This window comes from Cyclospora cayetanensis, unplaced genomic scaffold, assembly GCF_002999335.1.
Source record: "Cyclospora cayetanensis isolate NF1_C8 unplaced genomic scaffold, CcayRef3 CcayRef3_contig_127, whole genome shotgun sequence".
NCBI lineage: Eukaryota > Apicomplexa > Conoidasida > Eucoccidiorida > Eimeriidae > Cyclospora > Cyclospora cayetanensis.
Window position 1 is genome coordinate 53679 of NW_020312067.1, and position 63838 is coordinate 117516.

Here is a 63838-nt window from a genome sequence, read left to right on the forward strand (position 1 = left end):
TCGTCTTATATCAAGCTGACAGCACTCTGCAATAAATAGGATACACGAACAAGCATCCAATCAATCAAGGCTCCACTGATTCACTGTTAACCTGACTAGTGTGCCAGAAAATGTCGAAGTGCAGCCTAGCCCGTTTCATCTTCCTAACCCTATTTTGAAACACTGTGTCGTTTTCAGTATCTGTACGCCGAGGTTGGGTGCGTGCAAAACATCGAAACTGGCACCACCGTAACGCCGCTGCGGGCAGAAATGCAAAAACAATACAAATCAAGTAACAAAAGTCTGTGTCAAGCGCTAAAGGGAAATTGACGGAAAAAAAAGGTGCGCACTAGCCAAAGACGTACAAGCGACCAGACCAACGAAGCCGCAGCGGTGCGATTTCTCGCATCGTCGGAGCCCTTAAGTGCGTTAGCCTCCTGCTACAACACAACAGAAGTCACATAAAATATGTGAAGGGAAACAAAATGCACCCTAGTCTAGAAGTCGTGCTGCGCCTTATAGGGCAGCCTCTGCATGTAAATGCAACTGGCGTTTGCATCAGAGTGGACTCCAAAACCTCATTAGAGGCAAAGAGAGGATGTAGAGCCCACACATCTGAGAGTACCCAAGCTTAGTTCTGAGTGTAGTATACCCCTGTATAATGAAGACTGGGAGCTTTTCGCGGAATGGCGATGTACGAAGGCATTGTCTTAGGCAGAGCATATGAGCTGGGGAGAGAAACTCACCAAGAAACGCGAGGTTGCGACCAGCATCGTAAGCCAAATGAAGCCACAAGTTCTCCAAGAGGCAACGAAGCCCACAAGCGCCCGTACGCGAACCACTGAGCTTGACGTCCCATCTCTATTTCACTATCAGCTCTCATCCACTGTGCCGTTTGCGCTCACTAGTCCTAGAATTTAGCACTTCTACGCCCTTCTGTGATTCATCCGCCTCCGCACGGGTCACTTGGCTGCGCAGCAAAGTTCGCCAATAATTCAATTGATTTGATGCTTTAAAGAAATCCGATATTGATAGCTATGCGGTGGCTCTCAGTTTTTAAAGGTGATGGAACTATAATTGCATTGATTCGTAAGAAGATGGTAAAAGGTCTACGCCACCAGGGCGCAAACATAATCGTCTTTTGGTTTCCCTCTTGAAGCCTGCCGACCCACAGGATCAAATCTCCGGGCTCAAAATGCACACCCGACGGCTGCATATCATAGCTATGTGCTTGGCTATCTTGTGCTTTGCGCAAACATGCGCGTTGCCTAGCCGAATGTTGTCTGAACCACTCTGCCTACTAGGGAAATCAATGAGTCCGGACTATTAGGTCCGTGCCCAGATCCGAAAGGGGCTCTTCAGTGTAAGGAAGACTATAGGGAGATCAACGGAAAGACGAGTGTAGTGATGTATTATTACGCCACTCGGCACGTGGCAAAAGCTGAGGCCAAGCACCTACTTTTGTGATTGCGTTGAGCTGCAACTACTGCAGAAGGGTGCGGTTGGTGGTCTTGGTGTGTTTGTTTGCCTCAGCATGCCTCATAGTGATCATGTTATGATTAATGCGCAGGCGGGGCACTAAGGCACGCCAGGATCCACTATATCTAACTTCGAATACCCATCCGTAAAGATAGTATGTGAGAACCCATGGAGCTATTAGGCGTGTAAGAGTACTTAGGGATAATCTGAGACGCAACAGAGCTGGAGAAGGCATAAAATAGGCATTTTGCTGAGTCAGGCAACATTGACGTAGATGCTACCTTGACCCTTGGCATCCGGCAGTCTAACAGTAGAGCTTATAGTCAGAATATCACAAGTTATTCAAAACGGAAGGCTTTGCAAAAAGTCGGACTTATAAGTATTGCGTTGCTTCACCAGCTGACAATCTGGGCAGGACGGGGCACGCTCCTGCGCAATGGGACGCACTCCAGGCCACCAACAGGACCGGGAGAGCTTTCTCACAGTAGTGTGATTCTTACTATGGCCCTAAAGAGCGAATTTCACAGCTCACAACTGCACCGTGAAGTGAAGTCGGAATATCGAAAGAAAAAGAAACTCCCCGGATTTGTCTTGAGTCGAGCAAAATATCGTCAAAGTAGTATGGCTTTTACCCCTTTGCCATTTGAGGGGGTCGGCAATGTTGGCGGGTGCATGGGTGCCAAAAGCATGAATACATGCAATTTTTATGCAGACTGTGAGGCAACTCAGACGAGGGGAGTTGCACTGCACTACAGTGAAGCGGTGGAGAGTCGCCAGAACGGATCGGTGACCACGTTGTTGATGCCCTTACTGCACTTCGCTATAAAGTCGGTGTCCGGATAAAATAACGCTTTTGATGGGGCAGCACAACACTGAACTAGTTGTGAGGCCACCAAGCAGCGTCCTTGCTGCGGCATCAGCTCCCTCTGTCTACGTCATACCCTGCATCTTCTTGAGTATGTCAGTCAAAGAAGCAATAAGCCGAACACGTAGAGAAATGTAACTTCGCTAATGAGTACAAAGCCATAGAGCGCCACAGGTTCCTTGCAGGCATGACAAAGTAAAGGCCACACTACTTTGTTTAATGCGATTTTTTCCATAGCTGGCTCAATTTCTGCAGCCGAACACACAGAATTCCATATATGCGAATTAATTATCTAAAGAAAGAGCAGCTGCATACTTTCAGATACCATCATCCACAGACAACTGACGTGCAGACCGTAGGTGCTGTGTAGTTGGTGCTCTCGAATGTTTCGGCTGGAACCTAAGACGTCGTCCATGTAGACAGCCATCCACCCCGATTTGACAGGCTTACTGAAAACCTCTGTCAACTTGCCGTTGCAGTTCAGCTGAGGCGATGACAAGTCCAAACGATGTACGACTATACTCAACAGTGGAGGTGTGCGTGAGGGACTTCGTTCGGTACCTGTTAGAAGAGTTAATGGGCCATTGTAGGAAGGCGTCTGTAAAACTTAAGCTGCGAAGACTCTATTTACCCGTATTGTGTATCAAATAGCTCGCGAATGTGGGCCATTGGGAATCTCTGCTCCAACGTGATCTTTTTCAGGGGTGTAGAGTTAAAGCACACGCTTCACATCCCGTCGTTTTTCGACCTCAACACTAGGTTTTGCCTCAAGGTGGTGCCCGACTCCTGTAGTTTGCCCATTTCACCAAATCACCCGCCTGACATTCAAACCCATTTTATTGTGTTGGAGCATCCGGTACCGCAGAACCTTGTCTGAGGCTACCCGGAGAATAGCTCAATACGGTGCGCTGCACGACCAGCAAGTGGCCAGCCTGCTGGCAGCTCATCATTATTTAGCACGTCCGCCAACTCCTAAATATTGACTTCTTCGTGTTATTATCTGCCCAGAATCTCAGTACCATACTTTTATGTCGAACCAGTTGCAGAGCCACTGAAACGGGAGGCATGCTCAGAACCGTCTTGTCGTCCTGCACTGCTGGGTGGCCCGCACGGAGACTCTGCCTCACCTTGCTAAGGCCTCGATCCAATTACGCCTATCATAAGACAAAATGAACGCTGTTGACGAAACCAACAGCTGCATTTTTCTAAGGCTTCCAGGCACACTAGCCTTCACCGTGCGCAGAAGTGGATTCATTTGTGCCCATCATTGGATCCACCATGGTATACCTAGGCCAAGGTTGTGGTGCATGGTGCCAACATTGAAGTCACTGACCATGGCGACAATCCTAATTTGTCTATGAAGTGATATGAAGGTGCGGTAGCTTTGCCAATCCTTGTGTCCAGCCGCATATCGCAAGCCGTCTCAAACGGTGGTTAATCCGCTAGCTCCCTACACTGCGCCCTTTCCCTGATGCGTTTTTTTGCTCGCCAAGCTGCCTGCTTTCGCTGAGCCCAGTCCCGTTGTAAAGGCGTTTTTCTTTTTAAAAGGATCTGTGGCTTTTGCGTACGTAACCAAAGCTCCCACAATAGAAGCAGGCGCATTATTGGGGAACTGTCTAACCCTCGCCTTAGACAGTAGGCTCGGGCCGGCTGCTAGATTTCCATAGGCTTTCAATCCCGACTCGGCTAATCCTTTGCAGCCAAAGATGCACAGTTTGCACTAATTTGCCGCTGGAACCCGAAGTAGTCTCATATCTGCGGATGCTTCACTGGTCGGTTGTTCAATCACTGAGTCCCTGACTACCCAGCGATCAAGCTGATGTGACACTTCTGGTCTACCTGGGAGAGAGCACTGATAAAGCGATTGAGCGTCTGCACTACCCTGCAGTGTGGTTTTTGCAGACCTAAGCTTTTTCCTCGGCAGATCACCTCATGTATAGAATGACCAGCTTCAACTTCTCAGTTCTCTCAAAACTTGTTGAGCTGCTCTGATCTCGGCGAAAAACTCAGGATTTACTACAAAGGCTTGAACTGTAGTAGCCCCTGGAGGCAGACGACTTTCGCTAGAAGAATTCTGCCACCGCTAAATTGTCTTTCAGATCAATAAGATGCCATAAGGAGTAATTGTTCCTCTCCATCTGCAGGGTACATAACAAAGCACATCTCCAAACTGCTGATAAAGTCTTTCCAGTACTTCTGGCCGGGACACCTTTTGGCATGTGAAACCTCATCAGAGCATCCAAAGCACATACCTATATATCTTGACCAGTGAGTCATTACTCCTACCAGCTGTGGTGCTAGTGCTTTCACATTAGCTTGCTGGCGTGACTCGCCCGCCTTAAGAGAGGTTGTGCCACGGTCTACTTCAGTCACCAGAGGTTTCTTTTGCCATACTGTTCACAAAGAAACCAAATAGTTAAGTGATCAAGTAACCTGGTCAAAACCTAACAACTGCTGCAGGAAACCTGATATCCTAGTGCGTTTACAGCTAGGGGATGAGCGGGAACACCTGCATCAAATTATGTGGTGTTACCAACTGTAATACTCCACTGTGGGTATCCATGGTCAATAAAAGCTCAATAGAAAGGTGTTAGGCATCTCTGAAAGAACTTTCGTCTTGATTGCCCGAGCTACTCTGAATTTTGACTTTAAGGGTTAGCGGCAGTTAGGATTTGCGTTACTGCACCCTCAAAGCATTTTCAGCATTCTTAGCTAGTTGCGCATAGCACGTCTAGTGCGTATACACGTACGAAGTGTGTCCTCTTGTATCGAGCTTATAGTCCTCTGTAATGGTTAATCTACATAAGTAGCCAAATCGAACAGTCAGCTCTTCACGAAGTTTCTTTAAAAGAAAGAACTGTATGGCACGAGGTGCATCATTGTAGCTTAGCCTGTTACTCGTACGTTCTCTCAGAGGATTCCTCAGTCCTCTTATCCTGTTCATCTCAATTAGCTCTTGCACGAAAGGAGAAGCGGGGAGTGTTCGAACGGTGCGCGGAGGTTGCTGCACCACCCTAGCACCCCCCAAGTAAGCGCACCCACTTGCCTAGGGACCTGTGAATCAACAGCACCGAGCATCCATCCTTATTGTCTTGCGCGGTCTACTCTGCTTTGCAAACTGTTGCAATGTATGAGTGCAGCAAACCCAAACAGGAAGTTCTTGGCAATTTCTTCGTTACGTGTACCGCATGTAGCGGGGAGTGCGGAAGGCTAACTTGGCTGACTAGGAATACAGTATCCTAGCATGCTGTGGCGCTTTGAATGTGTCCAGACACACCTGCATAATGATGCAATAACTCACATATCAATTGGAAAGGCTCAAACCAAGGCTGTGAAGCAAGAATAGGGAATGAGCCAACAGGCTAGGGCTCAGATGCAAAAGCAGGATGTGTAGCTGAAAAAGGTTTGCTCGCCCATAAAGAGTCAGTTGCCCTTAAAGGATCAGCGAAGCCAACGCGGGCAGGCCTTCCATGTCGTGGGATAACCTACACTCACGCACATGGCTTTACACTGCACTACTTTATGCTAACAAGGAATTATTCAAGAACTGGTTACTTGATTTGTGTATTCGTAAGCCTTGGTGTTTGCAGGGCAAGACATATGTCTGAAAGGATTAGAATCGATGCAGTTTGTGGGTTTTCTCTCGCTGCCATGTGGAACTAGCCGTAAAGGCTCAAAGTGCTTGGAGGATGCAGTAGCGCGCACCGTAGGGGTCTCTCTTCCCACCATGCCAAAATCCTGAGTGGTGAGGACAGGCAACGGAGGAGCTCTTATGGAAGAAAACAGGATTTCTGTGATTTTTGAATTGGCGTTTGGGCTAGGGGAGTTTCCCTACACTTTTATAGGACAGAGTTGCGTTGCGAACCCCCTGCGCAGCTTTTCTTCACAATTCGCTTAAAGGACTTGGAGGAGTGAGGGAAAAGTCTATGGCACACAGCGCTGTGTGAGAGGCAATCCAAAGTAGCGTACAACAGGAGGTGCTCGGCGGGAAGCCATCTTTCTCCCAATTTAACTTGGCTACAAAATTTTCATAAAAATCGTGATAGCCCTCCTCTAGGCTGCAGGCCCCCACCATGCAAATTCACTCAAAGGCGCTTATTCACATATAAAACCTCAGTGGCTAAAACCAGCACACCCCACCGGCGAGGGGGTTGCGATTGTTCGATCCCACTTTAAAAGGATGCCACTCGGTTTGCCTGCATGGCCTCCTACAAGGCTATGCATGCTGCTCCCTAATTCGGACCGCAGCTCTCAGTGTATTCAAAACGATTCGCCTAGTTCTCTCAGGCGCAACGCTGCGTGGTGATCCTTGTTCTTTCAACCCCCGTTGAGCGTTCCCTCAGTCGCAGTCTCCCTTTCGCACTAGCAGCGCGCTGACGCCTCTGCCCCTCCCTTCTCCCCGAAGTAGACTTGTACCCGACAGTCCGTTGCCGTCCAGGTTTCATACCCCCGTACTGCTTCTGCCAAGACGCAGTCTAGCTCCCCATGGCATTCCACGCGCTCTCTCTTGGCTGTTACCTCTACTTGTGCGCCTAAGCCCCCTGTGCATGCATCTAGAACCATTCGTCAAAAAACCTGTAGCTCATCCAACAGTCCTTCTGCTTTTCGAAAAATGCTCCCATTGCGGCTCCTGCCGCTCGCTGCTCTCCTCTGCGCCGCGGCATCTCGAGTGGTCATTCGCTCGCCTTCAGAGAGAGAGCAGCAGCAGCAGCAGGTATCCTTTTCTGGCCCTCTGCACTATCGCCGTCCCCCCAGTTACTCCTTGTTGCTCTTGCAACAGGCGCAAACGCGCGGCAAGCGGCAACTCGACACTTCGCCGGTACAGGCAGAGAGCCGTCAACCTAGCTTGCTCCGGGAGCGGGGTGGCAAAACACAGGCCCGCTTTTTTTTTCTCTCTCTCTACACATATATATATATATACATATATGTACAAGGTATTGCATCCTCTAGAATAAACTGACAACGCAGCTCTTCAAGCACTTGGTTGTGCAAGGCCATCACAACACTACATCAGCGGTAAGCTGCAGAAGGCGTCTGCCACCTACACGGGCTGCGTTTCCATCGTGAGACTGTGGCTACGAGACTGCGTTACAGACGTTGCTGGTGCATGCCCCCCCATAGCGAAGCTCGTTGCTGTCTCCTCAGCGTGTTTGACAACTTCGAGCGCATGCGTTACTGCCGCTTCTTCGGCCCGAAGCCAAGCATATGCCACAACAACATCTGCGGAGGCAGGCACTGGTCTGGCTCCCGTGTTTGAACTACTTTTAACCACGGCAGACTCACCGTCCTCTAACAACGCCTCCGGTCCAGACTGCACTGCAGCAGTAGACGCGAAACTGGCTAGTGGTGCTGCTGCTGCCGCCGCTTCTTCTGTCGTCGGGGTACAGCTCGATGTCACGCTCCGGGAGGAAGCCTCCTCACTGCAGCGCATCCGCTTTCGGCGAGTCTCTCTCGGTTTGTCTTCCGACAGCAAGACTCCGTCTTCATCAGCCTGCTTCTGCTGCTGGGGAGGGCTGTCACTACGGCAGCTGGCCACGCATGCTTCCAGCGGAGATCTCGAGGAAGCCGAATCTGCGCCGCTCGATGCTTGAAAGTCTGTGGCACTCACGTCAACTCCTCTAGCCCGCTGCTGTTGCTGCTGCTGCTCATCCTGTGGCTCTGCAGGAGACTCCCTATGCTGCGCACAGGGGCTGTTCGTCGGCTGCCTTTGCGACGTTTCTTGGATAAGCGACGCGGCATTGGACGGCTGCTGGCTCTGCCGCTCCTGCAGCGGTGTCTGGGAATACCTTTCCTCCTTCACAATGCGGCTTGCCGCTGACGTTTCTGGTGATGCGGCTGCCTTCTTCAGTTTCCTGCTGACCCTCTGCTCAGCCATCTCCCGCAAGAAATCCTCCAGCTGCTCTCTGATCGCAGAAGAGGACAAACACACACACACACATACACACGCAGATTGCGAGCTGCACATAAACACACCGGAGCCCCCGCTGCAAACACTGCCACACTCACCCCCAGTGCGACTGCCAACAGCCTTCCCCCACAGCCGCACACCTCGATGCTCTGAATGCAACAAACACTGCATTCTTGACTGGATCTCGCAGCTGTAGCAGCAGCCCTGACGGCAGCAGCCGCTTCCGCATCCACTGCCAGTGCTGCAGCAGCTTTTTACTGCAATCCAGTCGAGACAAGAAGTCGTCGTTCGGCATCAGCACGCAGTCATATCTGGAGAGCAACGACAGCAGCAACAAGCGCATGCTCGAAGGGATCTTACAGCAGCCCTTTTTTACAGGGCCGCCTTCCTGGATCGTCGTTGCACGAAAGGCGCGCCGCACAAAAAGGAAAACAAAAAACCACGCAAAGCAGACCCCTCAAACTGCCGCAGCACCACCTTACCCGAGAAGCCTGCTCAGCTGCCACTCTGCAAGAGCCTCCAAAAACTTCCGACTCATTGCAAACCGTGTATCAGGAGACAGTGCGCGTCGCAATAAGGCCACGTTGAACGGCACTGGGGTAAAGCTGTGCAGCATGCGAAGCAGCAAACATCGCAAGAGTCATGACACAGCTCCCCGACTGGTGTTGCTGCACAGAACGGCGGCACGTGCGCAGCTCGCTAGCCGCACATACGTAGATGCAGCCGTCGGCAACCCTCCGAAGAAGACGCCTCCTGCTACTGGTGGCTTGTGCTATCTTCAAGTACTGCTCTGCAGCGATTTTACCGCCAGTTTGCCAGCGTCTCAGAGTAAATTGGGGGTCCACGAATTTTCCCCGCCTCCCCTCCCCCCTTCCCTCTCTAAAAGACTACTGACTTGACTTGCAGATAGGCGAGTCGCAGCAGGAGACCACCGTGCGCGTCGGTTCCCCAGTCTACGAATTTCGGATACGACTCCCATTCTTGTGTGGAAAGGAGGGCGCAGGAGTGCACTTCTGCGGAGGAGTCTTTGAGGGAGCCGCCGCTGCTGCAGCCGCCGCCACCGTTGAGGCTACGCTTCTGCTGGGGCCGATGATGAGGCAATCCTAGCGTTTCCTCGGGGGATTCAAAGAAAGCCTTGTGATCCTTCGTACAGCGCTCGAGGTTTGAAACGTAGCAGCGGAGGTTCCTCGTCGCAATGCGGCTGACACCCACCCTTTGCAGCAGTTCCTGCCGCAAGGCTTGCGTTTGCTCGCGCTCGCCTTCCCGTCCAGGCGCTTTCAAGGCACCCACCACGACGCTTTTTCCCCCCCCCTCCGAGTAGCTCGTCTCCTCACCCCTGCTTACCGGCGAAGAGACCTCTAGGCGCAAGACTTCGACGTCCCCGCTGCTGCTGCTTCGGCTTGTTTGACTGCTCTTGACGGGGGGAGCTGTGGCGTAATCCGCGAGGCTGCGTGCCGCCTGCGAAGCCTCTTCTCGCGCAGTCGCCAGTCCTTCCCGCAGCGACTCCAGGCGCTTGATGGATTCGTTGTACCTGAGCAAATGCGGCAGCAAATGCGGCAGCGAATGCGGGAGACTCTGCACCCGCTACAGGCCTGTCTGCGATTCGGGTGTACAGACAGGCAGCCAGGAAGACGGCTCCAGACAGGAGGCAAGACTGCGCCGCGAGGCATCCAGCGGCAGAGCGACACGCCAACACACCTGTCTCTGAGGGCGTCCATCTTCTTCCGCAGTTCTCCCCCCAGATCCGAGAGGGAGCTCTGACGAGCAGCAAGCCACAGCAAGCAGCAGCACTGCGACAAACAGCTTTCAGCGAGCACTCTTTACACATACGAAGGCCTTTCTTAGCTGGCTGGGGAGACTCCACTCGATCCTCCGCTGCCGCCGCACTGGAAGGCTGCCTTCCGTGGAGCTCTGCGCGCTGATCGATGCCGCCATCATCGTGGAGCAGAGCAGCAGACGCTACACGCGACACAAAGCCATGGGCTCCCGCCTCGCGAGGAAACACCTACCCAAGGCTCCCACGTGCTGTCTTCATCGGCGTAGTCTAGCCACAGTACGAAAAACTTCTCCTGGCCACAAATTATGGAGATACACATCGAGTTGTGCGACATACGTACATATACATGCGAGCAAATCCACATACAAACATGAATACTCCCATACATTCTTGTGAACGTGTATGCAGGATGCGGGATTTCGGCTGGACATGGTTTGAGTGCGACGTATTCTGCAAGGCTTGCTGCTTCGAAGAGGGCGTGAAAGATGCGAGGACGCTGGCTAGCTGCTCAGAGGCATGATTAATGCTGTCTTTCTCGGTGTTACGCCTGGAGCGCGTAGTGGTGCTGCTGCTGCCGCCGCCGATGCGGCCAGCGCAGCGCACACACGCACCACTTTGTTGTCGATTCTGTAACCCCTGATATCTCTGACTTGGTAAGTTGTGTTTTTGGCGTTGCGAGGCTTCCCCGCAGCCTTTCCGGCGAGCTTTTTCGTTGACGGCATCGCCGCTGCGCGTGGCTTCTGCTGCTCCGGCTGCCCGCGCGGAGTTAGTTCGCTGCAAACGGCTACCGCGGCGGTGGCGAAGGCCTCTGTGCAGCTCGCGAATCGGAATTGTGCGCAAACAGCTGCTATCGCCGCCGCAGGTGCTTGCATGCGCTTGCATGCGCTTGCATGCGCGCTTGCTCGAGTAGGGGCCTTGGGAGGAGAACTGCCGCTCAGGCGACGATCCTGCGGCGGATCGACGTCCGCACGGCGGCGGAGTTTAATTAACCCAATTCTGGCAGCTAAGGAGCCACGCTAAAAATAAATATATGTATATATATTTCTCCCAAAGTGCCTTCTACTTTTTCTGCCGCTTTGAAAAGAGTGTGTGTGGCTTTTGCTCTGTGGAGGGCACTCCTCCCTGCGCCACCTCTGCGCTTGAGGGGCCAGCCAGTTAGCACTCGCTCGCGCAGCAGCAATCAGTAGGGGTTTACTCAGACGCAGCTTGCACCTGCAGAAAGCAGCGCGAGTCATCCTAAGAAAGCAACTGCACCAAAATTCTTCACTCTAAGATGCAACCCACAGCCCCACAACATCAGTGCCGACGAAGACGAGTTGACGGTTGCGATGCTGCTGCTGTGTGGCAGCGGCTGTTCATGGCAGCCGCTGCCACACAGCAGCAGGTCTGACGAACACAGCGCAGCACTGCGTGCTGCCCTCGTTAGACTACTCCCTGCACGAAGACACGGCGCACCGAAACGCGCACGCTTCGCGGTGACAAACGCATGTATCCCGCTGCGTTAATGCTCATAAATGTATATTCACGAATTGCACACACGCAGGGTGCAACTGAGCGCGGAGGATCGACAAAGACGGACAGTGCTGCTGCTGCTGCTGAAGGAGCAGCAGCAGCAGCAGCAAATCCGCTGACCAGGTAAAGCGGGTGGCAGCTGCTGCTGCTGCCGTGCTGCCGCGATTTTGTGCCACACGAAGCCGGAATAAGAATGTCTCGGATAGAATTAATGTTTTCTGTTGATTAGGGTGTTGCTGCTGCAACAATTGCGGCTGCTGTCTTCGGCAGCAGCAGCAGCAGCAGCAGCTGCTGCGCCCTGCAACAGAGGCAGCTCGTGTAGTGACTGCGCAGCCCGCTTCCCTTGCAGCCTTCTTTCATCCGCACATAATTTTCTGAGTCTGGAGATAGTATCAAGGATTGGCTGCAGCGGAAGCAGCCTAGCGGTGACGCCAGCGCAGGCAAGCAGCGGCAGCAGCTCAAGACGGTGTCTGCATTGCCTCTCTGGCGCGTCTGCGCATTCGTTTGCCTGAGAATTAGCTGCAGCAGCTCACCCTGCTGCATGCGCACACCTGTTTCTGCTGCCCACCCCAGCAGCAGCGGCAGCAGCTCCCCATACGACCCCAGAAAGCACTAGTTCAGTTCCCCCCCAGCGAGCGGAGTGACGATGGAGGGCAAGCAGCAGCAAGGCTCAACGGAGCAGCACGAGCAGCAGCAACAGCAGCACGAGCAGCAGCAGCAGCAGCAGCACGAGCAGCGGTCTCTTTCATCAGCAGGCTCGCCCCCTGCAGCCGGCGACAGCAGCATCAACAGGCGCGCCAGTGATGCGGCAGGAGAGGCGCAGGAAGACGACGATACGTCCTTCGACTTGACGGTGCAGACACTGGACAGGCAGCAGTTTAGAGTGACCGCCTTCACAGGTGCGGGTACCACTACTACTGCTGCTGCTGCGTCGCGCTGGTGTCTGCATGCATGTGTAAGCCTGGGCGGCCGTTGCTGCATTCGCTGCTTGCGAGAGTATCTCATGGTGGTCTGCAAAGCGCCTCTCGCTTCCGCTTCCTCTTTGCGCTGTCTGTAGACTGGACTGCGCTGCAGCTGAAGGAAGCCTTAGGTCCTCGCCTTGGATATCCTCCCGAGGAGCAGCGTCTCGTTGTACAAGGGCATGTGTTGCGGGTGAGTGTGGGCAGCTGGCATGCATTTGCTGCTTTTCTGAGCAGCAGGCAGCAGCTTTGGAGTGCGCAGCGTCTGAGCGCTCTCTTCTCCGTGGAGAGGGGCTGCTCTGCCACGCTCTTGCAGGCGCTTGAGGCTTTTTCTGCGTGTGTCGAAGGATGGCGAGACTCTCGAGTCAGTAGGCTTGCGCAGTGGCGGACCTCTGCTGCATGTTGTTCGCAACGCAGCGAGACAAAGACGCGGTGAGTGGCAGAAAAACCTTTCTGAAGTCTTGCGTGTCTTTTCTTCTTGCGTCGCCTCCCACACGGCGAGCGGCAGGCACGAGGGCTGTAGATTTCCGGCTGCGTCGCTCACTGGTCAGTTGTGTTTGCGTTCGGGTGTATCTACACGCGGGCATGAAATGCTGCAGGTGCTGCTGCGGGGGGACCGCGCGCATCAGCAGCGCCTGCAGCGGCGGCTGCACCTGCTGCTCCGCAGGAGGAGATGATGCAGCAGCTGATGCAAACCCCCTTCATGCAGCATCTCTTCGAAGACACCGACCTCATGCGAAGCCTCATTGAGTCGAACCCTCATCTGCAAGCGCTGAGGGAGCAGAATCCAGACATCAACGGACTTCTTTCCGATCCACAGGTGCCTTGTCGCGAGCCTCTCTCAGTAGTGCCTTTCTGGATCGAGGAGAGGCGCTCTCTGCACAGACGCTGGCGTGTCCTCTTTGCGTGTGCTGCTTTGCTGTGCCTGTCTGTCTCCGCTTTTTTGCGCGAGACGAGGCAAAAGGAGGCTGGCAGGCATCCTCCGCAAGACGCTGCGGCGCACGCAGGAAGTAGAAGAGGGGATTCAGTTTCACGCCACCGAAGGAAAGAGAGAGAGAGAAAAAAACCTTCTGACCGCCTTTTATGCGCTGCAGCTCTTCCGAATGAGTATGGATGCCATGAGGAATCCTTCCTTGCTGAGAGAAATGATAAGAAATACGGATAGGGCCCTTGCCAACATCGAGGCTGTCCCCGGCGTGAGCGATAAGAAGGCTGGCTATTGGTTGGCGTTTGCTGTTTTTCGCTCCTTTTGGCGAAATGCGGTGGCGCTGTCTGTGGGGTGTCGGTGCCAGCTAGCTAGCTAGCTAGCCAGCTAGCTGCTGTGCTGCTGCTTCCGTCTTGTTGCTGTTTTTTCGCCGGTAGCTGCTCGCCCGAAGGAGCTGCTGCGAGAAGGTGCTGGTTCTGTCTTTTTCGTCTCTTTCTCTGTCTCTCTTTCGGCTGTAGGGCTTTAACGCTCTGACTCGGGTGTACCGCGGCGTGCAAGAACCCATGCAGGATGCAGCACTGCACATGGCAGAGACTCTTAGAAATGAGGGCAGCGCGCATCTACCGTCGAGACCAAGTGCTCTTTCAGGAAGCTCTTACGAGCAGCGGACTGATGCAGGCCCTACGAGAGAGGCCTTACCCAATCCGTGGGGTGAGTTTTGCTGCTAGTTGCTGCTGCTACCGTCGCTGCGGCTGCTGTTGTTTCTCTCTTTTCTCCAGTGAGGCGCTGCTGCGGCAGCTAGACGCGAACGGCGGCAGCTCCAGGCAGAGGCATACACCCCGTGACGGCTCGGGTATCTTCAGCGTCGATGCGGCTTGCTGCAGCACCGAGACAACCGCAGCCGCGCCAGAGGGGGGCGGAGCAGCAGCTGCAGCAGCTCCAGCAGCAGCATCAGCAGCAGCAGCAGCAGCAGCAGCTCCAGCAGCAGCAGCAGCAGCGGCAGCACGCGTCGGGGGAGGCTGCAGAGCGGCAGTTTCTGGAAGGGTTTGTTAGGGCAATGCAACAACAGCAGCAGCCACAGCATCAGCAGAGCCTTGCAGCGTCGGGATCGGTAGGTTTTTTTGTAGCTCTGCCAGCATCTTTTGTAGCAGGCCTATTTAGGAGTCCATATACAGCCGCTTGTAGCAGTTTCTGAAGGATGTGCATGCTCATTTTGTCTGTCGCTACGTGCCTTTTATCCTCCTTAGGTTCCAGCGGGAGCACAGACCTCGAATGTTGCACCTGTACCTGATGGTGCTGCTCCTCAAACGCAGAGCAGCGTAGCAGCAGCTGCAGCCGCGGCTGCTGCTGCTGCTATGCTTTCTGATGCGTCGCAGGGAGCTGCAGTTCCTCCTGCTGCCTTGTGGGATCTGGGGAGCCTTGGCTCCGTATCCTTCGATTTCTCCAGGTAGCCAGCCTGCTCAGCGCTTCTCCGACTGTCTGGTGCATTTCATGTCGCCACTGCTTTCTGTGCCGTAGTTCAGCTACTCTCCGTCTATTTTCTTGCGCTTCTGCCTTGGTTCTGTTGCATCTGGGAGCGGCCTTTTCATCTCCGAGGGGCTTGTTTCTGCGGCGTCGATCTTGCTGCTCTCAGAATGAATCTCGCAGGCTTCCCTAGGCCCCAGTCGAGTGGACAAACGTTACAGCAACAACAGGGATTGCCGCAGTCGCAGCAGCAGTCGCAGTCGCAGCAGCAGTCGCAGCAGCAGTCGCAGTCGCAGCAGCAGTCGCAGTCGCAGCAGCAGTATGCGCATCAGCTCGAATCCCTCAACGCTATGGGATTCTCGAACCAGGCTGAGTGCTTGTGGGCTCTGCAGCAAACTGGAGGTACGCAGTGTATGCCAATATGCTGGTGCCGCGCAGGTTGTCGGAGCCTGTGGAGGGTCTATTCGAAGGGGCGCCCCCTGCACATGGTGTCTTCATCGCCTTCTTTTAACGCGCTTCAGGCTGCTTTTTCGCTGCGGCTTCTCTTTTAGGCAATCTGAATAGGGCAATCGACCTGCTGCTGGCTCGGCATCAGTAAGACCCTCCTCGAGGAACCACAGGAACGGCTGCATTTCATCGGGGGCACGTTATCTGCGAGGACGCTTGTTGGCGTGTTCCTGTCGGTAATGCAGCAAGCATCAAAGTGTGCCTCTGCAGGTCGCGTGATGGCGTGGCTGCGGGAGTCGAGCTTGCGCATGCCTGTGTCTGTCACCCATAAATAGAGGGCAGACAGGGGGCTTCTTCCCCAAGGCAAAGGGGCTTCACAAGCTCGCGAGGGCACCCAACAGGTTCTGAATTTAGGGAGGGGAGTAAGAGGCACACCAACACGCGGGCTCCCCACTGCCTGCGTTTTTGCTGTCTGGCGCTCCCCGAGTAGCGCGTGCTGCTGCTTGCACGGCAGCAGCAGTAGTAGTAGCCCATGTGGCATCTAAGGGCCCGTGCTTGTCAGTCTAATACTGCCGGCTGCACTGAGAGAAGGCGCTTTGCGGCAGCAGTTAGTCGGTCGTTTGCTGCTTGCGGCAGGACAGAAGCGGCTCGACCCTCCGGCAGCAGAGTTTCCTTCCTGTGTGCGGCGGTTCTAGTGGCGCTGCTTGGCAAGGCGTGCTGCCACTTCTACCCGTTACACATGATCTAGATGGGGTGTTTTGTTTCCTGCATGGCAACGCCTCTCGCGTTGGGAAGTGTGTGTAGCAGACACGGCCGGGTTTGACTTTTATAACAACCCTTAAGGAGGGGCCTGTTTAACACACGAGCAGTGCAGGGCCCCGGGGGTGGGGCCCCCTGCAGGGGTCTAGGGTAATATTGTGTAGGCGCGGAGCAGGCTATTCCAAGCGCATGGCTACTAGTTGCGGCTGACGTCGAGCCTCTAGGAGCTAATGGGCAGGGAGCTGTCTGAGCTCTACGCTTGTGAGCGCTAGAGGATGTGAGGGCTGGTGCTCGAGAACTGCCCCCTCCCTCCCCGAGCCAAGGGCCCCTCCATGGGAACAGATTTTGGGGACCTCGCACGGAGCCACGCAAATTGCGTTGCACTCGGCGACGACGGCGAGGACGAGTGCCTGCCGAACGCCTGCGGGAGGGAGATGCGAAAGGCCAAAAGGGGCTCCTGAGAGAGGCCGCATGCAGACAGTGGCGGGAAGGCACGAGTCTCTTTTTGCCTCGAAAGGCCTCACGGCAAATCGTGCCGATGGAGCAACACCGGGCTGCAGCTCGAAAAACTGCTGCTCCCGTTGCGGCGAGTAGAAAGAAGGCCTCAAGGCAACTGTTCAGGCTTGCCGCGTCTGGAGAGTAGAGGCATATAGAGGGGCCCTCCCTTCTCACGGGCGGGGAGCTCAAAACGCTTCACAGAGTCGTACGTACTACTGCTCCCCGTGGGGCCCCTGGGGCGTTCGTGCAGCGGCGGCTGCTGCACTTTCCGCCGCTGCTAGCATTGCGGCAAGCCTTCTCTATGTGTGGGAAGAGCCTGCGTTCCGCCCTAGTGCGTCTCACTCCCAGGAGCCTGCTGTCGTTGCTGTTGCAGGCCCTGTGGCTGCTGCTGCTGGGGAATGTTGTGTATGTACTTGCTAAGGACCTTGTTGAGTTCAAACATGGACATCTCGCGCTGCCGCAACAGCGGCATGAGGCGCTCGTCTGCAACAACTATCCTGCGGTTCTCCTTCTTCTGAAGATCCTTTTCTTTGATATACGCCCAGATGAATTTTGTAACCTCCACACGAGACGCCTGAGACTTGCCCATGAACTCGGCTAAGGGGCTCGCAAGGTCGCACACCTTGTGTAGCCCAGTGGTCTTTCGAGGGCTTTTCTCGGTGTCATCGGTGCTGCTGCTGCTGCTGCTGCTGCTGCTGCTGGGAGTGGGAGACACAGTCGCGCTGTGGCTTGGTGACCCTATTGAAAAGAAGCAGCGAACAGACAGCAGGGTGTCTGCCCTTCCCCTGCTGGTCGAAATAACTCGGGAAGCTGCACTTAGAGCCGCAGCTGCTGCTGTCGCCGGTGCTGCACGGACTGGCCCCTGCCAGGAAAATTGCGGAGGGCCGCTGGTCGTGTGCAATGCAGGGAGACGCGTGAAGAGTCTTCGGATTGCCATTGCTACCACCTCACCCGACAGTGTATCTTGCGTGCCTCGACGGTAATAGGGCTGGGACTTGGCCGTTCTGCACAAACCAATGGGTGGAAGTCAAGACACGGACCCTGAGTGGACGGCTGCTGGTGCTGTTGCTGGTGCTGTTGCTACACCTGCCAGTGCTGCTGTTGGAGCAGCTTGCCTGCATGCTCCTCAATTCACAGTAAGTAGTGCACTTTATTTTTGCGAGACAAATTATCGGCACACGTAAAGGCTCAGATCGGGAGGGAGGAGCCCCCTGCGCAGACCGCTGCCGCCGACGACGACGACTACTACAGGCAAGCTGCCAGGGGCCTCTCCATGAAGCAACACAGCCGTATTTCTTCTCTTTCACTTCCCCTTTGAATCAAACTCGAATGACTATGGCTCAGAATAATGGAATCAAATGACAAAGGTGTTCTTACACAAAATAGGCACTTTAGCTATGGTGCCCAGAGATGTGTATGCGTGGGCTAGGGCTTTAGGTTGAGTGTCAGGGTTGACAGTTTGGAAAGTATCAAACAGCGAAGCAGCTTTCCCGTCTGACAGCTCGACTTTATGAATGTATCTCTTCAAGCTATGGGGCCCTCGAAGGCTTGCGGTGTCCCTATGATAAGCTTTTTGAAGGAAGGGGCCTGTGGCTTATAGATTCGGTACGCAGTGCCTAGTTTTATGCGTGTGATTTGCGATTTAAGATGTGGAAGACTGGAAAAGAGAGGGTGGCTTTCTACAGTAGCACTTGCGTGCTAACAAGAGCCATATTTTTAACGGAACACTTTTTAACTGGGACGGTGCTGGCTGTGCTACACAAAACTGTATACTAGTTAAATCAAAGGATAATGAGTTTTAAGCACACTAATCAGGTTGGTCTTCAATATGTTTTCTTCATTGCTGAAGTGCATTGGCTCGATACAAAGAGGCGCAGTGTTGTCTGCACGTGGGCTAGATGCTGCATCCAACTAGCCGTGAAGGCTAGGGATGCTTCTTTTGGGGAAACAGTTGATAACTTTCTCTCCAGTTCATTTTGAGTACGCAACTGATTGTATCCCGAAGGATACCTTAGATGGAACGTTACAGAGGCTGCATGAGGTTGATGGGTTTAAGGAGGAATAGGACAGGGGTTCACACGAGGCTGCCCTGATAAACTGAGGCGGAGGCCTCATGTGTGGCTGGCTAATCCTACGCGTCAGCTTACGGCACTTTGCCGACAGCGGCACAATGCCCTATAAAGAGATGGCAAAATTATGGTTGGAGGGCAGAGGGATGCAATGTTTGGCCATGTGCTAGGGCACATGCACACCCCAAGGACAGCTGTCTGAAAGAAGCAGGTGACAAATGCACATTATAAGGTAGAGGAATGCGCAAGGTTCCCCAACGTGGTCCAATGCTGTGAGCTTTGGGCACCGTGAAGACGCGCCGAATACCCCCAAATTCTCCTTCATAAGCATATTAAAATCATGGTGAGCATTTTTGGGGTCAGCTTCTGCGTTTCCACGTCAACTGCTGTGTGCCAAGCTCCTCAGAATGATGCTTGTCACGGGTGGGTTGGTTCAAAGCCATTTGTGGGGGTGACGGCATCGAACCATTGCGTATCTCGTGTCTTGCGGTGCTGCAAACTCGGTAGAGGGCCGCTTTAGCTCCCAGGCACCAAAGGATTGAAAACACTACAACAGTATGAATACTGCGAACAACCGAGGGACCCCTCGCTTTGCCTTGAACCACAGCAGAACACCGTCAAAGTGGTGTGGCTTTATTCACGTCTTTGCCACATGAGGGCTTCGCAATGTTGACGGATGCATGGATGTAGAGAAGCATCATTTGATGCGATTTCAATGCAAAGCGTAAAACAACCCAGACGAGGGGAGTTGCGCTGCACAACAGTGAAGTGCTGGGACGTCGCCGGAACGGATCAGTGACCGCGTTGATGGTGCCCTTACTGCACTTCGCTGTAATGTCGTACTACACAAACCCCCCGAGCCAGAAAACAGCTTAAGGACTTGTATACGGCTTCTGGAACCTTTCTTGAAGAGCACAGAAGACTGACGGTTGGTCAGGACAGTAGAATGACGTCCAATAATAAAGTGCTGACATTTTTTCGTACGCCCAGCATCACTAAGAGTTTCTTTTCCCGCAATGGATGCCGCTGCTCGCTTTCTGTGAAACTAACCGTTTGCGTCGTGGCTTTTGCAGACTCTAAGTTTCTTATATCTTGACAGGCCGACTTGTGTCCTTCTTTTTCCAGAAGATGTTGTAGTAAGCACTCGTTCCTCTTCACCGAGAACGTTGCAACAGGCTGCACAACCTTGTCAAGGCATCCATAAACATAGTGTTGGATAAAAAGTCATCCCCTTCTATCAAATGAGGTGCTACTGTGTTCGCACCAGCTTTCCGGCTGGCCTAGGGCACTCTACAGTCATAGTCCCACTATCAACCTCCACTTCGAAAAAGACTTTCTTGAGCCTGCTGCCAAAGAAAATCAGATTGATGAATGACGGGAAAACTTGATCAGTGCCTGGCAGTAGCTGGAGGAAAACTGTCATCCTACTACATCCCCCACTGTTACATGGGCGGGGAAGAGCTGCAGCGAACCATGAGGTGTAACCTCAATTGTAACGTTCCGTCCATTGCCTCCGTAGGAGAACGTTTCTTCCAGACTTAGTGCGAACTAAAGGGAAATACATTGAACCTTTTGCAATGCAGTCCTACTTTCTCCCTGCCGCGCCCACCAGTTCCAAAAATGAGAGGGCAGGGGCAGCCAGGCCGTGCGCTGCTGTACCCTTTGAACCCTTTTAGCATTCACAGTTACTTGCACATCACATATCTAGCACGCACGCACACAAGAGTTGCTTTGTATTGCATTGAGCTGTCGCTGCTGAGCTACTCTGCAATTAGGAAGCTGTACGAACACCCAAAGTGAAAAGCTAGTCCTTCCCTAATTGGTGGTCAAGTGTAACTCCTACAGTAGGAAGCTCCGAAGTGTGGCTTATTCCGCTACAAGGCTCCTCTACAACAACGTTTATTGCAAGACTTCCCAGAGGAGTACCGTCAGCATGGACTCAAAACGATGGGCATCAGCGGTTTGGATAAAACCAAAAGAGAGAGCATTCACGGAGCGGTGCAGTCCCTGGTGCAGACACAAAAACAAACAGTCTAGACTGCTGGATATTCCAGACAGTTAAGCACGACAGACTATTCACAAACCCCAGTCGCACATAGACGCAGCTTGCAAGCCTTATAACCTTAACCCCCCGATCTTCTGTTAGCTCTAGTCTGCCCGACATCCTACCCCCTCCAATATAAAACGAGAAGCCCTAGTCGCTAGAACCCGAAGCCTCAAAGCCTTGATCCCAAGCTCTAGGCTGCACTCCTCGTGCCTTTAAAGCCTTTTAACAGGGGTGCTGTCGGCCTCAAAGAGTTCAATCAGTAGGCCCTGATTTCGGTGGTCTTCGATCAAACCCGAGACAATACAGCGTAAAGCGTTACGCCTGAAAGCCAGTGCTTTTGAGTCTTTACCCTCACTACCATAAACTTGGAAGAAGAAACAATATAATACCAAGTACCAGCGCGTGTATCTCAGTCACTCCGATTAGGAGCTTCCAGCAGACCGGACGCCTCCGGGCGGGGGCCCCCCGACTCTTGGCCCCAGTGTGTAGTTAATGCCGTGCGCACCGGCCAGCTACACTTTGATTGTTTCTTCGAAGAATCGCGTCAAGCAGTTGATCTTCAAAATCGCGTGTCAAGCCTACGCAGGCTCACTTGCACGCCTAAAGGACCCCAGTGCGTGCAGACGTTGGGGTGGGGGGCGGTCCTTGCCTTGTCTTTACACCAGTTGTACGCGAAACGCAGCAAGAACTTCACGCTCATCAGGCTGCACATGCGCATTTGAGAGCGTTACCACCCAGAGAGGCGACCACCACTGGCCGTAGATTTCGCGGGGCCCCCGGGGGGCCCTCTCTCCATGGGAACCTGGCGATTCTCTAAGAGTTCTGCATTCAGCCTCGCGAGTACCCCCGTTGCAAAAATGAACGAAATCAATGAGAAAATTCTAGGACTGATGCCTAAGCAGTTGCGGCTGCTGCTGTTTGGCGCCGCTGCGGTCCTGCGGCTTGCACTGCTCGTCTTCGGCGAGTGGCAGGATGCGCATTGTAAGCGACCCCTACGCCGAGTTTCGCCCTCCAACGGTGTTCTTTCCCAAAACAGGCTGCTCCTGTGGCCGTATTGTGGCTTCTGCATGCACTCGAGCGCGCTGCGTTGGCGGTGTGTGTGTGAAAGGTGGGGGGTCGTGGGTGTGTGAACATGCCGCAGTCGAAGTGAAGTTCACCGACATCGATTACAAGGTGTATACTGATGCGGCGAATCACGTCCTACAGGGCGGCTCGCCCTATGAACGTCACACCTACAGATACTCTCCTTTGGTGTACGTACACCCCAAACCAGCAGCCCCCGCTAGCGCAGCAAGCACCGGCTCAGCAAGAAGGGGGAATCCCATGCGATCTTCACTCTTTCCCCGTGTGTGGTGCTGTACCTGCTTCAGGGCCTACCTATGCCTCCCGAATTTGCTGGGCTGCCCCTTTTTTGGAAAGTTCCTTTTCTGCTGTATGGACATGGCGATTGCTGTTCTCATCGAGGTGGGCCTTGCTGCCTTCAAGGATGGCTGCTAAGTGCTTTAGAAGAACTTCCGCCGGAGAGTGCATGCAAGGCGTGGAGGCTAAGGCATAGCGTTCGGGGCCTGCATGCGCTTCGCTTCGCTTCATGGAGGGCACTGCTGCTGTATCGTGTGTGCAGCAAGGCCTCTGGAGGCTGCATCAGGAGCGGCAGAAGGAGCAGCAAGAGCAGCAGTTGCAGAGATCTCCCAAGAATCAGGGAGAAGCGTCTTTTGGCGCTGTGGGGGAGGAGGAAAAAGGCACCCTGAGGCTTCGCCATACCGATGAAACCTCGCGAAAGCGGGCTTGTGCCACGACTCGCAGCAGCTATCCAAGCAACATCAGCAACAGCTCCCTCCCCGAGACAGCAGAACCATATCCACTGCATACGTTTCTGCTGCCTTGCTGCTGCTGGCTGTTCCACCCGGTAGTTGCTGCTGTAAGCGCCAGAGGTAATGCCGACGCCTTCCCTTGTCTTCTAGTGCTCCTCACACTCGCGGCTTTGCGTTCTGGGAAGATTTTTCTCGCTGCCATGCTGTGAGTCTGGCTGTCGCGGAGTAATGGTGTGTTTCTGCTGCTGTTACTGCTGTTGCAGTGTTGCTGCTGTTGCACTGTTGCACCGTTGCTGCTGTTACTGCTGTTGCACTGTTGCTGCTGTTGCACTGTTGCTGCTGTTGCACTGTTGCTGCTGTTGCACTGTTGCTGCTGTTGCACTGTTGCTGCTGTTGCACTGTTGCTGCTGTTGCACTGTTACTGGGAGCTCTGCACCTGCGCTCAGGAGCTGTTGTGCCCTTGCACGTGCAGGTATGGTCTCTCTGTCCACGTCAAACTGTATCCTGTCATTTATGGCGTCCCTATGCTCTTGTATCTGCAGCAGGGAAAAGAGCTGGTGCGTCGTATAGTGTGTTTTTGCATCTGTTGGCTCTGGCCGCTGCATGCGCACCAGGCGAGAGACTTAAAAGTTGGTGGTGCGGTAGCGGTGTCGTCGCGCATGCATGCTCTCGAGTTTGCTGCGTTCGCCACGGGTGTTGTTTCAGCCAGAGGGCCTCTTGAAGGTGCCTTCATTTCCCAAAGAGAGGCTACTGCAAGTGGTCTGGGGAGTCTTTAGCGCTCCAGTCGCTGCTGCTATGCTGCCGTTTCGCGTTTGCTGCTTCTTGCTGCGGCGGATGGACCGCTGGCAATGGTCCTTCGGCCTGCTCTCATGCGCAGCCTGCTTGGCTATTGGGAGCGTCTTTTACTTCATGTGAGAGGCAGTCTACTCAGCACACGGGGAGGTGCAAGGAGAATGCTTTAGGAGGGGGGGCAGCTGCTGCGGGCAGCTGATGGGAAGGGGGCCCACTGCGGCGTATATGCGTGTGCACGCTAAAAACTGCACTAGTTCGAAAAACAAAAAAACACAAATAGCGAAAGTGACACTCCCGTCTGTGAAGGCGGCGCGCAACGCAGGCCCCATGTTCCCCCCTGACCTTCTTCGTAGCTCAGAGGTTTTTATAAGGGCCTAGAGAGATAGTTGAAATCCGCGCGAAAAAAGCAGCTGCTGCAGCTTCTCTAGGCTGCAGTCGGCTAGCCTGGGCTGCAAGCCCTTGCGGATACACTTAAAGCGCAGCAGCGTGTCGTTTTGTTGCGCCTTTACGCCTCAAGCGGCCTCCCCGCCTCCCCCCGCTATTTTCGCGGGTGTAGTCCCTCCAGAGCTGGGATTCCTCCAGATAAAACGCATGCACGCCAACGCAGACAGACAAACAGACACACATATATATATACTATATATATATATATATATATATATATATATATATATATATATATATATATATATATATATATATATATATATTATACACCCCTTACTGATGTCTGCGCCTCCCTACCCATGCTGCCGCAGATATGGATTCCCCTTTGTCTACGAGTCCTACCTTTACCATGCCACGCGCAGCGACCACCGTCACAATCTCTCCCTCTATTTTTATCTGCTGTATCTCGATTCTTCGGCTCCCCTCAAGGTGCGGCTCGGGGGGCATCTCTTTAGGCTGCCTGCAGCCGTAAAACGGATCACGGGGGGAAAAAAGCCTCTCAACGGACTGAGCTTGCCAGTTGTGCCCGGCTTGTTTCGCTCTACAACCCTGGAAAGACTTTTCCACGGAAGCAGCCGATTGGCGAGGGCCTGCTTGTGTGCAAGGAGGCTCTGTATGTATGCTTTTATGTGTATGTGCGTCTGTCTGTCTACTTATGTGTATGTGTGTGTGTGTGTAGGGGGAACGGTGGGCGAGGGGCTTTTATGTGTGTGTATGTCTATGTGTATGTATGTGTGTCTATGTGTCTGTGTGTGTATGTGTGTCTATGTCTATGTGTATGTATGTATGTATGTGTATGTGTGTGTCTCTCTCTCTCTCTGTGTATGTGCGTGTGTTTCTGTGTGCCGCTGGTGGGCTTTGCATCTTGGCTCGTGCTGCGCTAGCCGCTCCGTGCATATTTCTGCCTGAGATGTCGAGCCTCTCTGTCTTTGTGCGCATCCTTCCTGTCTTCTGACCCTTCATTCTTCCTGCCTCGTATGCTGCTGCTGCCTGCAGGGACTGTCGGTAGCGCTGCTGCTTCCGCAGCTCGTCGGCACGCTTCTCGTCGGCTGTTTCTTTGCCAAGAAACACCTGGAGGCTGCACTCTGCCTTCAGGTCCTGCTCTGCCCTTGCGGTGTCTTTTACCCCACCTCTACCGTGGCCTTATTTCAGCCCCTTTGTGCAGTTTGAACTCTCATCAATAGTCAGTCTGTAGAAAGACGCAGGGAGACGCGTGGGAGCGTGTGGAGGCGACTTTGCGCTGGGGGGCATGCGCATGGGCTCTGCGCGTGTGTGCAGACGATTGCATTCGTGGCGCTAAACAAAGTCTGCACCTCGCAGGTACAGAGCTCATTAGCCTCTTCGCATTGCAGGGAACTCCAAGAGAGCTTGCTGCCATCTCGAGAAAGGGCTAAGCGGCGTGAAGTAGCGTCGGCCGCTGCTGCACTCACTCTGCGACTGCAGGGCAGTTCAGCTTAAGAAAACGATGACGTACAGCTCCGAGACTGCGTTTTCATGACTAGATTGAAGGCGCAGGCAATGGTCCTTGCAGATCAACGGATTGCATTTCACACACTGACTTTCAAAGCATCTTGGCTTCTGCCGCTGCTACTGCTGCTGCTCTTCCTCCTCCACTTCTTCGTCTCCTCGTGTGGCATCTTGCGCGCAGTATTTTCTCTGGTGGCTTTGTTTGCTGCCATTCGCTGTGGCTTCAACGGACATGTCAAGGGTGCGTGTCTCTCGAGATTGGGGGCATGAAGGGGAGCGCTTCTCCTGTTTTGTCGCTGCAGCTCGGGTGCTACCTGCGGGGACGAAAGCCTTGAAGTGTAGAGTCCACAGGCACACACGCACGGCTGAAGCCTTCGAGGTGGAATGGAAATGTTAGCTTCTTTGCGGATGCGGTTGCAGAAAACGGTTCGTGATGTCGTGGTGGCAATAGTTTTCTTCCAGCTCTCTTGCTTTCTATGGCTTTTCTTCGCCTACAAGCTCGAGTTCGAGGGGCACCCCGTTTTTTTGCAGGTACAAGCAGCATGCAAAAGCGTTCCCTGTGTTATCAGATATGGAGACACCAGCCTGCTGCACCTTCTGTTGCCTGGCTCCTCAACAATTCAGGGAGACAGAGAAGGGCTGGAGGCAGCCTTGCGTGCTGCAGTCATAGACATTAAAAGAATCCGTTCATCCACACTAAAAAAGACGCGTAGTAGGCAGAAAACAACGGGAGTTTCCTGTCTGTCTCTGTGGACTCTACAGCGCCGTTAGACGCACCGGGTGCCCCTATCTGTAAGCCGAGCCCATTGCCTTTTCTGGCTTGCAGTCGCATCTAGCGGTTGTGGATCTCTTGTTTTCGCAGCTCATGCTGGCTTCGGTGGTCTTCTTCGCTAGTCAGATGCACCTCGTGACTCTTGTGTGCTCTAGGATTCGCGCAAACGACAAGGCAGTAAAATACTAGGACCTTAGGGGCTCAAGATTCAGCGTATTCCCCCAGAAAGCGGCAAATCTGCCTCTCTTGTGCTTCATACCGTTCAGCAGGTTACTGCTTATTGGGAAAGTGCGGCCAAAATCCAGGGGACTGGTGCAACAGAGCTATGGTCTTGCTATTAGCAGCGGATCTCTTTGCTACCACTGTAATTGGCAGCCACACGGCAGCAATAGACTCGACATGACGCAGGACCGTTAGGGGTCTTCTTCTGCCAACTGGCGGGGAGCATGCATTGGGCTTGCCCGAAGCAGCGCACACCGCAAAAACAACGGGCCTAAGGCTCAATGAACAGTGCACGCATTGAAAATCAATGTCTTGAGCACATGCAAGCGGGAGGGGGGAAGGCGTCTAGTAGAGAAGAGTAGGTTCCTCCCATTGTCAACTGTACTAGAGCCGACTTAGGCATCCTGCTGCAACAAACTCGGCAGCAAGTCTAACGCCCCATTAAGCCGAATGGAGGCACTTAACTCTGGATTCAATACAAATTGGATCAACACCTGTTGAGTATTTTCCGAGAGTGCTCGCTTCTCCCATTCCCTACTCCCAGAGGGTCTCGCCATGAGAGGAAAAGGAGGGCCGTTAAGCTGCGTGTTGCTACATGCACTGATTGTTCACTCCGAGCTTCGCATTCAAGTGATTTGCAGAAAGAAATGTAGTGTGAGGCTGCATCTACTTGGCAACTGACGACATACCCGCATGACCCAGCCAAATAGTCAATTCTAGTGGTATCTTGACCAAATGTATACAGAGTACGTGAATGCGCCGGAGTGTAGCTTACCCCTATACACTCTGCAATGTAGCTTCTGTGCATGTGAACGCGAAAATATCAAAACAAGCGAAGTAGGAGTATACGCCGATCGAGCGTGTGCTGATCCTCTTGTTCAAAGTAGTGGGAACATTCGAGGTCAGGCATACAGGGGCCTTACTGCATCGTGTGGGATTTGGGGTTCGGGTACAGAATTGCAAAAGCTAGGGGGAAGGAAGCAAATTCTGGCGAAATAAACAGTCATGTAGCTCAATGTAACTCATTATTAAGCAAAACAGCTCATGGAGCAGTGGAAGATGATGGGGAAGCTGGGACTGACGCCACCAGGGAAGGGTGACCGAACAACGAGCTAGGCGGGGGGGAGGGAGGGGGGGCCATACTATAGAAAAAGATGTAGGAAATCCAGCGGATCCACGCACACCGAATAAAAGCTCCTTAATTCGTTCAGAGGATTGCTTAATATTAAATTTGGAGCTGATAATCGGAGTATCTGCTACTTCACAGGCTGCCCTAGAGGCTGGCCTCGCTACAAAACACAGCCTCAAGGAGGCTACGCGAAATCCATCCGCCAGACCAATCGAGCCCAAGAGGCTTCAGCCCCTAGAAATAGCACAAGAAGCTGTATTTAAGTTGGTTGTTTGCTTTCTCAATGTCATAGTGCACTGATCGCCTTTGGACAGACGCGCTGTAGGAAACGCAGACAGGCTGTGTGGTCCTTTATTAACATGCACGGCAGGGTCCGCAGTCCCGTCCTCGGCTAATTCTCATGCAGTGTTCCGTGTCTGTGTTTTCTGCAACATTTAATGCATGAATTTCCGCGGGGTGTAGCGGAGGTTTCCAGTTGAGTACTTTACAGTGTAACAACGAATGCCCGCCGTCGGCTCCAGTCCAGCAGGCCGACTGGACCTCCCGTCACCAGCCCTAATCATTGCTGCAGTACATCGCGAAACTACCGCTTTTCTCGTTTGATAACTGGATTTTAAAACTGTTTAGTGCGCTTATCTGGCTCTACTGGCACAGCCTAGATATGCATCCACACCCCCAGGGGTGTGTGATTCTACGGTGTAAGGCCCCCCCCGCGCTGACGCCCGAATGTGCTCTTTCTTGCTCCCATCTGCCCTGACTTCACTCTCATCATGAAACCCTCGTGAATAGCTCCACAGGCTTTGGCTGCAACGGGCTCCAGAGGCTGGGAGGGAAGATGGATACTCCTTTGTCGTCCTTGGGCGTACCCGCCGGAGGAGCAGCTTCCACGAACTCCCTCACGCCTCAGGCTCTCTCCCGGGCAGAGAGCTCTGAATCAAGCCGTCAAAGCTCCCCAAGGCTGAAAGGCTTGCATTCGGATGCCCAAGAGGCAAGAAAACCGTCGTCGACCCCCCTAGTGATACGAGTGGAGCGCGACAAGGTGGCGTCGTCCACTCCGAGCCAACATGAACTCTCCCAACTGGCACGAGCGGCGGGTACCCGCATGCCTGGAGCATTCTACCAAGAAGGCTTTATTCGTCACCCAGGAGACGACCCCGCCACGCGATTCATCCTCAGCAAGAAGAACCCCACGAGAAAAACATCTTCAGGATCCATGCTTTCTGCACATTCCTCGAGGCTGTCGCTGCGAGCATCCAGCTCCAAGGTCGACAGAAAGTCATCCGGGGGGGAGGTAAAGTTGTACACGTGGTATGGCGGCAGCAACCCCGGTAAGCTTGCAAACTGAGCTGAAGGGGTTCATGGCAGTCCGTCAGTATGTAGAGACAGAGAGACAGAGAAAGCGAGGGGTTGTTCTTTGCTGTGCTTCTCGAGGAGTGGCGGCGACTCTCCCGAGCATAAGAAGCCTTCTTTCTGTGCTGTCTGTCTGTCTGGGAACTGCAGATCGACTCCGCAAAAACTCGCAGAAACAAGACAAGGGCAATCTTGAAGAGTCGACACACATGGTAGACGTGTATGGACTGGAGAGCGAGAAGGCGGGGATGGGAGGCGCCTTCGCCCCCGACTCTCTCCTGCGCACGGGTGCGAAGGTTATGCTCAGTGAAAAAGACTTGCGCACGCGAAAGGCTTTCGACTTCAAGGGAATGCAGACAATGCAAGTCCTCGATCCATCCCTCCTCGGTCGTAGTCTTCTCCAGAGAATTCGACCCCTGCAGATCACCGATTGTGGCTCTCGGACGGCGAATTTGATTCCGCTGCCTTTTCCAGCGCTGAGTCACGCTAGCAGGCAGCAGCTTATTCTCTCTGATTCTCAAATGGAAGGCCCGTAAGTCGCAAGTTTCACGAGAAAAACGCCTCAGTTGTCGTGCTCCGAAAGCGGCGAGAGCGTCTCCTCTGTCGAGAACGCCCCTTGAGAGCGAAGCGGAGGCTTTCCGCCTTTGACACACTGCTCTTCTCGGCAGAAGGCGGACCCTCGAAAGCAATGTTGTACTTTCGTTCTTAGACAGACTAGCTGGTTGCAGCTGAGGCAGTCCCTCGCAGAGCCATGACGACTGCTACTGGGAAGGGGGAGGCTGCGAGAGAAAAAGCCTTGGCCTCCTGAGAAGCGATTCTCTTGAGAATAGAGCACTGCCTCGCATGGGGGAGGAGACTTTCTTCCCCCACCCCTTGTTCTTCCCGTAGAAAACTCATAGAAAGCGGCAGGCTGCATATATGCCGCCTTGCTTGGTTGCCTTGTGCCTCAGAAAGGAAGCCACAGAGGGTGCTATCGACAGCCTCATGTATCTTCCTACTTGCAATGACACCACCATCCTGGATTCGCTGCAGCAGCGTTTCGTTCGCGGTCACTTCTTTACCTCTTGTGACAACATGTTGATCTTCGTCAATCCCTGGGAGGCGCAACGGTGCGCTGCAAACGAGATTTTCAGCCACAGCAAGGCCGTTCAGTACTGGACAAATCACATTGCAGAGCTGCCAAGCCATCCGTACCTCGTTGCAAGGCGCGCTTTCTCCAACGCGAAGAAACAGCATCGAAACCAACTCGTTCTTACCTTCGGTGCCTCCGGATGCGGACAAGACCGTGTGCATCATGAACTCGTGAAGCTCTTCGTTCGATTCGCCTTCACGATGGAAGACGTGTGGGTAAGCTTGTCGGCACTGCTGCCCCCCACCTCTCCAGTGCTTCACTCTGGATGCGTCGCAGGAGGATCTCCCCGACACAGACAGTCACTTGCGCGCGGGAAACATGGCCTCGACTATCGGCGGCTTCAAACTTTTGTTTCTTGCTTTTGTCTCGCAGACCGATGAGGAAGCTCGCACTGCCGAGGCTGCTCGAGATGCAGCTGTCTCCCTCGTGGAGGCTTTGCACATAAGCCACCGAGGCGATCTGTACGGGGGCCGTCTCATGGATCTCTTTCAAGTAGAGTTTGACGCCGATGGAGATGTTGTTGGCTTCAAATTCTTGCCAAACTCGTCATCAGAGCCAAGCCAGTGCGTTTTGCACTGCTAAGCAGCAGCCGCCGTCTTGCGTAGCCTTGCTGCCGTTGCATTGTTCGCGGAGTTTTAAGGCAGACCGTGCAGGTTTGAGGGAATAAAGTAAGGGACCTTCGATCTAGCTGTCTGTCTTTCTGTCTGTCACGCCAACTAATGCAGAGAAATCATCTCGTGGCAGATGCGCCAATCTCTGAAATCAATTCCTCTTCCCAGTCTCTTCTACCACCTCATGTATGCTATCCACTTCAACCCGGACGATCCGATGTTGAAAAACAGCGGTCTGCACCCTGTAGATGTCACGGAGCTGATGCGCTACTTCCCTCCTCCCTCCGTATTGTACGAGGACACACATTACGAGAAATGCAAGCAGCTCATTCGTGACCTAGGGAGCATCGGCTTATCAAAGAAGCAGATTACGGAGTGTTTGCGGCTTGTCAATGCCATCCTGGTTGCAGGTATGCGCGCATCACACATGTTCAGACACACTCTTACATATATACACACAGCCAGACACACACACGCTTACATATATAGACACACACAGACAGACAGACACACATACACAGACACACAGATACATACGCACACACACACACACATAAACATACACAGACACACAGACACATAAATATACAGACACATACAGATACACACATACACACATAAACATACACATAAACATACACACAGACACAAACATGCACACATACAGATACACATATACACACATAAACATACACATAAACATACACACAGACACACATAAATGTACACAGACACATACACCCATGAACATACACATGTAGCTTGTGCACGGGATTCCCCGTCTTTTTACGAGTTTGTTGTCGGGGCGAATTGAGGGAAAGTGGCGTTTTTATACGTATGCCGCATAATATCTGCGTTGGAGGGAGAGGAGCTTTATTGCGGTGCCCTTCGGCTATCTTCTTAAGTGATTTTTAGAGGGGGGAAGCCGGAAGGAAGGGGCTTTTTGATGCGCTGAAAATGCACATACATAGCCTTGCATGCGATTATCCGCGGATTATGACAAGCAGCATCTGGACGCAGCGAGAACTCCCCCACCCCTTCCCCCCCGTTAGCACGGCTTTTTGCGTAGCTCTCTGCGTGTGCTGTCGGCTTCCAGACGTAGCCAGCTACAAGATTCAGAATGAAACCTCGAAAGAAAACGAAGTGCAGGCAAGGGAGCAAGAACGCGCTACCCCCACAGCTCCAAGGGTGTGTCGCATCCTCAAGAAGGAGGAACGGAAGGTTGAGCAGACACTTGTTGTCGGTTCGCGCTCGGCAATGACGCTCGCAGGTCTTGACATTGTCAGCCTGGTCAGTGCTGCAGCGCGCATGCATCGTGCTCCCCATCTCTCTCCCCTTAAACACACTTCTATCTCTCTCTCTCTCTCCTTCCCTTCCCCTATATCTATCTTTCCCCTTCCCCCCAGTTCTCCGCTTAAACACACTTCTTTTTCTCTCTCTCTCTCTCTCCCTCCCTATATCTATCTTTCCCCTTCCCCGCCACTTCCCCCTTAAAAACATTTCGCTCTCTCTTTCTCTTCTCCCTATATCTCTCTTTCCCCTTCCCCGCCAGTTCCCCGCATAAACACACTTCTCTCTCTCCTTCCCTCCCTCTCTCTCTTGCCCTCTCTCCACACTTCTCTCTCTCTCTCTCCTTCCCTCTCTGTCTCTTTCCCCTTCCCCTCTCTCTCTCTCTCTCCCTTCCCCTCTCTCCCCCCTCTTAAACACACTTCTCTCTCTATCCCTCACATTCGGATCGCGCGCAAAAAGTACTCCCGGTGAAGTGGCACTTCAGCACCCCAAAAATTCTTCCTCCCTGCGGACCAAGCGCATGCATGCAGCACTGCATAGCCGGTCCAGCACGCGGGTTGCATGCATGTGCAAGGCCCTTTGAGGCCTTAAGAATTCTTCTTCCCCTTCCTACGGCGCAGTGTGCCTCACGCTACACGACGAAGATCCGTTGGAGTGTCTCCTCCTCTGCTCCTGTCTGTACAGCTGGCAAACCTCTTGGGGGTGGACGAGACTGTCCTTCGAGACATTTTCTTAGGGGCCGACTCATGGCAAATTCGATTTCTTGCTCTAAAGCTCTTTGTGCGTCTTCGCTGGTGGCTCCTTGGGATGATTAGCCAAACCCTTCGGCTCTCCAAGGGAACTTCAGTGCACAGGTAAGAAGCGATGCAGCGGCAGCAGCAGCAGGAAGGCAGCTTTCTTTGAGCACCCGTAGCAGGAGTCGCTCTAGCTCTGCACAGACAGACAGCGGCACTTCGCAGAGGCAAGCAGCTTCCCGAAAAGGGTGCGAACATGCCTCCCATGAGATTTCTCCTCGTCCCCCCCTCCTCAGCTGCAGATCGTCATCGCACCATACACGGGAAGGTTTGTTTGCGGGGAGGTCCCTTGCTTGATTACCCCCTCAGCAGTGGCGACACCAAAGGCAACAAGCCGCACCGTTTTCCAAGTCTTCTGAAGGTTTTTTCCCTTCCAACTTGGCATGTGCTGCAGTCGCATCACATTGCTTAAGGCCGCCGGTATAGACTTCAGACACATTGGTCAAGAATGGGCTCTGAACCAGCTGCTGCACAATTACACAGAAGAATATTTCCTTTATTTGTTTTCCACATCGGCCTTTACGCTGGGTAAGCGGAGGCTTTGTAGGAGGAGAGGAAAGGGAGGGGTTAAAAGACGAGGGGGTCTGGCCGGAGGGGGAAGAAGGCCTTTGAAAAGGTGTTTGCATTGCAACAAAAATATGTCGGTGTTTTTTTCTCAAGATTCAAGTTGTTGCCGCAGTATAAGGCAGCTTTTTTATGTGCATTGCTGCTGCCTTGCCTAAAATCCTGGCAGTAGATCGGTGCAAGCGCATGGCAAAGAGCTTTGCATTTGCCCTTTCGGCTTTGTCAGATCTCTCTGTGCTGTTTTCCTTCTCCTCTTGGCTACACACAGAGCCGAGGCATGTCTGCATGCACTACACTGTGGAACACATGCATAACGCTGTACTGTTCATGCATGGTGCTGTACACCGCATGCATGATGCTGTACTCTGCATGCATGATGCTGTACTCTGCATGCATGATGCTATACTCTGCATGCATGATGCTATACTCTGCATGCATGATGCTGTATTCTTCATGCATGATGCTGTACTCTGCATGCATACTACTGTGCTCTGCATGATGCTGTACTCTGCATGCATGATGCTGTACTCTGCATGCAAGATGCTGTACTCTGCATGCATGATGCTGTACTCTGCATGCATGATGCTGTACTCTGCATGCATACTACTGTACTCTGCATGCATGATGCTGTACACTGCATGCATGGTGTTGTACTTTGCATGCATACTACTGTGCTCTGCATGATGCTATACTCTGCATGCAAGATGCTATACTCTGCATGCATGATGCTGTACACTGCATGCATGGTGTTGTACTTTGCATGCATACTACTGTGCTCTGCATGATGCTGTACTCTGCATGCAAGATGCTATACTCTGCATGCATGATGCTGTACTCTGCATGCATGATGCTGTACTCTGCATGCAAGACGCAGTACTCTGCATGCAAGACGCAGTACTCTGCATGCAAGATGCTGTACTCTGCATGCATGACGCTGTGCTCTGCAGATCAAGCTACCTACCTGCTGGAGGACGTAAAGCCACCACCGACGACCTTCATCTTGAATGATAAAGTTCTGGACGTTTTTGCTGGGCCTGAAGGCATCTGGCAAATTCTGCGGGAAGAGCAGGCATCTTGGGGGGGAGAAGCAGCTAACGAGCTTTCTCAGAATGTTCCCTTAGCTGCCCTCGCCTTCGTGGACAGGATACTGAGGATCAAGAGCGACTCAGACAAGATCAGAGTCCGTCAGTCTTCTGCTGCTGCGCGTCTGTCGCGGGTGCATGCGCATCTATCTGACTGAGAGCACTTTTTAAGGCCCCGACAAAAGAGGCCGAGGCGAGCCTTAGACGCAAATTGTCTCCTGCCTCGAGACTCGCCAGCCTCTACGCATTGTGCTGGTGGTCGCCTAAGCAAGTGCTGTTACTGCTGCTAGTACTGCTGTTGCTGTTACTACTGCTGTTACTGCTACTAGTGCTGTTGCTGTTACTACTGCTGTTACTGCTACTAGTGCTGTTGCTGTTACTAGTGCTGTTGCCGTTACTACTGTTGATACTACTGCTGTTACGGCTGATACTGCTGCTGTTGCTGTAACTAGTGCTGCTGCTGTTACTAGTGCTGTTGCTGTTTCTGTTGCTACTGCTGTTACTAGGGCTGTTGCTGTTACTACTGCTGTTACTGCTGTTGCTGTTGCCCTTACTGCCGTTACTGTTACTACTGCTGTTACTGTAACTACTACTGTTACTGCTGTTGCTGTTACTACTGCTGTAACTGCAGAAAGTTCCTGGATACAGGCCGCCCTCAGCAGACGTCTTTAAGCCAAAGATCGCTTTTAGGGTAGTGAAGGCAGCAGGGAAAAACAACGGTCCAACGGTTCTAGGGAAGAATCCTCAACAGGGGACGAGTGCGCCTCAGCAAACAGACCCAGGTGCGCCGATGGGCAGTCCTTGCCGTTAAAAGAGGCCTTGTGACGCTGTGTGTGAAGAGCGATTCTCTTTTCAGAAACGCAGGAAACGGCTTCAGCAGGCATCCCACCTGCCAGACACAGCTAGCCATGCCGTACAAACCGCTATATCCCGACAGAGGGAGTTGCTCTCTCTTTGAAGCGTGGTATATGTATGTATGTGTATGTGTATATGTGTGTATATGTATGAGTATGTATGGATGTGTGCTGGAACGTCTCAGTTCAGTGCCAGTTCATTGTGGTACATACCCACGGCTCTGTTATGTACGACGCGACAAAATTCTGCATCAGCGATGCCAATGCATACACCGTCCCTTCGCGTGAGTTTGGCAGGGCGTCTGCTGCTGAGGGATTACGAGTGGCACTGCGTAGGGGAGGGCCATGGATTTGTTCGATTACGCTGAACAGGAGCTGATTGAGCAACTTCTTGCGGCTTCTCGGGGAGGTTGCACCCTGCGCAGCTGCGCAAATCAGAGAAAAAGGAATCCAGGCAACACCCCATGAAACTTCTGCGGTCTGTACACCGCGCCTTCTCGCAGGCCTTCGCAACTTGCTGCTGGCGAGCAAGTTGGAACTGGTTCGCTCGCTTGTCTACAGCGAGGCTGCCCAAGACGTGATTCCGCCAGACTGCTCGCGCGTCAGCTTTGCAGATCGGCTTATTCAATACGTCAAGGATAGCCTTTCGGAGGGAACGGCAAGCCTTCACGCACCTGCCGCCGCCCCCCTCCGACTCTTTTCTAACGTTCCCGTATTCATGTATATATATACATATGTGTGCGCGAACTCTCCAAATTTCGCCCTGCCGTGTCTTCGGATGTCGAGATTTCCCGCTTTTTCCTTTCGCAGTCTTCTTTGCAGTCGGCCACGTCCGCACTTTCCTCAGGCAGTGTACGCGTCACCAGCCAGCGTACGGACAGCGCAATTTTCATGACTTTTGCGTTGTGCGGTCGCATCTTCTTAGGAAGCCCCGCAAACGAACTTTATTGCATGTGTCAACTCTTTAAAGCCTATCGCTTTTGGAGTATCCGAAAAGGGGCAAAATTCGAACTTCCACCTGGATCGCTGGAGGCAAACAGCTCAAAGAGACCACGACTTCGAAGAGACAGACCAACAAGGCATGCAAAAGGAGCTAGCGAGGGGCTTAGTTCACGAGCCTCTCGTGCCTTCCCGCATAGTTGCCCTCATGGAGAATGAGACCAAACAAGCGAATCGTGCTTCCAGCGTTCTCAGCGGCTTCGACGTCGCGTACGTATGGAAGCAACTCCATGACTTTCAAGTCCTAGTAAGTTCGCTGTCAACTGCGAATTCCAATGGCGTGGAGCCTCCATCTGCCTGCAAACGCCGCAGCAGCTCCTTGCACTTTAAGCCTTTGACTTTCACACGATAGAAAGCCCTCAAGACGCATGCGTAATGAAAAAAAGGCAAATCGTTTCTGCCCCCTTCGCGCTGCTACCTCTGCTACTGCTACCTCTGCTACTGCTACCTCTGCTTCTGCTTCTACTGCTTCTGCTTCTACTGCTTCTACTTCTACTGCTTCTACTGCTGCTTCTGCTTCTACTGCTGCTTCTGCTTCTACTGCTGCTTCTGCTGCCCGGCAGACGTACTGCGCAACGCGCTACTTAGGAATGACGGTGCGGCTTCTTTACGAGGAGTTTCTCGAGCTTTACTCCATTCTCTGCATACCCACAACCTACGGCCAGCCTACGACGAAGGCGTTCCTCAGCCATCCCGATCCTAAGGCTGCCAGCACTTTTCTCCTCCAGGTATGCTCTCTCTCTCCCTCTCTTTCTTTCTTTCTCTCTCATTCTTTCTCTCTCTTTCTCTCGATGATGCAGTAGTGCTGCGACTACTCCTGCAAGCGCAGTCCGTTCGTGCTGACAATGCATCCTGCCCAAAAAAGGGGTATTGCTGGCTCGCGATCGTTAGCCCTCCGAGATCTCCTCGGTGAGACATGAGCATCCGCCGGTCAGAATGTGCTGCTTTTGTCGTACGCTTAGGCACTGAAGTTTCCAAGCACGGGATATCAGCTGGGCAAGTCGATGATTTTCTTCCGCAAAGCAGCATTCATTGTGCTCGAGAAGAAGTGAGGCGCAGCTTAAACACTAAGGCTTTCGAAGGAAAGCCTCCGCCAGGGCCCATACAAATCTCAATATCCACGCGTTGGTCACTTTGAAATCAGTCAGCATCCGGTTCCCGCCTCCTGTTGCAGCCTCCTTTACGCGCTTCGGGAGATGTGTATTTGTGTGTGTATATGTCTGTGTGTATATGTCTGTGCGTATCTGTGTGGTTCTGCGTGTATGTGTATCTGTGTGTAGGCGTGTGTCTGGTTGCGTATGTCTGTGTGTAGGTATGTATCTGTGTGTGTTTATGTATGTGTATGTCTGTATGTGTATGTATATGTCTGTCTGTGTATGTCTGTTTGTGTATGTTTGTATGCATATGTCTGTATGTATATGTCTGTATGCATATGTCTGTTTGTGTATGTTTATGTCTGTCTGTGTATGTCTGTTTGTGTATGTCTGGATGTACATGTCTGTATGTGTATGTATTTGTGTATATGTGTGTTTGGCGACGGACTCGCAGAAGGGGCTGCCATCAACCAGTGCTCCCTACAAATCTGAGCCTGAGAGATTTTTTCCATTCGGTGTGGCTTGCCCTTGCGTTGTATTTCGCAGGAGAATAGACTACCTGGAGCGTTTGGTTCCGGCTGTTACCCGCATGCAGCGCATGTGGCGTACAGTCCGTGAACGCGCATTTGTTGCAGACATGCGTTGGCTATGCATCCGTGTCCAGAGCCATATACGGCGTATTCGTTTGCTTCAAGAGCTAGCGAAACTTAAATCCACTAAAGATTTCTTCTTTGGAGCAGTCATCCTGGCGGGCTTTGCATATGCCTTCCGCCGACTTGGTCTCAGCGACGAGGTCGTTCGTTCCATCGAAATGAAGTGAGGGCTAACACAGCGTTTTGAATGGCAGGAAGGCAGAGCAGCTTGATCAGAAAGCTCACTCACGTACACGCACACGTAAATACACACACAGAAATACACACACATACACATACACACATACACACGCATACACACGCACATACATACATACACAGAAATACACATATACACATACACATACACGCACACACACATACATACATACATAGAAGGACACACATACACATAGACATACACACATACACACATGCATACACAGAAATACACATACACACATGCATACACAGATATACACATACACACATGCACATATACACACACACATATACACACATATACACACAGAAATACACACACATACACATACACACACACTCACACACATATACATATATACACATACACATACACAGAAACACACACATATGCACATACGCATACACACACACTCACTCACATACACAAACACACATACATACGTACACATATATGCACATATACACATTCACACATACACACACTCACTCACATACATACACACATACATACATACACAGAAATACACATATACACATACACACACACTCACTCACATATACACACGCATATATACACATACACAGAAATACACATATACACATACACACACACTCACTCACATATACACACGCATATATACACATACACTGAAATACACATACACACACACGCGCACAAATGTGTCGGGAGTGCTGTACTGACATCCCCGTCTCGTGTGTTTCGAAGCTGCTTCCGGCGCAGGATGTCTGGATGCAGGAACTCTTGCGAACGCTGGGGGAAGGCATGATGCAGGGGTATGGGGAATGAGGGGAAAGGGTGCAGGCGCAACGTCCCCTTTCTTGTCTGCTGCTGCTGTGCAATGTGCATGCGACACGCAGGTATAGGAATAGGGAAGTTTACTGCCTTCGCTGGAGTGCAGCAGTCTGCCTCCAAGCTTGGTGGCGTTCGATCCTGGCTCAGAAGGAGGCAGCAAAGCTCCGGCACTCTGTATTGTTGGACCACAGCTCGCTTCTTGTGCAGGTAAATGAGCACGAGTTGTCTTTTCTGGTGTCAAGACAGCAGCAACGCCGAGCAGCAGCGCAGCTTCAGTGAGGGCCCTTGCGCAAGTGAACGCTTCGTTACGTGGCTGCTCTATGCCATGAGGATTGCAGAATGTTTGGCGGTGCTTCAAAGCTCAAGCTGTCGTTCTTGAGAAAGTCACCGAAGAGCTCATTCCCAACCGAGCAGCTACAGTCATGCAGCGCCATGTTAGAGGGTATGGCTACTACTGCTCCAGCATGGAGATGCTTGCTGCCTTGAAGCGGATGCATCTGGCATTTGCCACGTCTTGCATGCAGGCGCTAATGCCCAGGCAGCCCGTTGTGGGGGTGTCTTCTTGTGGCTGAAGCACTTATTTTGAATGTCTCTGAGGCCAAATTATGCGGCAACACGCGCGCGTCTCTTCTCCTGTGCTTGACTCCTAATGCGGCATTTTCGAACGGGGGTGAAGAACAAGACCTTCCACGAGCGAGCATCCGGCGTGATGTCTACATGACATATGATTATATATGAACATATGTATGCATACTCTGTTGCGCGTGCAGCTGGAGGGAGAGGCGCAAATTCCAGGAGCTCCGGGGGCTCACAATGGCATTTCTTTCGATTCAGCGAAAGGGGGAAAAGCTGTACAGCATGCGCGTCATGTTGAACTACCGACCAATCATTCGGCGGACCACTGTGATGCGGGATATGATTTTGTAAGAGCATTTCAGGCAGCGTGTGTGTGTTGGTGTTGGTGTTGGTGTGGATTGTTTTGCCTTCCTGACGACGCGCATGATGAAGCATCTGAACGCTAACTGTCTATCTATATGTATATATATATATCAATATATACAGACACGCCGCTGTCAGCACAAATATATGGGGAAGGAATTCCTGAGTTTCCGAGACTTGCAGTTCTGTCCACACGGCGATGCGGCCGATCCTGTACTACCCAAGCTTCCCCCATCCCCCATTCCCCCCCTTGAGGCAGCCATCATACATTTTCCCTATCGTGCAGAGCTTTGTGTTGCAGATTTCAGATGGATCCTTCAGTTGTGCGCATCCAGAGCTTCTTTAGAATGGCTGTCATCAGACAGCAGTACCTTCGCTTGCGGAATGCAGCGCTGCTATGTCAAGCGGGGATCTTAACAAGGCTACGTCGCGTAAGTTGCTCTTTGCAGCGCATCTTATGACGGCCGTTGCTTTAATACGCTATGCCTCCAGTGATGCTTGCGGCAAGTCTTCATGCTGCCGTTACAGGGGGGAAACAAAGATATTTGAGGTTCGCCAGCGTGCCCCTTACAGTGCGCGCCTCTCTGTTAAGGGCCTTTTGATTAGCTGCAGCTGCATGCTTCTCTGTGGGCATAATTTGCTTTTTTCGAATGCTGAATGTAGGAATGTGCGTGTGATATATACATATACATATATATACATATATATATGTGTATATACTGTTTTGCATCGCGTGCAGGGCGACTTTCTCTTGACAAAAAGAAGAGTCGTGAAGCTGCAGCGCTGGTGGCGGTCGATGCGACTGCTGCGTGGCATGGATATCGAAGTGGGGTTGCCTCCTCCCGTGCGACTGCCTGGAGTGAGTGGAGGACAAAGGCATGAAGGCCTAGCAATAAATTTTCCTTCCCATATTCCTTCCCACCAATACCACCTACACCACAATGGTGGTGCAGATATTTGAGCACACGTGTCGGGCGCCTCCCTCCCCTGCCAAAATTTTCAGGCGTAGCTTGTGTTTACCGGCAGAACACAGCAAACATCATTTGCTTGGCAGCAGCTCAGGCAGGGGACGTTTGCTGCCGTTGCTTAACGCAGGGAATGCTTTGCGCTTGAGCTCCCGTCCTCTGCTTTGGACGCCTCTTGTGAACCGCGATTGCTGCAGAAAGCTGACTCCGTGGTTAGAAGACGCGAACTCGTTGCTTTCGAACTTCTACGCCCTCATTTCCTGATGGTTCAGGGCATGCTCAGATTCGAGAGAACGCGGCAGGATGCGCATTGCGCTTACCCTTTTCGGTTGCATGCGAATTCAGACTGCCGGGGAATATATCCGCGTACGTGGGCCTTGCCTCTGCAGGATCTGTTGACTCAGCTGGCTGCAAAGGCACGCCACCAGCAGCACAGTTACATCTCCGAGGCTATGCAGGTAGCAGCCGTGACGGTAAGGCTCAGCTCTTTGGAGGTTGGAGCCCATGCGTGTAGGGCCCCATGCAGTGACTTGGTGGTGGGAGCGAGCTCTGCTGTCTGAACACCTCTCCGCCGCATGCGGTCCATGATGCTTAGGCCCCCTGAGAAATTGCATAATACCATTTATATATATGTATATGGCGTGTTCAATTCTGCGGATCGGGAGAACATGTCACGATGGTTGTTTTTTTGTATATGCACGTCTCCTTTTTTTGTATGTGCACGTCTCCTTTTTTTGTGTATGTGCACGTCTCCTTTTTTTGTATATGCACGTCTCCTTTTTTTGTATATGCACGTCTCCTTTTTTTGTATATGCACGTCTCCTTTTTTGTATATGCACGTCTCCTTTTTGTGTATGTGCACGTCTCCTTTTTGTGTATGTGCACGTCTCCTTTTTGTGTATGTGCACGTCTCCTTTTTTTGTATGTGCACGTCTCCTTTTTTTGTATGTGCACGTCTCCGTTTTGTGTATGCGCACGTCTCCTTTTTTTGCATGTGCACGTCTCCGTTTTGTGTATGCGCACGTCTCCTTTTTTTGTGTATGCACGTCTCCATTTTTTGTATATGCACGTCTCCTTTTTGTGTATGCGCATTGCTTGGTTTGCAGTTTCAAGACATAGCGATCGGGGGGCATCACAGCCTCGTCTTGTTAGGGGTTCGGCAGGCTGCGTCTGGGAACTTTGCTACGCGCGTTCGCATGGTGGTTAAGGGTGGCGGTTGGCAAGACTTTAGTCTAGAGCCTAGAGTGTATGCGTGGGGTTGGAGTGATAAGGGGCAACTTGGTGCTCCGCAGCGTCCGGGGGAGCAGGGCATGTCTTGCATCGGACCACTGAAGTTTATTGATCGGGTATTTAAGGACAGTGTGGATCCTGCAACGGGTATGTTTCGCAGCCAGCGGGGGTGCTGGAGCTTCGGTGGCTGTGTGCACGCGCCCAGTGCACACGCATTCGCGGCAGAGCTTCCGGAGGGTTGTGCAGGGTCTGCTGCGGCGTGTTTTCGTGTGTGTTGAGTGTGCTCGCTTCTCAGGGCACTTGGTGCAGAATTTGATCCACGAAGTCGACTATACCCACACAGTATGTACAGTTGCAGCTGGCTTGGATCACTCCGTGGCGCTGACAAGCGAGGGCATGGTCTTCGCGTGGGGAGACAACTCCGAAGGGCAGTGCGGCTTAGGCCACAGACTCTTGGCAGTCAGACATCCGACGCTTATCCCCACCATCCGCAACAACGGCATCAAGCTGAAGAGGTAGTATTGCCGACGCCGCTGCGCCTGCTAGCCCCTTGCTTGCGGAGAAAGATTGGCTGTACAGAGGGGGGGCGGAAGCTGCGCTCAGCACGCACAGGCGTTGTTTTGCGGCTGTTGAGGCCTACGAGAACGCGGCGGGGAGACTACTGCCCCTATCTTCTGCGCATAGTGGCTTTTTTTGTTGCAATGTGCACGATGCAGCATTGCTGCAGGTCCAAGGCAGACGGGTGCCGTGTCTATGGATGGCAAGGCCCTTATGTGGGGAGCAGCTCACTTTGTTCGCCTGCCAACGGTGGTGCCCGACTCGCATTCATACACTCCACGAGGGGTCCCCCTCGATGCGAAATACGAGGCCCTCCAGGTATGCGTGGCGGCTCTATGAGACTGCGCCGTGATTCCCGGAGAGGGAGAGAGGAGGGGTGAGCAGCGCCATCGACGACAAGGCACTGCCGCTGCGTTGAAGGTGCTTGCTATGTCTGCAGATCTGCTGCTCTTCGGGATTCAACATCTTGCGAACGGCTGGCACCAGTGGAGTTCTTGGATGGGGGCGCAACGAGAGCGGACAGCTTGGGCAGGGGCCTGAAGACAAGAAGTCTCGAGATTTGCCGATTTTCATTCCGCTTCCTGCTACCCCAGCCCACTCGCATGTGGTTTCGAAGGTTGTTGTGGGGACCAGCTTCGTAGTCGTGTCTCTGCAGCAGGCTTCCTCTTTTCTGTATACATGGGGAGCTCTCTACGTCGAAGAGGCGTCGGAAGCCGCAGCAAGCGGCGCTGGAGGCGTCGCAGGCGCTAAGAGGTCTCCTGGAGCGCAGGGTCAGAAAGCGACTCTGAATCCGTTTCTGAGGCGTACGGGAGCAACAGCCGCGCAGCAGCAGCCTCAGCAAGCCAAGTCAAAGGCAGGCTCCTCCAAGGCAGCCGAAGTAAAAGCCGTTTGCAAGCCTACGCGCGTGGAGCATCCTTTGTGGAAGGACGACGCGGTTATCGACATCAGTGCAACTGGATCGGAGGTACTGGTGAGGCAGAGCCAAAACACCCTGACCGCCAGTGCCTCAGCGCTTTTCTCCGGCTTTTTCCGAGCCAGCGGCCAAAGGGAAGAAGGCTAAAACCGTATTCCATGAATTGTGTCGAGGTCCATTCAGGTACTTTTCGAGTCTCGCGTAGTTCATGGATATTCGTGGCTGGAAGTCCTCTACACGCAACGCGCTTCGGCTCCTGCAGCTGCGACAGAAGAACGCGCACCCGCCGTTCAATCCTTCTTCTTCAAGAAAGCCATGCCCCAACCCAAGGCTCAGGAAGCCCCCAAAGAAGATCTACCTTCATGCGTAGTGGAGCGCCTTCGAGGGGAATTCACCTTGAAGCCTTGCATCTACAGCTTGCGCCATCTAAAGTAGGTGGACTCGCGAAGCATCGTGCGACGGTGCTCGCCAAAGCTCTTTGAAGGGACTGTAAGCAGGCTTCTGCATCTCGTTCCCATGACCACTGCCGTGCTATCAACTGCCTTTTCTGTGCAGACCACTACGAATGTGTATTCGGTCAGTCCACGGCACCGGAAACGCCGTTTCGCTGTCTTTCAGCTGGGCGAAGGCGGTTCGACCTACAAAGCAGTCGCTTGAAAGCATGTGTGAGGCAAAGGAGCCCACGTTCTTGAAGTACACCACTGCCTCAGGCAAGTTCAGCGCCCTTCACGCCAATCTTTGAGGGGCCTGTAGGCCTTCTGCGTAATGCTCCAGAAGGAGAAATCCCTCTCTGCTCTTATGCTCCTGGGTAGTGTGCAGGATGCTCCCTGGCCTCAGGAAGCCTTCAGCCTGCCGCGCGTTCGCGATTTTGTTCCCAAGCCATCCAAATTCAAACCCGTCGAGCAATGTCTGTTCGCTTCACTGTATTTTTCGCGGTCGCTGTGTATGCGTTTCAGGGGCCTCAATAGAAGTACCCCCCAAAATCAAAGAGAAGGCCCAGAAGAAACACAAAGAACTTATGGACGATTCCGCTCGTCTTCTCTCCAGCCCCCTGCTCTCACGAGAGGTATTCCCCGTCGGCGCTCGTATTTCGGGCAGTCCACCTTCACACATGCCAGATTGTTTTTGCGCTTCTAGCCTTAGGTCGCACATTTTGTGTAGAACGTACGTGATTGAATGGCTTTTAGTTGCTTCAGAATAGCTATGACCTTACCTGGGACTCGCACACTGAGGGTTTTCGTGGACACTTTTTGAATAATGCTGATGCTGTCGAGGTTGACTGTGTGCTGTTGCGCATCCTTTTCAGAACCAGTCCCGTCAAAGTGCAAAACCAGCAGCGGAGACTTTAGTGCCTGATGCGCGGTTGTTACATCGCATGCGTTCTATTTATGGTACCGGTAGTGCTAAGGGCCGCCTTGGCGCCTTTGGCTATGACTATGAGAACGATGAAAGCTAAAAGTAGCTAAGAAGGAGGTATGCAGTTCAGCATGCCTGGAAACATATATAGCTTAATATTTTTTCGTTTTAAAGAGTCTCCTATACTAGGCAGATTCGCCGTCTATGCTTTTGCTTTGTAGCCCCCTACTCTTACGATTTTATAATTGATTGCGACTAAAAGGCACAATGCATGCTTGGCTGCGCAAAACCTCGTCTTGGTAGAATATTGGAGCGGCTGCCACATTCTAGTACCTCAACTGTTTGCACAGCACGAAGGAATACTGCTTGCCAGATGGGTCTTGTATGCATTACGCTGGATAAATTTACTTCCGCAATCCATCCACAGACCGAATCATCGAACTGGCCAACGCACAATCATCCAGAGGGAAAGCAAAGTCATCAAATACAATGTGGTTTGTAGAGTGCCTCTAAGCTGGTCATCATACTTCAACCCGGCCTTCCCCCTAGACTGGAATATAGGGATTGGTAGGCTGGCCACACACGCACTAGCTTCAACTGATCAAATTGAAACTCTTGCAAAACATGCAAAATGCTCTCAGGGATTCCTTGTTTGGAGACCAGTGACTTCGTGGAGTGAATACCCTAGACTTCACTTTGCAAATGATGCAGCAGCCGTATCCATGCACTTTCAATTAGCAGACGATTTTGATTCACAACAGGGTTCCATGAATACAAATTTCGCCTCCTCTTGAGGCTTCATAGAGTGTAGGACTCCACCTATCGTCTCTATCAGAAGATGCTTGGGTCTAAATCATCCCAATATTTGATAAAATGATATTTTATTTTCGAAGGGCTCCCGGTCTCATTTTTCATCACTTTATGCGGGCCTCTTATGAGGAGAAGGCAGAAAGCTGGAGGTCGCGTTGCTATCCCCTTCGAGTATTCGAACGTTCGCACCCAGGCTTCCTCAAACCATGGAGATTGCCTTACCGTGTAGCATAGAATAATCCAATCGCTAACGCAACCAGCTAATTCTTGGGCAATCAAAACTTGACGTAACTAACACAAGGGAACGTGTTAGGTGTCGGTTGGCCACACTGTGTGAAGTCCAGGGCAGCCATTATAGCAGGTTGAAAGTATAAGTCTGGGTTGTCCTGCCATAATGCAAGTGGTTTGGCAACACTCTCCTCTGCCCACCACAAAAATACTACTCAAGGTGCAAGATCATATACAGAATGCACGCGTCTAATACTGCATGTATGTTGAACTGGAAGCGCCACAATTTTTGAAGCCACACCTGTTTTCATCCCTCGGGATTACCAGATGCGGCGCGTAAAGGAATAAGGCTTGGCGCTTGCAGAATAGCCAGCCTCGAGCGGGTGTGCATAAATACGAGCGCATGTAATCTTCCCTCTCCATTGTGTACGGCATCGAGGGCGTGCATTGTTGTGCGAGTCGAGTGCAGTACGGAATCACAGGTTTCTTGGCAAGAGCGTGTCTTACACTCTCTAGATAACAGTAATACCAAGACAGAGAATATGTAGATAATCAATTACCCTCTCGCATAATTTGCCTTGTTGCCAGCGATGTTGAAAGCTGTGTGTTTCGATGTGCCTTTGTTTGCAACGTGGCGCGCCTACAGTTGATACGTAAATCGTGGAGAGCTGCTGCCCTCTTCGGCTGGGATTTCCCACATGGTTTAGTATTAAAAATCAAAGTTTTAGCGCTAGTTTCCTCAACATGCAGGGAGCTACGCAGACCAATGGGAATCGTCTTTGAGTCTCAGCCAGCCAGGGGTTGCTGCCCACCGGACACACGGCAGGACTGCCAGGGTTTCAGTAAATGCAGAGTCTTCTTCAATATAATCTTACGGCATCTTGGCTTAATTTTTGTTTTAAACGAACAGGGAAGGTCTTTCGTGGGGCAAGCTTGCTGTATCTGCACTGCTCTCATTTGAGTGGACCCCTGGTCGATTTGACGCTCATGCATGCCGCCTGCTCCCATGGTACCATAAACTCTGCCATTTACACCTCAAAAAAGCGTGCTACAGTTGGGGTATGCACTGATGGAGATGCTGGTCGTTCTTCTCTCTTTTGAAGTCATGAATAGGTCAGGCTCTAATGCGTTTGAAAAGCTTGAGGGGTAACTCTCCCGAGAGGGTAGGCTGGTTTCCTGTTGCACCGTATGCCATGTGGAGCTTTAGCATGAGCAAGGATGGGGTTTCGAAGCCCATATGAAGGCGCGGGGGAACCGCGCTTGTTTGAGGTGTACGGCAGCAGTACACGACTGGCGTTCAGTCGTTATTTTGTCGTGTCGCATGTAGACGGCTTCCTCTACGTGTTGGACAAGTATTTCTGCATATATCGCCTTGTTCCGGCACGAGCTGATTGCCATGGAGTAGCGTCTTCTCTGCGGAACCATTCTGCACCTGTCGACTCCCCTGGACGAGGTGGTGGGTGGGAAGCAAATCAAGCTCGGGGACCAGGGGATGGCAGGTCCTTTATTTCAGAACACAGGCATGCGGTGGAGTCGGGGCATGTCTTTTCGGCGGAAGATGACCAAGCAGATGGGGGCAAGCTCCTGGTCCAGGTGCAGATTGCTGATGTATTCTCGGCGTTGTTTGTTACCGACAAACCGATCTTCTCCCAGCTGCTGACGGGAAGCAACCAGGTTAGTCCCCCTCACCCAAAGCAAAATGCTGTCAACGCTGTTGGCGTTCTCAGATTGGCTGCCCATCAGGGTTTGCAAATAGTAGCGGCTCGCGGGGCCTGAAGCATGTACTTCTTGATCTACTTGCTCGCACAGAATGCCTTTTACCCCGGAGCATTTGGAATCGCATCACTCGGTCAACGCTTTTGCTGTGGGTGTTTTGCGTCATCAGTACGACCAGCGGCAGCTGCAGGGGCTGCGCCAGAAAAGTTTACTGCTGAGCAACCGGCAAGATGGTTGCTTGTACCTCTTCCTCAAAAAGTTCCTGATCCGCGTCTCGCTGAATGGATCTGTCACCGTTGTAGGCAATCTACTTCAGCTAGCCTTGTCTGCCGCAGCCAGAGTCCGTGCAAATGGAGTTTCCGGTGCGGTTCCCAATGGGACGTGCACAGGGTCGCATCAGCCCCAAAATGAGGTGGATGCTGAAGCCTTCCCGAGCAACAAATCCCTTTCTCCTACCTCTCAACTGTCGAGCCTTCACCAGCTGTGCAGGGAGTTGGGGTATAGAGACGCTTTTCTGAGTGATCTTGAACAAAACGCACCACATTCCGACTGCGGGACGGGAGTCCAAGAAGATATTTTAGGAGCGTCACTGCCGGCGGAGTCTGTTGCGTCAGCTTCATCTAGAGGCCTTACCTGGCAAGGCATGAGGCCACTGCAACCGAGAGTGCAGTCTGTGGGCCGAACTAGGTCTAGTGCAATCAGTTTGCTCGTATCGGAGCGCCTGGAGGATTTTCTCACTTGCCGAGGGGAAAACTGGGAAGTCAACAATTGTTGCATTGACGGTGAAGGCCATTGCTTCTTCACCATTACCCGTGAGAAGTTCTCGTCTCCTTTCGAAGAAAGAGGTAAGCCGTAACGGTTTTTCTGCCACTGTCATGACTCAGAAGGCTGCCGCGTGGTTTTAGGGGCCTGTCATTTGTGGTGTATCGACTGGCAGACAAGGCCTGAACGCGCGCGCCACGAACTTTGAAATCCCTGTCACCGGTGCTTTTGCATTCATGTTTTTAGGGATGATTTTCTGTTTGGATACCAAAGGCACCGTAGTCCGCGCGAGGGTACTGCGTTTTGGCCGAGGTGTCTCTGACGACGTAGTTATGGGCCTCTCTCTAACAGCACACCCTAGCTGTGGATGCATTCTCATGATTGCGAAGAGTGCTGCCTCAGTGCGTGAAAGCACACTTAGTCCTGCTGTCGCTCCTCTTGTTTCATCGGCTGTAGCATCGAACATACCTTGCCACAGTGCCACTGAAGCGGGCAACGCGGGAGAACCCCCACCTGCAGACAGTGCAGGCCTGGATGGCAGAGGTGACTCTGCCGATATGGAGGAAGGAGGGGTAATAGCCGAAGAGGAGGTGGGCATGGCAGGCATACAGCTGACTGATGACTCCCTGGCAGCTGCAAATCCCGCTCTGCGCGGGCAGGGAACGCCAGACTTACGTCGTCGCCACAATGAAAGTTTGCAGTCCCCGATGCGCGATCAAAATCCTAGTGGCGTGGCCCATTCCGATACAAATGGTGACATTGATGGCGGTGAGCATAAGGGTGTCAGAAATCACCTATGCTCGCTTTCGTTTAGAGAGTTAGTGCATCCCGGTGCTCTTTCACTAGCATGCATTGATAGTGCGCTCATGTAAGCGCGTGCTGTTCGAGTTACTGGTAGCCTGCTTTGTGGTTCGACTCTGCTTGTCCTGCGGGCAGGCCATCGTGCAAGCGGGTATTTCATACAGGAGAGGTCTACTAGGGAGGTTACTGCTAGAAGCGGTGCGATTTCATCAAGCGACTTCCCCGTGTCCGTGGGGGGAGCCGCTGCTACACAATCCAGCAGCACGCAACACACGTCTGGAGAAGCGGAAGCATCGAAAGGGTTAGGAGAACACACGACGTGGTGGTTCTGCCCTTGCGACGAGGATCCGACGTTTTATTTCCCCGTTGCGGAGTGCATTCATGGTAAAGCGGCATGGTTCCTGCCGCGAACGCGCGTCTCCAGAACTATTGACACCGAGAATTCAGTAGCTGCTAGGGCCACTGATGAACAGCCTGCTTGCGCTTCTTGCAAGTGGGCATGCACACGAGCTGTTGAGTGGACTCTGTGTCGCTGCGGTGCAGACGAAGCAATCCACGAGGCAGCACAGTCCATTTGCCGTCAGTACCGTGGGAGTCCGAGCAGCAGCGTTTGTAAGGCCCATTTTGAAGATACAACCGGAGCTGCGGTCCGGGAAGCAAAAGCAGCCGCGAGAGCAGCCTACACCGCAGAACGCATGATACTGCACAGCGTGGGCGCGTTAGCACGAAACGAAGACGAGTCTGGACTCGTCGTGAATGCGACACGACTCGCCTGCAACGCATCGAAGGGGCACACACACACGGATGCCGACTTGCATTCCGTGGCCCTTAAGACGCTCGGGGATGCAGTTCTGGCCGCAGCCCGTGCCGAGTCTGTAGCCTGTAGTGGATTTATTTTGTGGCAACCGGGCGTGAAAGTGCGCCGGCCAAAAACAGGAGAAGAAGCTATCAACTTTGGCTCTGCAATACTTATCCGTTCACGCACCACAATCGGTCAAAAAGTAGCCTGCAAAGATCTCAGAGGCCGTGAGCTGTCGGCCTGTGTGCCCCATCGAGCGTTGGAGTCGATCTCAGGCGGTACGTGCACTCCTCCGACCGCCGTGATCGTTTAGAAGGGCAGGTGCTCTGGACAGAAAGAACCCGTAGCATCTGGCTCGGAAATTTGATGTCTGTTCAGATTGCTCACTTCCGATGGGAGCAGTCCATGTAACGTCGGTTTCTGCTTTTGCTTGAGTGCATTGCAGAGCCTATAGCAGTTATTAGCCAGGACGCTCGCCATCTGGAAGTTCGCGACGCCATTATGTCGCCGTTGGGGCTGGTTGTCGTCCCTGCAGAGGCTGCCAACCGGATAGTCAAGCAAAGCTCTAACAGTTCTTCTGGCCGGTTGACAAGCCGCAACACGGTTTCGCTCACCTCGTTCTTGGCATCCTTTGTCGTTGGTAACCCTACTGGCTTTACTGAGCGGGGTGCTCCCGACAGAGAAGAAAATGAGGGTGGTAGTTCCGCAGCTTCCGCCGGGCAAGGTAGTCGCAGAGAGGAAAGCAGGCAGTCCGCTGCCGATATGCTCGTTTCCGATGTCTCTACAGCTGCTACACCCGGCATAGGGGCGTCTGTAAATGCAGCAACGGCAGAAACCAACTCCCATAGAGCCATACCGGCAGTAAACATTGTCTTCCTCATGGACACGCTGCGTGTGTGTAGATTTGCGGAAACACGACCAGCTACCAGTGCAAGTCCCTTGCGGAGTCACCAGCGCGATGGTAGAACGGGGGCTCTCCAGGCAGGACGCGACTTGCACTTGTTGGGATTTGCAGGGATAGCCACGACTGGAGACACCACAGGTTTCCCACTCGGAAATCCTGACAACGGCTGTACACAAGGGACAGGCATTGCCCATGAAACTGCTAGCGTCGGAGGCGGTCATGGCACTGAGAAGTGCTCCCAGTCTTTGTTTAAATCTGAAGAAGACATGGAGTGTTCATGTAAAACAGCTACTGCGTGCTTAAGTGCCTCCCACACTCCAGTGTTGCACTCTCAATTTGCTGATGTGGTGCTGCTGTGCGCCAATGGAGTTGAGCTACTTTCTCACCGAGCACTGCTGGCGGCACGCTGCTCATTTTTCGAGGCCAAGCTAACACGGCCTCACTGGGAGGGACGCGGGGTTGAAAAGGTAAGCGCGGGAAACTCGACTACACTGGGTATGCAGAGCTGTTGAACGAGCAGTTCAGTAGAGAAAGTTCTGGATTTTTCCAGGGTGTGCGATTCTCACTATGGTCGAACCAAGTGGGAATCGCAGCAGGGTTCTCTGATTTCACTCCAAGGCAAACAATTGTGCAAAAAACGTAAATATGAACTGGAGCGAGTCTGATGTGCTTGCGTGTGCGACAGGTTGTGATTGACCTACGCGACTTTCCCGGTTCAGTCGTTCAGGCGACTGTAAATTACTTCGAGGTGGGATACTTTGTCATCCCTGCCTCGTGTTGCTGCCATGTGTGTTGTGTAGAAGAACAGCGAAGAAGTGGCGGTGAACAGTTCCACTTCCCCATTCAAAGAGGGCTCCCTCCGTACGAGTCTCACTGCTGTTGCCAAGTGGATTGGGTTCTGCAAGCATACACCTTTGCAGCGTATTGCCTCCTTCAAGACCTACAGGCTGATCTAATCTGTGTCCTGGCCCGTCTGATTTCCCAGCGAACATGCCTATATGTGTAAGGAAACGAGGGCACACTGCACGTAGGACTTCTGAAGGAAGTGACACTCGAGCGCTCGAGTCAGTAGCTGCATGCCTCTTTCGTGCTGACCCCCACACAGACCGTGTTTAGCCTCACACACTGGCTAACACGGCTATTTTTTGCACTGTGCTATTATATGTAGGCTAACGCACCCAGCAGTGCGAAACAAACAGCAGATTCTGCAGCTGGCTGCCCACCAATTAGTCCACCATATGCCAATGCCAAGCCTCCTTCTCGAGGGAGGTACCTGGCCAACAGTGGACTCGCAGAATCATTCAGTTGGTAGCGACTCGTCACAACCAGAAGATCAGGCCCACTCAATGAAAGATGCTGAACTTCGAGAGCCGGAACGGAAGCCGCTTTTGCCGATGCTGCTCAATGAGGGTCTCTATGAAGCAACGACCACTGCACTTTGTGCCTGGGTTCTTGTGAGTGATTCATAATGCTTACTCACCATTTGACAAGGCTAACGAGTTCGCTGAGCTGTAAAGGTTTAGAGACTTGGGTGTAACTCATGTTGACATGACTGCTCCTTCCGAAAATAATTACTAGGCATTGCTTCTGAGCTATGCATGTAAATTTTATTCTTGCTTCACGATGTGCAGGGGTCAGGGAAAAACGCGTTGCTGCTGTCGAAGCTACAGCTCATTCGCTGTGGAGACACATCGTCTACTCCGCGTAAACGTCTTCTGCTGGTATTGCTCGCCCTTAGACTTGCGCAGGAGAGCATATTAGCACCTTTTCCCTATTCTCCGTCAAGATTGTTCGGGGATTCATCACATTCACCTCGCGGGGCATCAAGGAGCCTGTCAAGTTGGGAGTGCAGCCATTCGGGGACAAATCAGAGCGTATTGCTACCGCCGATGTCAGAAAATACATGTCTCGTTGTCCCCTTGCGTGAATCACGAGAAAAAACGCGGTGCTTCTTGTTCAGAGATATCGTGTTCCTGTGGGCAAAATTATTGCAAGTCCCTGAAGCGGACGCGAAAGCTGTGGCTCAGGCAGTGGATGATTCATGCCTTCCATAAGCTTTGCAATATCCTGAAATTTAGATACGGGCAAAGTCCCTAAATAGCGCTGAAGGATTGGGTCGACAATTCAAAGTCTGACGAACTACTTTGGTAACTGCCTTCTTCAGCTTCTGGCATGCAGTGAAAGGCACGATTCCAAGCCTGAGCGGGTACTGTCCGCATTTGTTTGCTGTTGGGCAGGCTAGGGGCGACCGCATGTGCACTCAGCTGTAAACCATGGGGACTTAACCGGTATGCTATCACGATAGCTAGCTTGGGGGCAGGCAAGGCTACGACCTTGCGTATACGTTGAATGAGTTCTGGCTTTGAATTGAATACGGCACGCTTGGTTTGAGCCGGTTTCTTTTTTTCGCAAGCAGTGCGGCACGTTCCCACTGCTAACTAATTCACAAAAGCACGTGTGCAGTGCTGGAATGTGCAGCGGCATTCGGCTAGCACAAACGATAGAATTCAAGCATTTCATATCGCTCAAGAACACTGATTAGATCCTGAACGTGCGTAATTTCTGATCAAGCCAAAGTCTAGTAATGGGTGGCGTGTCTGTTTGTGATGTAAGGTCATACGACAAATCTATATCAGGACTCAAGAAACTCCGATGTCTGCTAATTTGCATGCCCTTGCTGCTACTTTATAGCTTCGTGAGCTTTTAAAAGTACAGAAATACAACTGGAAAAAAGTTGTTCGACGTGTGCACCGCAAAAGTATGCACTCTTCATTTCGTGACTGCCGGAGGTGCTCTACTTGCTTTCTGAATACTCACATGTGGTGCACATGAAAGCTGGGAGACACAGGTCCTGGTGGTAATAACAGTCTTTTGGCAAGGCATATCTCAATATGGCGAAATTGGACAAATCATTGAGAGGGTGTTCCTTTTTGCGGCAGCAACTACACAAAAATCGGTAGCAGAAGCGCCGCCTACGACTGCATTTAACGAGGGATAAGGTGGCCGTGAAGGCAGGAATAGGATCCACAATGGAATGAACCGAGCATACCCAAGTTGCAATGCTCTTACCATTTCCCTAGATCTCCTCAAGTAGCTCATCAATACGCGAGGCTAGGGTTCTGCGGACAATGGCTCGTGCTTTTTGCAAAATGTGCTGCAAACAAGAATGGGAAGCGAATCGCTCAAGCCTCTGCAGAGTTAGGTGTGCAAGTACGAAAAGCCAGTGCAGCCGTATCCACAAGCTAGATGTCGTAGCACGTACTGCAGGAATCTGAGAGAGACTGGGGAAGTGTATCTTTGATGGGACTTACAAAAACTAAGTTGCAACGCACGGCATCAGCAAACTGTAGGCGGATTTCCCACAAAGCTGGACGTTCCATTTCTACACATTTTTTCAAAGGAGGGGCGGTCAAACTGACTCTGCACAGTGTACACAATGAAGGCACCTAGCCCAAATTACTGCCACCTACATAATATTTGAGACCAGCTCAGACATTCGAAAGCCTTCTGGAAAGCCTACGCATGACGTGTAACGAAGTGGGCGTAAGTTATATTCCTTACCGCATCGTGGGAGGATTTTCAGATAGACCGCTGGATGGGGAACGTGATAGCCCATCAGAGGGGGGTGCAACGTCCAATACGAGAAGCTGCATGCAACGTGAGCTGTTCTTCCTCAAGCGACACTCAACATTTCGCAATGGGTGCGATGTCCTGTGCATCGCATCGAAGAGAAATACATCCATTCAGCAGTCGCGCAAGCTGCTGGATTATCCTGTACAATGCGGGGTCCCAGGCAGAGAATTACAGGCTGCAGTGTCTGAAGCATTGAGTGGCACCTGATATCAGCGAAACCTGGGAGTGTGGACGATGGAGACACAAGAAGAAGACGCTTGTCGTCTTGCACGCAGTAGCGGGTAGCCTGTGCCGGGGAGAGTCAGAGTTCTCGCAAAACGAAAGCAGTGTAAGACTGATTTTTCACATGCAAAATCAGAGATGCCTGATTTTCACTTAATTCCGATACGGAAAGGATGAACAGATAGAACAATAGAATTCAGCTGAAGATTAGGGTCAACACATGCCGCGCTTCGCTGATAAAGCCGTACCGGCCCAGAGGCGGTCTCGACAGAGCATCGAATAATATTTCGGCCTTCCAGTGAGATACCTGAATATGCGCAATTCTATATCAAAGGAGCACCCACCTCGATGCAGCTGGAATATGGGATAGCTACGTATGCCCAGTCGACGATAATACTAGGGCATTTGAGTTTGCTAGGATACGCGACAGCATGCTGCCGCACGGGCCCCAAACTGACTTGTTCTTGATTTGGCTTCGGGTAACTTGGAAGCACAACTGTCACCCTGAGCCCGCAGATGTGCACAATCTTCACTTTCAAAAGGATTCGGCTCCAAGGATTCACCGTAAAGGATGGAAAAAGCCTCCTGCGTGGCGTCAGAAGCCTTTCCTGGAGTTGACCCAATGCTTTGCAAGATCGTCTGGAGATCCCGATGCAGCCGCCGTAGAAGAAGAAACAACTGCATCGACGAAGCAACAGCAGGTTGGTCTGTGTTTGAAACGGTTCGAAAGCATCAGACTGTGGTGCGTATCGTGTGTTCAACAAGTTCGCTATGCATCAGGCCACAAGAAAACAAGCATGGAACGTTAGAAGCTCGTGGAAACCGCCACTCAGATACCTGAATAGACCGTCGCTCAATCTCCTGATCCGTCATCGCCACCAGCAGGTATGGAGGGAAGTCGCAATTTGCCCGGCCTGCAAGCACCGGACATCCCTCAGATTGTCATTTTTGTGGCCGACAAGTACGAGACTTCCAACAAACGACCACTGTCTCTTGCCCCCCCACGGAGCAGTGTGTTTCGGGTAATGTAGGTAGAGAAGATGTAGCCTCGACACACTGGTTTGTGAGCTAGGTGGCGAGCAAAGAATGCGAAGATTTCGCGCAAAAGCTGAATCGTTGATGGCGCCCGCTCTGTGCATCTCCCATTCGTCCTTCGAATACATTCGCAGGGCGGATGGATACAGAGCACTGGTCAGACACCTTATTGATTTTGACGCGTTCTCGCAAGGTAATGCATGCCGTTGGTGAGGTAAAAGAGGAAAAAGGTTTTAAAAGAGTTGAGGGGCTCGTGTGTCAAGCGCAAATGAGCAGTACCCAGAATACGTCGATAATATGGCTATCCAACGTTTCGGCAAGACAACGCTTAGTCGCAACTGCCGCCGAGCGTCTTAACTTCAAAGCCCGATCGACAAGCACCTCCGTACATCGGATCCTGAACTCAAGAGGCTGAACTTTAAGTACGTAGTTTGTGATGAATGCAGCAAGCGCTGAGAGTGCCACCCTGAAGCCAGAAGTGACGTGACAGCAGGCTGGCACGTAACGATGATACCAAATGACAGAAATTAATGAACAGCCATACATTTTTTGTGTGCCGACAAGCAGCCAGCACGAGATCAACATTTCGGATACCTTATTGGAGCTCTTTCGACAGAGTATGCTCCGTGATTTGTACCTGAAGTAGCTTACCGTACGGTGATTGAGCGCAGGAGGGTATTGGAAAGATTTTTTTGGATAGCGTCAAGCATCTTTTCAATAAAGCTCCAGCACATCTGCCCACAGTTTGCGGATCCACAAGCCTCAAACAAGGTATCCGAGAAAGACTCCGGATGCATAGATGGAGCTTGGATGCTGGGTACACTGGCCGCCGATCGTGCGCAGTATTCAGAGGAAAGGGCACTGTTTCTGTCTTGCGAAACCATGCCACTCCAGGTTGTGCGCTCCGGAAGACAATTCTCCTCTTGCGTTGCAGTTGCATCCTTCGATATTGGATACCCTGACGTGGGACCTAACCTGCGCATTGAACATAGGTTATTTGCATCATCAGGGGTTCTACTACGCATAGTACCAGGGACCTCTAAAGGGGCAGTCGTGAAGTTCCATGTTTCTGCCAAGTGCTGACGCCGCTCAGCTTCACATGTTACCATAGCTGCTGATGTTTTGAATGCCTCACCAACCGCTTATGCCTCCTGCTCTGGACGGAGTTGCATGGGCACGTTGCTGCGGCAAAAAATCCCTCTCCATGAGCATACCCTGCGAAATCCCATTGCGAGCAAGCATGCACCAGCCACCGTTAACAAGGTATATTGCAGTCATATTGGCGGTCCTGGTGGTAAGCATCGCGATGCGGAAATGACACTAACCCTCCTCCTTCTTGACCACACTGTATGAAATGAATTTGTAGATTCGCGTTGCACACAGCATAGGTTGAAGTCCTGATACGGATATGCAATCATGCCGATCTGAATACTGTAGAACAATGTATAGTCAGCAGCCGCCAGCTTGCGGTAGTGCTCGCTTGTGCAGCCACAAATAGTGGTACAAGGCAAATTCGACAAGGGCCTTTCAAGCGTACCGCGGCCTTAACTGAGTGGCTCAGGACAGACTGCACGAGAATGGCAAGCAACAAGAAGGAGGTGTCGCACTGCCTCTCTGCCAGCCCGGAGCCATCGACAAGCGTTAACAAGAATTGCCGGATAGGATTGTCACACCAGGTGTCTTCGCTTCCCACTTTCAGGTCATCAAATGACTCGAGATTGCGATTGACAATCTCCGGATGGCCAGCTTTAGTTTCACCTCCCTGATGGATTTCGCCTTCACGGCAGGCGTATGCTGTGCCGGGCGGCTCTCCAAAGAAACCAAGTTCAGTAAAGACTTTCATGGATGCCTCCAGCATTTTCAAGCGATCGTCAAAGGAGAAGGCTGATGGCTGCTCCAAGGACTCATGCTTTGATGATTGGCTCTGTGCACCAGCTCCCTGGTCGGGACCCTCGACCTTATCGGTGGTGTCGCTTTGCCCATGTCGTTGATAATCTATTCGTTGCACCTCACTGCCACTCGGTACGCCATCACTAGGAAGAAACATTTCGATGTGACCAGCACAGTCAGTGGGGTTCCGCAGGTTATTGTACGCTTCTGGAACGTCTAGATCTTTTCCCAGCAACAAATCGTGGAAGGGTTTAGGAAGCCGGTGAAACAGTAAAGCAGCTAGAATCGGGCGAAGTAGTAGCTCACTCTGAACGCACTGGTAAGCTCACATGCGTACGAACGACACGAAAATTGCACCACTCGCCTTTACTCCCCTTGCGGGGTAACATGCGATTTAGCGTGGCACTGTTTCTTGGGCGCCGGCAATCAATTTTGCCATCACTTACGTTAAAAGTCTGCATCAAGAAAAACAAAATCATGCGTTGCGCCGGGTCGAAGTTGTAAGTGTCGTGTAGCAAATCCTGTGGATGCCTTTTGTGTGAGTGAGACGTCGAAGATGAAGCTAACTTCCCGACACTGCATGTAGCTTCGTTCTGGTGGAGCAGGGAATTTTCCTGCTGCACATCGTCAAGGTGTACAGCCATTGCCTGAGCAGCACGAGCCCTCCACGACGTAGTGAGTTCTTTAGCGTCATTACGTTGAACAAGCGAACTTCTGGGATTACCTTCGTGACTGTCCTTTCCCCCATCACCAAATGTTGTATCCTTCAAATCATCTAAAGTACTCCACCCGGCCATCCAGCCCTGCTCCATCCGCTTTTCACCACCTGGAGATCCTTCGCCTCCCGTATTTTCACTGGAAAGGCTAGTATTCATTTCTTCTTCGCTGCTTTCAGATAGCTGGATTTCACTTTCTGGAGTGTTGTTCGCACTTGCACCCGCCTTAACGAGGCCCGCATGGCCTGATTCTGTCCTGCTGGCAACTGATTTCCCCATCAAGCCTGCTTTCGCAAGCAGACATACAAAGCCAGGTCTGCAGCCATTAGTCCTCAGCAGGCAGCAACAAGCACGCTTCCCGAGTGGTGAAGTGTGCTCCGAATGAGACTTCCCCGGTGCAGCTAGGTAATTTTAGGCTCCTTACCTATCACCGGCAGATAACAATGGATTAGCAGCCGTGCCGCAAGGAGCTCCGAAAATTCCTCCACATTTAGACTGAAAATGTCCTGAATGTAGAAGAGCATCTCTTCTATCTCTAATGCCCCATCTTGAATGGCGAGGTCTGGAGCAGTCGCACCATTAGCAGTTAGGCGTGAAAACTGGCGATTCAGGACCTCCCGTAAGTAGCAGGCAACATGCGAAAAGAAGATGGGTCTTTCCACGAGAAAGGCGCGAATGGCAGGGTCCTTTACTGCGCGCAGATATATCACAAAAAAGTTGAGGGACATCAGCAGCATCCACCAGAAATAATGGAGCTCTCCATTCATTTCACGCCACTACTTGTAGTTAAACGTATACATTTGCTCCAAACGCTATTTATATTAGGCAACCTAGCGGCAAGTCCTTTGCACGAGCACAGGGGTACCCATATATACCTCTGAAAAGGGTGAGCGTAACATTTCGGCAATGTGTTCGGATCATGGAATCCTTCGCAATGAAAAACTTGACAGCTTCGCTGTATAATGGGAAATGTTTTGCTCTTTCATTCAGGAAAAGCTTAATTGTTGCCGGGTTGACGAGCATCGATAGGCTCTTGATGAACGATATATACCAGCTCGCAACCTCCTCATCCTCGAAGTCAAATTTCGTGCTGAGCAAAGAGTTGATGTAGTTGTTGCTGAACATGTAATCTACACAAGAAAACCACACGGACATCCACTTTATACCAAAAGAAAAAGCAAGGCTTTAGGATGTTTCCACGGGTATAAGCTTGCCCACGGAATGCACTACATGACCCTAAGGAACCAAGCGCGGACCTTCTAGACTTACATACTGCGGTTTCCTTGTTGATGCTCTGCACTATGATGCTGAGGGTCTGAAGAAGCTGCACTTTGACAGCATTTGGCACAGTCGGTCGCTCCGCCAATTGAACAAAGTATGACAGAACATTTTGTTCGCAAAAGATATCGAAATATCCTCGGTTATGCTGTTCGCCCCATACAAGTACTTCCGCAATCTGGCGTAGTGTCTCAATTGTATAATCTCGGTTTTTGTCATCGACCGTCTCATAAGAAGGAAGCGAATCTAAGAGGGCCCTGCATCACGCCGCAAGCACAATCACACAAGCGACAATCACCTGTAACCACACTGGACGAATCGCTCCAAGGCCGTGTCGTTAATGATCAGTATTCTCTTACAGCATGTGATCAGCGGAGTAGAAGTCCTGCTTAGGAACTTCGGTCACGTCCCTCTGCAAAGAGGCGCTCGAAGCACCCGTCCAGAGCCACATTGTTTCATCCCGACGATAACCTATCAGCAACTTTAATGAAACATTACTACATTGTACGAACAAAGGAGAAGCATTTAGTTTCTGTGTAGCATCGACCTGCAGTAAATTGGCTCTTATGCCCAATTGTGCCGCCAATAGTTGCCGAATGAATGCAGCTCCACGAAACTAGATACAAGTGTTTACCCTTTTTTCACCTCTCTTATTGATATATTTTGTGACTGAGGTGCTTGATGCTGCCAACGCTAATTGTCGCTCTAACAGAACGATGGATAACCTGCTGAAGCTGGCCGCATGCACTCAAGACACCACTCGTGCAGCGGCTAGCAGTCCACAATCAAAAAATCGAATGTGCTCACGAGCGTTCTTCCCTGCAATGTTCCCAAGTAATTATATTTCGCGAAATGCTCTCCAAAAGGCACATTCTACCCGGTCCACGTCTATGAAGTCAGGGAGCGATTCCAGGATTGTTTGTTTTCTCTGGGTGTTGATGTTTCTGGATATACAGCTCTCTCCTGTGCACCAAATTCGTCTTGTTTCAATTCTTAATGCATTGCAGCAAGACAACAATGAGCATCTTTGGTAGACAGCTATTCAATATGCGATGTTCACGGTGTCCAGCGCGAAAGGTACCTTGCCAAACCGCCAAAGCGGATGGATGTGCGATTCTCTACACGCGTAAAAATTGATAGACATCATGATTCCAAATAGGAAGCTCCACTCGGGGGGGCCACATTTGTTCGGCCTACTTCCCTTCGTCATGCACCTTCTAACACTATTGAAAGTCTCCACAGGAAGACAAATGCGTGCTCGGAATACAAACATCAGAAAGTCGTTGAGTGCTTTTCCGAAGAAATCCCTGCCTTGGCTTTTAGCACCCCCCAGAGGTCCTGACCTCAGGGTAGAGGGACAGCTTAGGTGCTCTTAGCTCCACCCTCTTAGCAACCCGACCATTGGCAGCTAGTTGTAGACAGAATATACCGGTAGCACACACAACATTGCGTGCTCGTGTATCAGGCTGATGGTACACTACAATAAGTAAGATATACGAGCATACAAATCAGCTAGTGAATTCTCCTCTGTTTGTTAAATATTGCTGCGCGTTATAGAAAGTCTTCAAATGTAGCTTAGCCCGTTACAAGCCCTCCCTGCAGGTCTACCCTAAAGTATGCAAAGGGCAATGAAATACTGTCAGAATTCTTTTGAAGCGAAATTTATCGAGTTTGCATTTTTCCAATTCTGCAGGGCAACGATGGAGGCTCGAAGCACTTGGGCATGTGGATATTTGTTGTCGTATAGTGCATGTAAGCGGATACCAATTCACCTTTGTACGCATTTATACAGGGAAAAAGTGATCAATGGAAGATGAGTGTGTTTCTATGAAAACACGTTGAAATACCACACAAGCTTTGAAAGTGCCTGGGGAAACTGGAACAGTAATGCTGGTGGGACGTGTGAAATAGGTTCTTTGAGCCGCATGGCTCCACAGGGGAATGCAGTTTACAGTAATGAGAACGCTACTGAACTAACGAATTGTGTGTGTTTCGCAAGGCGGAATATATAACAGTTAAGTAGCTATTGACAAAACGTGACTTATTGCTCTCCGGGACGTTCGAAATGCTTCTAGGGTCACCACATGCACGAGCACTGCACATAATAATCTGGGGCCTCGCTGACCACAAACGAACTCGAGGAATTTATAACGAGAGCTAGCTGCGTCATTTATATCCCTCTGATGGCATCACCGTCGCCTTGGTAATTCAAAGCCTGCAAGCGAGCTGAAAGGACGTAGAGCCACTGTTTTACTTACCTGATCCATGAGCGAAATGCTCATTTGCAGTCGATAGCTGAGTGTGTTCTACGTATTCGCTTAATGGCACAATGCCCCATGTACAAAAGATCCCACAAGGATTCAAAGGTACATGTTACCCGCCATGTCCAGTTCAAACGGAAGTAACAGTCTTATCCCGGCGAAATAATATAGTGTCCCCCTCAGCACATTGTCTTTTTTTCCCAGGCCTAGATTATATTTCATCCCAAAGGCCACAAAGCTACGTGACGAGTAAACCGTCAGTGAAGGAGTGGGAGAGCCAACCTTTCGTCGATACAGGCTGGCTTCACGATTCGGCATGCATAAAATGAGTTAAAATGTTGAACACTGGCCGCGACTCAAGATTGCTCAATGATATATGATCTGCCACGCAGGACATGTTGCGGCAAGTCCTTGCGTCGGGCAAAATGCCATCCCTCGAAGTCTGACACTTTCAGTACTCCCCATCGCACGCTTCTCGGTCAAAAATTTACCCCTTTATCAATCTGCTCGAAACTCGGAGCCTTTGAGCATCACAACTTTGCTAAAATTCGCACGGGTAATTTTAAGTGTGATGCTTTTCGCAGTGGATTGCCTAGTGCCGTGTGTTCCTTGAAAACACTTTTTGCAACGCTAAACGTTGTACAACACGCAAGTCAAAAAAATAAATTGCGAGAGACAAGGTGGGTAGCGAATAATTATTCATTGTGGAAGCACACTTAGTATTAATTCCAGGGCTGTCGCCGTGGGTATAGCATGTGTTGGCAGATCGTTTCTCCAGGGACTCTGCACACGGCTCCGATGTAAAGTGAAAACCACAACCTGATCATCAGCCTCTTCAGCAATTTTATACAAAGACACCATGCAGGTACACTCCCAAGAGTTCACACCAATGCAATCACTGCCCAAGTACAGCTGCTGTACCAGCATGAAAGGCAACGCTCTTGAATGTAAAGCGCTTCACATAGGGCAATAGCAGGCAGACACGTAACTCTAGGCTCAATGAAAACTCATCAGAACTTTCTTTAGTCTAGTTTGAAAAAGCTCACGTCGTCCCTACCCGTACCTCCCAAAGTTGCCGGTATGGACGGAGAGGAACAACTAGGGTGATTGAAACAACACCATCTATGTAATTCGATCGTTCATAGCCAGCTGCCCAAAGCGTCTAGCGCAGCGCTTGCAACATTGAGCCTTCTTGCACGGAGCTAAGAGCAGTCTACGATAAAGAAGATATGCGAACAAGCCACTAGTTCAAAATTATTACGAAATCTTACTTTAATATTGCTCGTGCAGTATGAGCGATTGATTGTTGTTCAGCATGAGACATCTTGCTCCACTCCTCACTTCGAAGCGCACACCCTCGTATTCGATACATGTACGTAAGGATCAACTATATACATGACAGGTGAAGCCCAGTATGGCCACCTGAGTTTCAGAGGGCTTGTAAAGCGGCGGATGAGCGTCTCTGCTGAGGCATCAGCGTGCTCTGTCCAGGTCCTAGACTGTTTTCGCAACTAGCTATATCAAGCATGGGCGGATAAATTACAGCAGACCCACGACTTTAATTTCGAAATTGATATGCAGGTCCCTCGAACTTCTGGGTATTTTGGCCGGTGCGCAAGTGTAAAGCCCACACCTTCATTGCTTCAACTTACGTCGGAACTGGCTGCAGTCCTGTGAATACCTGTTGGACCTATTCATGTCCCATCTAAGATGCATCATCAGGTCTACTGAAGATGCGCCAGTCCATCCAAGAGAGCTGGATGACATTTAAACCTGCCTCATGCATTAGTACCCAGCCGAAACATTCAAAAGCAGCCAAGCACAGGCTCACCTGTTACGAGGCAACAGTGGTACGCGACGGCATACACGTGCTCTTTTTTTCATCATAACAGTGGTGCTGAAAAAGGACCATGCTCCGCCTTCAAGGAATTGACGCAACTTTGGAACAAGTTTAACCAATTGCAGTACGGCCTTTCCACTTGACCACCCGTCAGGACACCCGGGAATTCCAAGGGTCTGCATCTTGATTCTGAAATTGAAATTCATGGGTTTG

General features: G+C 51.8%; 6 protein-coding genes across 6 annotated transcripts; 4 read left to right on the plus strand and 2 right to left on the minus strand.

Moving 5' to 3' along the window:
* The first annotated feature begins 11281 nt into the window (after positions 1–11281).
* On the plus strand, positions 11282–15466 carry LOC113147096 (ubiquilin-like). The gene is made up of 11 exons (XM_026336421.1): positions 11282–11352; positions 12301–12455; positions 12578–12672; positions 12827–12911; positions 13079–13299; positions 13574–13741; positions 13923–14115; positions 14268–14395; positions 14724–14783; positions 15138–15270; positions 15420–15466. Exons 1-11 carry the CDS (start codon positions 11282–11284, stop codon positions 15464–15466), a joined length of 1356 nt encoding a protein of 451 aa, XP_026192206.1.
* A 593-nt stretch (positions 15467–16059) lies between these two features.
* LOC113147097 lies at positions 16060–17509 on the minus strand. The gene is made up of 3 exons (XM_026336422.1): positions 16915–17509; positions 16570–16687; positions 16060–16495 (listed from the first exon to the last, which is right to left on the minus strand). Exons 1-3 carry the CDS (start codon positions 17507–17509, stop codon positions 16060–16062), a joined length of 1149 nt encoding a protein of 382 aa, XP_026192207.1.
* A 4151-nt stretch (positions 17510–21660) lies between these two features.
* Positions 21661–26166, plus strand: LOC34622654 (GPI mannosyltransferase 1). The gene is made up of 10 exons (XM_026336423.1): positions 21661–21885; positions 22492–22619; positions 22972–23056; positions 23205–23410; positions 24050–24206; positions 24735–24833; positions 25017–25058; positions 25387–25446; positions 25626–25736; positions 26068–26166. The coding sequence occupies exons 1-10, from the start codon at positions 21661–21663 to the stop codon at positions 26164–26166; spliced, it is 1212 nt and encodes a 403-aa protein (XP_026192208.1).
* A 2721-nt stretch (positions 26167–28887) lies between these two features.
* LOC34619768 lies at positions 28888–44830 on the plus strand. Its single transcript, XM_026336424.1, has 24 exons — positions 28888–29210; positions 29629–30025; positions 30183–30373; positions 30536–30831; positions 31518–31660; positions 32396–32565; positions 32900–33033; positions 34017–34249; positions 34783–34933; positions 35191–35289; positions 35509–35717; positions 35976–36191; positions 37556–37914; positions 39540–39692; positions 40010–40139; positions 40448–40567; positions 40871–41181; positions 41776–42050; positions 42199–42418; positions 42620–42779; positions 42901–43431; positions 43930–44005; positions 44331–44503; positions 44681–44830. Exons 1-24 carry the CDS (start codon positions 28888–28890, stop codon positions 44828–44830), a joined length of 5220 nt encoding a protein of 1739 aa, XP_026192209.1.
* A 2156-nt stretch (positions 44831–46986) lies between these two features.
* LOC34619767 lies at positions 46987–52804 on the plus strand. Its single transcript, XM_026336425.1, has 9 exons — positions 46987–47442; positions 47654–48329; positions 48493–49091; positions 49215–49431; positions 49591–50124; positions 50292–51217; positions 51436–51752; positions 51919–52204; positions 52382–52804. Exons 1-9 carry the CDS (start codon positions 46987–46989, stop codon positions 52802–52804), a joined length of 4434 nt encoding a protein of 1477 aa, XP_026192210.1.
* A 1022-nt stretch (positions 52805–53826) lies between these two features.
* On the minus strand, positions 53827–59975 carry LOC34619766. Its single transcript, XM_026336426.1, has 16 exons — positions 59884–59975; positions 59516–59781; positions 59122–59376; positions 58671–58937; positions 57977–58530; positions 57121–57846; positions 56292–56677; positions 55920–56106; positions 55663–55756; positions 55443–55519; positions 55064–55283; positions 54854–54912; positions 54587–54669; positions 54312–54461; positions 54062–54170; positions 53827–53904 (listed from the first exon to the last, which is right to left on the minus strand). Exons 1-16 carry the CDS (start codon positions 59973–59975, stop codon positions 53827–53829), a joined length of 3603 nt encoding a protein of 1200 aa, XP_026192211.1.
* Between the last annotated feature and the right edge of the window lie 3863 nt (positions 59976–63838).

Bases quoted from the DNA above. Each gene is read 5' to 3' on its own strand.
- LOC34619766 (XM_026336426.1), bottom strand. From the start codon at position 59,975: ATGTGGCTCTGGACGGGTGCTTCGAGCGCCTCTTTGCAGAGGGACGTG. The intron at 58,531-58,670 runs GTAAGGAGCCTA...TTGCGAAAGCAG, and splicing joins TTGTTATCTGCCGGTGATAG to GCTTGATGGGGAAATCAGTT. The intron at 55,757-55,919 runs GTACTGCTCATT...ATGTATTCGAAG, and splicing joins ATATTATCGACGTATTCTGG to GACGAATGGGAGATGCACAG.
- LOC34619767 (XM_026336425.1), top strand. From the start codon at position 46,987: ATGGGGTTTCGAAGCCCATATGAAGGCGCGGGGGAACCGCGCTTGTTT. The intron at 48,330-48,492 runs GTAAGCCGTAAC...TCATGTTTTTAG, and splicing joins GTCTCCTTTCGAAGAAAGAG to GGATGATTTTCTGTTTGGAT. The intron at 51,218-51,435 runs GTAAGCGCGGGA...CGTGTGCGACAG, and splicing joins AGGGACGCGGGGTTGAAAAG to GTTGTGATTGACCTACGCGA.
- LOC113147096 (XM_026336421.1), top strand. From the start codon at position 11,282: ATGCAACCCACAGCCCCACAACATCAGTGCCGACGAAGACGAGTTGAC. The intron at 12,456-12,577 runs GCTGGTGTCTGC...CGCTGTCTGTAG, and splicing joins TACTGCTGCTGCTGCGTCGC to ACTGGACTGCGCTGCAGCTG. The intron at 12,912-13,078 runs GTGAGTGGCAGA...GAAATGCTGCAG, and splicing joins CGCAGCGAGACAAAGACGCG to GTGCTGCTGCGGGGGGACCG.
- LOC34619768 (XM_026336424.1), top strand. From the start codon at position 28,888: ATGGTAGACGTGTATGGACTGGAGAGCGAGAAGGCGGGGATGGGAGGC. The intron at 32,566-32,899 runs GTAAGAAGCGAT...CATGTGCTGCAG, and splicing joins AAGGGAACTTCAGTGCACAG to TCGCATCACATTGCTTAAGG. The intron at 42,419-42,619 runs GTAGTATTGCCG...TGCACGATGCAG, and splicing joins AACGGCATCAAGCTGAAGAG to CATTGCTGCAGGTCCAAGGC.
- LOC113147097 (XM_026336422.1), bottom strand. From the start codon at position 17,509: ATGGCAATCCGAAGACTCTTCACGCGTCTCCCTGCATTGCACACGACC. The intron at 16,688-16,914 runs GTGAGACGCACT...AAGCCTGAACAG, and splicing joins ACGACAGCAGGCTCCTGGGA to TTGCCTTGAGGCCTTCTTTC. The intron at 16,496-16,569 runs GTGCCTTCCCGC...TCCCTCCCGCAG, and splicing joins TTCGAGGCAAAAAGAGACTC to GCGTTCGGCAGGCACTCGTC.
- LOC34622654 (XM_026336423.1), top strand. From the start codon at position 21,661: ATGCGCATTGTAAGCGACCCCTACGCCGAGTTTCGCCCTCCAACGGTG. The intron at 23,411-24,049 runs GTGAGAGGCAGT...ATGCTGCCGCAG, and splicing joins GGGAGCGTCTTTTACTTCAT to ATATGGATTCCCCTTTGTCT. The intron at 25,059-25,386 runs GTACAGAGCTCA...TCTTGCGCGCAG, and splicing joins ACAAAGTCTGCACCTCGCAG to TATTTTCTCTGGTGGCTTTG.